We start from the raw sequence: 72,089 nt of genomic DNA on the forward strand, positions 1-72,089 counted from the left end.
GTAGCATAGTCTGAAGTCCGGGAGCCTGATTCCTTCAGCTCCATTTTTCTTTTTCAGGAGGTCTTTGGCTATTCTGGGTCTTTTGTGCTTCAAAACAAACTTTGAACTATTTTGTTCGAGTTCTGTGAAAAATGTCCTTGGTAATTTGATAGGGATTGCATTGAAACTGTAGATTGCCTTGGGTAGTATATTCTCTTTGATAATATTGACCCTTCCAATCCAAGAGCATGGTATATCTTTCCATCTATTTGTGTCATCTTTGATTTCTTTCATCAGTGTCTTATAGTTTTCAGAGTACAGGTCTTTTGTTTCTTTAGGTAGGTTTACTCCTAGGTATTTTATTCTTTTGGATGTGATGGTAAACAGTATTGCTTCCCTGATTTCCTTTTCTACTATTTCATTGTTAGTGTATAGAAATGCTATCAATTTCTGCATATTAATTTTGTATCCCGTGACTTTGCCAAATTCTTGGATGAGCTCTAACAGTTTTCTGGTAGAGTCTTTAGGATTCTCTAGGTATAGTATCATATCATCTGCAAATAGGGATAGTTTTACTTCTTCTTTCCAATTTGGATTCCTTTGATTTCTTTTACTTCTCTGGTTGCTGTGGCTAGGACTTCCAGAACTATGTTGAAGAGTAGTGGTGAGAGCAGACATCCTTGTCTTGTTCTTGATCTCAGTGGGAATTCTTTCAGTGTTTCACCATAGAGAATGATGTTAGCTGTGGGTTTGTCATATATGGCCTTTATTATTTTCAGGTAGGTTCCCTCTATGCCCACTTTCTGAAGGATTTTTATCAGAAATGGGTGTTGGATTTTGTCAAAGGATTTTTCCGCATCTATTAAGAGGATCATATGGTTTTTATTTTTCAGTTTGTAAATGTGGTGTATCACACTGATGGATTTGCGGATATTGAAGCACTCTTGCATCCCTGGGATAAATCCCACTTGATCATGATGTAAAATCCTTTTAATGTATTGTTGGATGCAGTTTGCTACTATTTTGTTGAGGATTTTTGCATCAATGTTCATCAGTGATATTGACCTGTAATTTTCTTTTTTTGGTGGAATTGTTGTCTCGTTTTGGTACCAGGGTGATGGTGGCCTCATAGAATGAGTTTGGGAGTATCCCTTCCTCTGCAATTTTTTTGGAATAGTGTCAGAAGGAGAGGTGTTAGCTCTTCTCTAAATGTTAGATAGAATTCACCTGAGAAGCCATCTGGTCCTGGACTTTTGTTTGTTGGAAGTTTTTTAATCACAGTTTCAATTTCAGTTCTTGTGATGGGTCCATTCATCCTTTCTATTTCATCTTGGTTTAGTCTTGGAAGATTGTACTTTTCTAAGAATTTGTCCATTTCTTCTAGGTTTTCCATTTTATTGGCATATAATTTCATATAGTAGTCTTTTATGATCCTTTGTATTTCTGTGATGTCTGTTGTTACTTCTCCTTCTTTGTTTCTAATTTTATTGATTTGAGTCCTCACTCTTTTTTGCTTGAAAAGTCTGGCTAAGGGTTTATCAATTTTGTTGATCTTTTCAAAGAACCAGCTTTTCATTTCATTGATCTTTTCTATGGTTTTCTTTGTATCCATTTCATTGATTTCTCCTCTGATCTTTATGGTTTATTTCCTTCTACGAACTTTAGGTCTTGTCTGTTCTCTCTCGAGCTGCTTTAGAAGTAATGTTAGCTTGTTTATTTGGGCTTTTTCTTGTTTCCTGAGGTGGGCTTGTATTGCTATTAACTTTCCTCTTAGAACGGCTTTTGCTGCATCCCATAAGTTTTGGAGTGTTGTATCTTCATTGTCATTTATTGCCAGGTATTTTTTAATTTCCTCTGATTTCTTCAGTAATCCATTCGTTGTTTAGTAGCATGTTGTTGAGTCTCCATGTGTTTGTGTTTTTTGCAGTTTTTTTCTTGTTGATTTCCAGTCATATAGCATTGTGGTCGGAAAAGATGCTTGATATGATTTCAATTTTCTTAAAGTTACTGAGGTTGGATTTGTAGCCCAGGATATGGTCAATCTTAGAGAATGTTCCATGTGCACTTGACAAGAATGTGTATTCTTTTGCTTTTGGATGGAATGGCCTATAAATATCTATTAAGTCCATCTGGTTTAATGCTTCATTCAGGGCCTGTGTTTCCTTATTGATTTTCTGTCTGGTTGATCTGTCCATTGCTGTAAGTGGGGTGTTAAAGTCCCCCACTATGATTATGTTATTGTCGATTTCTCCTTTTAAGGTTGTTAGCAGTTGCCTTATGTATGGTGGTGAACCTGTGTTGGGTGCATATTTATTTAAAATTGTTAGATCATCTTCTTGGATTGATCCATTGATCATTATGTAATGCCCTTCTTTGTCCCTGAAAATATTCTTCATTTTAAGTATATTTTGTCTGATATGAGTATTGCTACTCCAGCTTTATTTGATCCCCATTTGCATGAAATATTTTCTTCCATCCTCTCAATTTCAATTTCTATGTGTCCCTAGAAGTGAACTGGGTATCTTGAAGACAGCATATATATGGGTCATTTTTGTATCCATTCAGCCAGTCTGTGTCTTTTGGTTGGGGCATTTAGTCCATGACCATTTAAGGTAATTATTGATATGTATGTTCTTATTGCCATTTTATTAATTGCTTTGGATTTGCTTTTGCTGCTCTTTTTTCTTTCCTTCTTCTCTTGTTCTTTTCTGCCTATAGAAGTTCCTTTAGTATTTCTTGTAAGGCTGGTTTAGTGTTGCTGAATTCTCTCAACTTTTGCTTATCTGCAAAGGTTTTGATTTCTCCTTCAAATCTGAATGAGATCCTTGCTGGGTAGAGTAATATTGGTTGGAGGTTTTTTCCTTTAATCACGTTAAGTATGTCATGCCACTCCCTTCTGGTCTGCAGAGTTTTTGTTGAAAAATCTGCCAATAACCTTATTGGCGTTCCCTTGAATGTTACTTGTTGCTTTTCCTTAGCTTAGCTGCTTTCAAGATTTTCTCTTTGTATTTAATTTTGGTCAGTTTGATTAGTATGTGTCTCGGGGTATTCCTCCTTGGATTTATTTTATATGGTACTCGTGTGCTTCCTGTATTTGAATGGGTAGTTCCTTTCCCATGTGAGGGAAGTTTTCAGCTATTATCTCTTGGAATATTTTTTCTGTCCCCTTCTCTCTCTCTTCTCCTTCTTGCACCCCTATTATACTGATGTTGGTGCATTTAACTTTGTCCCAGAGTTCTCTGAGACTCTCTTCATTTGTTTTCAATCTTTTTTCTCTTTTCTGTTATGCATCCATTATTTCCACTAATCTGTCCTCCACCTCACTTATTTGTTCTTCTGCCTCCTGTATTTTGCTGTCAGCTGCTTCTAGTGTATTTTTTTTTCAGTTATTGTATTTTGCATACAAAATAAACTTCTTCTTTAAGTTTTATATCTTGTATCTCTTTGGTCAGTGTTTCCTGTAAGTTATCCATCTTTGCCTCCAGTTTATTTCCAATGTCTTGCATCATCTTCAGCATCAACAGTCTAAAGTCTTTTACCTGGAGGCTAAGAATATCCTCCTCACTTAGCTGTTTTTCTGGGGTTTTTCCTTTCTCCCTCATCTGAGTTATAGTTCTCCGTCTTGTCATTTTTAGAGGCTTTTGGTGTGGTGACCTTTTTACAGATAATAGAGTTGTAGCCTCTCTTACTTCTGATGTATGCCCCCTTGTGGCTGAAGTTGGTATGGGGGCTTGGTGTAGGCTTCTTGATGGGAGGGACTGATGCCTGCCCCCCGGTAGGAGGAGCTGCTTCTAATCCCTCTAGTGGGAGGGGCTTAGTCTCTGGATGAGATTAGAGGCAGCTATATGCCTGAGGGGTCTTTAGGTAGCCTCCTTACTGAGGGGTGGGGCTGTGATCCCACCTGGATTGTTGTTTGCCCTGGAGCTTCTCAGCAGCTGACTGATGGGTGGGGCCAGATTTTCCTAAAATGGCCACCTCCAGAGAAAGGCATGGCTGCTGAATATTCCTAAGAGCTTTGCTTTCAATGTCCTTCCCTCACAACAAGCCCCATTCACCCCTGTTTTCCCAGGATGTCCTCCAAGTACTGCAGTCAGGTTTCACCCAGATTTCTATGGATACCTCACTCTGCCCTGGGACCCAGTGCATGTGAAAGTATGTGTACGCCTTTTAAGAATGGGGTTTCCATTTCCACCATTCCTTTGGAGCTCCTGTGCATAAGCCTCACTGGCCTTCAATGCCAGATGCCCCGGAGCTCTTTCTCCCTGTGCCAGATCCCCACACATGTGTGTTTGATTTGGGGCTCAGAACTCTCACTCCTGTAGGTGAGTCTCTGTGAACCAGTTAGTTTCCAGTCTGTGGAGCTTCACACTGTGGATGTATGAGGTTGTTTATATCATGAAATCGCCCCTCCTACATCTTGATGTGTCCTCCTCTTTTTCTTCTGGAGTAGGATATTTTTTTTAAGGTTTCCGGTCCATTTGGGTGAAGATTGCTCAGGCTTTAGTTGTGAATTTTTTTGTTTTTAGGAGGGAATTTGAGCTCCAGTCCTTCTATTCTGCCATCTTAATCTGGAGTCCTTTCACTTCACATTTAAATGGCAAAATTTTTAGGCCTTTATATAGGATTTCTTTTCATGCAAATCCAAGGATCAAGTATCATCTTAAACCTACAATAGCAGGAGTTCCTGTCGTGGCGCAGTGGTTAACGAATCCGACTAGGAACCATGAGGTTGTGGGTTGGGTACCTGCCCTTGCTCATTGGGTTAACGATCCGGCGTTGCCATGAGCTGTGGTGAAGGTTGCAGACGCGGCTCAGATCCCGTGTTGCTGTGGCTCTGGCGTAGGCTGGTGGCTACAGCTCCGATTCAACCCCTAGCCTGGGAACTTCCATATGCCACGGGAGCAGCCCAAGAAATAGCAACAACAACAACAATAACAACAACAACAAAAGACAAAAAACAAACAAACAAACAAAAAACCCTACAAGAGCAATCCTATGGCAAACAAGAATCATGAAGCTGAGTAACTCTCAGTAAAGCGAGGTGACTGCAGATTTTACAATTCAACTGTGTTTTTTTGTTTGTTACTGGGTTATCATTTTTCTCTCATGAATTGAAATTGTCCATATCTTTACCAAATGGCCAAACACAAATTTTGTTAGGATTAAATATGAGGATGGTAAAGTTTCTTAGACAACAGAGTCTGTCAGTTGTCTTGTCACTAAATGCCCTTTCCTACTGAGGGCAGCATCTATAATTGTGCCATGAGAATGGCAAGTGAGGAGTTAAAGGTATGATACTGATCTAAATACATTAGTTATATCCGTCCAAACACACATCTAAATTAGTGACCTGGTAAGATGGACACAAGGAAATGTCTCAAGGACTTAGAAAAGTCTTAGGGAATGTATCCTTGGTGCTTCCCTACAGAAATATGACCTGTAAGCTTTATGTGTAAAATAAAGTAAACTAACATAAAAGAAGTGGAGTCTGAATCCTAAGTCACTTGATCACCTTTATCCTAGGATGTGATATTATTATCACTGAATAACTTAAGTCAGTTAGGGGTCCTATTTAATTTATGGCACACAAACCAAACTTCCTATTTCACTAGGAGGTTAAGATAAAGAGAATAATGTTTTGAGCTGCCACTGTAGCATGGAGGGTTAAGATTCCAAGTGCAGGGGCTCAAGTCACTGCTGAGGCACAGGTTCTATCCCTGGCCCAGCACAGTGAATTAAAGGATCCAGTGTTGTCATAGCTATGACATAGTTCTCTGTTTCAGCTTGGATTCAATCCATGGAATGAGAACTTCCAACTGCTCTGAGTGCAGCCATAAAATTTAAAAAGTTAAAGTAAAATTAAATTAAAAAAATAATAATGATAGAATAATGGCCCCTGAGAGATAAACCCAAACCCTTGGAAATTATAAATATGCTACCCTACTTGAAGAAATAGGCTTCGTCAATAGGATTAATGTCAAAAACTGTTGAGATGGGGAGATTATCTGAGTAGTTCCCATCTAACCACACAAGTCCTAAAAGAGGAAAATAAAGAAATAAAGGTGTTTTCCAAAAATATGTTATGAAAAACCAATCAGGGATAAGGAGATCTGGTGCCAAAGACACTTGGGGTCATGAGCCAAGGAATGCCATGGTCTCTTAAAATTGAAAATGACATTTAGCTGGCAGCCTGCAAGGAAAAATTCTTCAGATACATGGCCTCAAGGAAGTAAGCTCTGCCAACAATCTAACTGAACAAGAAGAAGTGAATCCCTACTAAAGCATAGAAGAAGAAATTCAGCCCTGCTGACACTTTAATTATGGCTTGGTGAGACACGTTTTGGACCCATGATAAATAAAACTCTGAGGTAATAAATGTGTTATCTCCTATGCCACTCATTTGTGGTAATTTATTACAACAGCAAGAGACAAGTAATACAGAGATTCACATAAAACTATGTACACGTTGTTGTAGACATGCTCATGATATACCAGGGTAAATCTTCTATCCCTAAACCAATTTACTATACATTTTGGATGTTTGAAATATTCATTTCCCAGCCTCCTTTCCAGTTGAATGTGAGGAGATGACTCAATTCTAGTTAATGAGATGAATGTATATGTCAGCATGGGTTCTGTCCTCTGCTTCACCTTTTCCTTCTTGGAAGGTGCAGAAGTCATATCTAAGAATGGGGAAGCAGCAAGATGTAAGAAACATGGCTCTCCAAGATCCTTAGGTTTCCTAATTCTGAATTTTTTTGGAGGTGGGAGCTATGCCCAGTGCATCCAGATGTTCTCAAGCTGGGGATCAAAACACTGCCACAGTAGCAAGCTGAAACCTTTCAGTTACAATGCCTGATCCTTAACTCACAAAAGAACTCCCTACTTCTGAATTTATAATGACAGAGAAATAGCTTCTTTTAATTTATGACATTAACTGAGACACTGCGTTTTTTTTAGAACATCTTGGCGTATGTTGCAGGTAATGTGTAATCATAAATTACTGGTTTTATAAGGCTTCTATTTTTTAATAATCACAAAATACAGGAAAAGGGGTAAATAATTTAGGTAATGGATGGTATGGACAGGTATGATTTTGGTTGTTGTGCCAAACTCCCTGAGTGGCAGGCAGAAAGTTTTAGTTCAATTAAGAAATGACCTGGGGAAGGCAGTGATCTTGAGAGAGAATATTTCCTATTTAAAGAGCACTATGTTATGACAGTGGAACATATTATAGATGATGGCTATCCTCTCTTTCAAATAAAATTGAATTAGCTAACTGCCAAAAGAAAAATTCTCATTTTCTCTCTTTTAATTCAATTCATAAAGGTAAGCATTATATTTAAATTTGATGCAAAAAGGTAATCAAGATTTTTGTCCAATATCAAATTTAGTTTTAAATGAATCTGTTTATATGTAGCATCAGCAAAAGAACATTCCTTTCTGAAAATTTATTTTTATTTTATATTGCTCAATGAATTTATTACATTTGCAGTTGTACAATGATCATCACAATCCAGTTTTATAGAAATACTATAAATCCTTTCTGAAAATTTAAAAAGGAATCCTTTCTTGTTACTATTGTTGCTTAATTTCAAAACCCTCATTCAGATAGCTTTTTATTTTCCTGATTCATATCATTATACTATGTAATGAAAAAATACAAAGTACTTGGTACTCTAACAAGCCAGTGTAGATTAAGGACCTCTTCATATTCATCATAATCTCCTTAAGTGCTAACATTTATAGTGATTATTATATGTTAAGCAAATATTTAAATAATTTTCATGTATTAAACCTGGGGATAGCCCCTAAAATTTATTGTAGATAACTAAATAGGAACATAATAAGTGAATTTTTTAAAAAGGGATTACATCCTACTAAACATCAAAGGCATCCTTTGTTAAAGTTAAGTTCTATGGTACATAAATCTGAAAACACTAAAGGGATAATGATATGTTTTAATTTATAACTTTAGAGAATTATCCTAAAGGAAATAGGCTTCTGAAGTTTTCACCAATTTTAGATTTTTATTCCATATCTTCAATTTGATCTTATAAACTTGTTCTAAATTGTAATATATGCATTTTGATGATAGATGGTATACATGTTTTCATAATCTTCACACCAAAGAAAATCACTGCTATACTAGAAAGAACAGAAAAATAAACATCAATTATATGAGTAAAAACAAAAGTGAGTAACAGCATAAGATTAATTATTTAGTGGTTTTCTTTCTGAGTTGTACAAACAGAAGTCTGTAAAGGTTTCCAGAAGTCAGAAATCCATAAATTTGAAGGGAGAAATTTGAAAGAAGAAATTTGAAGATTTGAGGAAACAAAAAATTTTGGCGATTTGAGAAATGAAGATTAAGTATAATTTGTGTAGGGTTTGAATAATTTTAATATTTCTTATATTACATACAGTTTTGAATTGCTAATTTCATTTGATGTTCATAAAATCTTGTTCCATTTGACAAATAAAAACTTAAGGCTAAAAGGGTTTCAGTAAATATGGACACTATATATTTTTTTCTCATTTCTAGTTCTCTTTTTTCTTTTTTTATCATTTATTTACATATTTTTTCTACTGTACAGCATGTTGACTCAGTTACACTTGCATGTATACATTCTTTTTTCTCACATTATGTGTTCATCATAAGTGACCAGTGTTCACAGTGCTACACAGCAGGATCCCATTGCTAATCTGATTGCAAGTTCTGTTTTTCTTAATTTTTTCTGGCTATTTTTTGTATTGAGTTTCATTATGTTTTTAAAATATACTACCCTACTTGAACAGTAGGGAATAATTTAGATAAAAAAATTATAAAAGACCTTACTTAGAGTGTACATATAATAAAAAATATATAAAGCAGGTGGCAATCTCTGAAGGCAATGTTTAGCCCACTACATGTAGATTTGCAATGCATGCTGGTCCCAAATGACTTGCAATTCATTCAACAGGCAGTTTGAATCAATATACAAGTACTACATTCTACATTGAATTAAATAAGTGAATAAGACATGGACAAATGCATCAGGATGAGATAGCAAAAAAAAAGCATTGTATAATCTTTGACAAATGATATCATTTCTTAATATTATAGTATTAGTACTATCACCTCTTAACCATTAGTTTTTGACCATTTTAAAGACACAGTTATTGTATTTTTACATTTCCCATTTTCTTTGGGAGAATTGTATACAATGGGTGATGTTTAAATACTTTCTGTACATTAATATGGAGTCTGGAATATTGTAGGTGGTAAAAGAAATTACTATTTAAATTTCCTTTTCTAACTCACAGGAAATCCTCAGCATTCACAAGTTTTAGATCAATTGTTGCTTCTGCCCCATATGTGTCTACATTTTTATAGCTGAAATGTTGAGTTTTGTCCTCCCTAATACCTGTAGAATATGGATATATGTGTCTCATTTTTGCAAGTATTTAGTCTCTGTAAACTCTCAAATCAGTTAACACATACTATGAAAATTATGTACATGTTGAAAACAATGAAATAATTTGCTACTTCTCTCAGAATGAATCAAAAAAAAGTATAATTTCTAAACACACACACATAACCACACACACACCACTGAAGGCATGCTTGAACTATACCAGGAGGGAGGATAAAGTCAGTCTGAATTGTGGGTAAGAATTAATACTTACGATTTATGGATTATTCTAAAGAAGAAAACAAATTGAATCATTTTAATTTATTCAAGGTGTGAGTCAATCACTTTTTGTAAAACAAATATACACTGCACAGAGAGATGAGAATATAGAAAGAAGCTTAAAAGATGGCCATAACAAAGGAAAAGATACTTACTAAAGATGAGTAATCTCTCAGAGTTCCCATTATGGCTCGGTTGGTTAAGGACACAGAGTTGTCTCTGTTAGGATGAGCATTCCATCCCTGACATTGCTCAATGGGTTTAGGATTCCACAAAACTGAAAGCTGTAGCATAGATCATAGATGTGGCTCAGATCCAGTGGAGATGCAGCTCTGGTTTCACCCTGAGCCCATAAACTTCCATATGCCACACATGTGGCCTTAAAAAGAAAAGAAAAGAAAAAGGCATGAGTAATCTCAACCCAGCACATTCACATGCTTGAACTAACACAGGCAGGTGTGAGAAAAAAAAAGAAGAATGAGAGAAATGTGGTAAGCAGAACAATAGCAACTATTGAGGACATGGGTAAATGAGGAAGATATCAGAGATGAGTTGTGTGGAAGTTTCTCTTACAATAAGTGAGTGAAGGGTATACATTATAGTTAGCATTGCTTTTTTTGTCTTTTTTTGGGGGGGCTGCATCTGCAGCATATGGGGGTTCCCAGGCTAGGGGTTTATTTGGAGCTGTAGCCACTGGCCTACACCACAGCCACAGCAATGCCAGATCCAAGCCTTGTCTGCAACCTACAACAGAGCTCAGAGCAACACCCAATCCTTAACCCAATGAGTGAGGCCAGGGATCGAACACAAAACCTCAGGGCTCCTAGTCAGATTTGTTTCTGCTGCACCACAATAGGAAGTCCTAGAATTGATTTTTTGAACTTAAGTGGTAGATGAACCTGCCTCTTACGTGTTGAGTGTTCCTGGACAGAAAGAACAAGTTTACGTTCCTTTTCTCTGTGGTGAAAAATCTTAGGAAAATTAGGACTGCTGATTTCATAGAACTTACATTGAAATACACAGTTTTAAAAATTAAATATCCTCACATGATTTGAGTGGTCAGTTTAGCAATTTTTTAAATAAAATTGTTCGGAGGAATAGAAAAAATTGCAATCATGTAGCTTAAGAAACAAAGAAATATGATAATGTATAGCTGAAATGACAGACTAAAAGGATTATGTTTTTTTCCATACAGACAGATTTAATATTAAAAATACACTTCAACATATTTTTTAAAATTTCTTCCTGCTGTACAGCATGGAAATCAAGTTATTCTTACATGTACACATTATTTCCCCCAGCCTTTGTTCAGTTGCAATATGAGTATCTAGACATAGTTCTCAATGCTACTCAGCAGGATCTCCTTGTAAATCTATTCTAAGTTGTAGCATCTGATAAGCCCAAGCTCAAAATCCCTCCAACTCCCTTCCTTTCCCATTGGGCAGCCACAAGTCTCTTCTCCAAGTCCATGATTTTCTTTTCTGTGGAGATGTTCATTTGTGCTGGATATTAGATTCCAGTTATAATAGATATCATGTTTGTCTTTCTGACTCATTTCACTCAGCATGAGAGTCCCTAGTTCCATCCATGTTGCTGCAAATGGCATTATGTCATTCTTTTTTATGGCTGAGTAGTAGTCCATTGTGTATATATACCACCTCTTCTGAATCCAATCATCTGTCGATGGACATTTGGGTTGTTTCCATGTCCTGGCTATTGTGAGTAGTGCTGCAATGAACATGCGGGTGCACGTGTCTCTTTTAAGTAGAGTTTTGTCCGGATAGATGCCCAAGAGTGGGATTGCGGGGTCATATGGAAGTTCTATGTATAGATTTCTAAGCTATCTCCAAACTGTTCTCCATAGGGGCTGTACCAGTTTCCATTCCCACCAACAGTGCAGGAGGGTTCCCTTTTCTCCACAGCCCCTCCAGCACTTGTTAATTGTGGATTTATTAATGATGGCCATTCTGACTGGTGTGAGGTGGTATCTCATGGTAGGTTGGATTTGCATTTCTCTTATAACCAGCGATGTTGGGCATTTTTCATGTGTTTGTTGGCCATCTGTATATCTTCTTTGGAGAACAGTCTATTCAGGTCTTTTGCCCATTTTTCCATTGATTGATTGGCTTTTTTGCTGTTGGCTTGTATAAGTTGTTTATATATTCTAGAGATTAAGCCCTTGTCAGTTGCATCATTTGAAACTATTTCCTCCCATTCTGTAAGTTGTCTTTCTGTTTTCTTTTTGTTTTCCTTTGCTGCAAAAGCTTTTCAGTTTGATTAGGTCCCATGTGTTTATTTTTGCTCTTATTTCTATTGCTTTGGGAGACTGACCTGAGAAAATAATCATGATGTTGATGTCAGAGAGTGTTTTGCCTATGTTCTCTTCTAGGAGTTTGATGGTGTCCTGTCGTATATTTAAGTCTTTCAGCCATTTGGAGTTTATTTTTGTGCATGGTGTGAGGGTGTGTTCTAGTTTCATTGCTTTGCATGCAGCTGTCCAGGTTTCCCAGCAATGCTTGCTGAATAGACTTTCTTTTTCCATTTGATGTTCTTGCCACCCTTGTCAAAGATTAATTGACCATAGGTGTCAGGGTTTATTTCCAGGTTCTTTATTCTGTTCCATTGGTCTGTCTGTCTGTTTTGATACGAGTACCATGCTGTTTTGATGACTGTGGCTTTGTAGTATTTCTTGAAGTCTGGGAGAGTTATGCCTCCTGCTTGGTTTCTGTTTCTCAGGATTGCTTTGGCGATTCTGGATCTTTTGTGGTTCCATATAAATGTTTGGATTGTTTGTTCTAGTTCTGTGAAAAATGTCCTGGGTAATTTGATAGGGATTGCATGGAATCTGTAGATTGCTTTGGGTAGTATGGCCATTTTTGCAATATTGATTTTCCCAATCCAGGAACATGGACTATCTTTCCATTTCTTTACATCTTCTTTGATGTCTTTGATTAAAGTTTTATAGTTCTCGGCATAGAGGTCCTTTACCTCCTTGGTCAGGTGTATTCCCAGGTATTTGATTTTGTGAGGTGCAATTTTAAAAGGTATCGTATTTTTGTATTCCATTTCTAATATTTCATTGCTGGTATACGGAAATGCAACTGACTTATATCCTGCTACTTTGCTGAATTTATTAATCAGTTCAAGTAGTTTTGGGGTTGAGTCCTTAGGGTTTTCTATATATAGTATCATTTCATCTGCATACAGTGACAGTTTTATCTCTTCTCTTCTGATATGGATGCCTTTTACTTCTTTTGTTTGTCTAATTGCTATGGCTAGGACTTCCAAAACTATGTGGAAGAGCAGTGGTGAGAGTGGGCATCCCTGTTTTGTTCCAGATTTGAGTGAGAAGGCTTTCAGTTTTTCCCCATTGAGTATTATATTTTCTGTGGCTTTGATTATATTCAGGAATGTTCCCTCTATACCCAGTTAGGTGAGGGTCTTGATCATGAATGGATGTTGGACTTTGTCAAATGCTTTTTCTGCATCTCTTGAGATGATCATATGATTTTTGACTTTTCTTTTTTACTGTGGTGTATGACGTTGATTGATTTGCGTATGTTGATCCATCCTTGTGAACCTGGGATGAACTCTACCTGGTCATGGTATGATTGTTTTGATATGTTGTTGGCTTTGGTTGGCTAAGATTTTGTTGAGAATTATTGCATCTATATTCCTCAAAGATATTGGGCGATAGTTTTCTTTTTTGGTGGTATCTCTGTCTGGTTTTGGAATGAGGGTGATGGTGGCATCATATAATGTCTTTGGGAGTCTTCCTTCTTCTTCAATATTTTGAAAGATTTTAAGGAGGATGGGCACATATTCCTCTTTATATGTTTGGTAGAATTCGCCTGTAAAGCCATCTGGTCCTGGACTTTTATTTGTAGGGAGTGATTTTATGACCTCTTGAATTTCATTTCTAGTGATCGGTCTGTTCAGTTGGTCTGTTTCTACTTGATTCAGTTTTGGCAGGCTGTAAGATTCTAGAAAATTGTCCATTTCTTCCAGATTGTCAAACTTGTTGCCATATAGTTGTTCATAGTATTCTCTTATGGTTTTTTGTATTTCTGCTGTATCTGTTGTGATTTCTCCTTTTTCATTTATAATTTTGGTCATTTGGGTTCTTTCACTCCTCTTTTTAGTGAGTCTGGCCAATTGTGTTCACCTTTTCAAAGAACCAGCTCTTGGTTTTATTCATTTTCTGTATTGTTTTTTGAGTCTCTATTTTATTGATTTCTTCTTTGATCCTTATAATTTCCTTCCTTCTGCTGACTTTAGGCCTTTTTTGTTCTTCTTTTTCTACTTTGTTTAGGTGGAGGGTTAAGTTGTCAATTTGGGATCTTTCTTCTTTTTTGAGAAAGGCCTGTATTGCTATAAATTTCCCTCTGAGCACTGCTTTCACAGCATCCCATAGATTTTGAGAGGTTGTGTCTTCAGTATCCTTTGTTTCAAGCTATTTTTTAATTTCCTTCTTGATTTCCTCATTGACCCATTGGTTTTTTAGTAGCATGTTGTTTAGCCTCCATGTAGTAGGTTTTTTCTCTTTCCTTTTCCCATGGTTGATTTCTAATTTCATGGCATTGTGGTCAGAGAAGATACTTGAGATAATTTCTATGCTCCTAAATTTGTTGAGGTTAGCTTTGTGTCCCAATATGTGGTCGATTCTTGAGAACATTCGATGTTCATTTGAGAAGAATGTGTATTCTGCTTTTTTTGGATGTAGTGTCCTGAAGATATCAATTAGGTCTAATTTTTCTATTGTTTCCTTTAGGATCTCTGTTGCTTTATTGGTTTTCTGTCTAGAGGATCTGTCCATTGATGTGAGGGGGGTATTAAAGTCTCCTACTATGATTGTATTCCCATTTCTTTCTCCATTTATGTCTGCTAATATTTGTTTTATGTATCTGGGTGCTCCTGTATTTGGGGCATATATATTGACGATAGTAACATCCTCTCCTTGGATGGATCCCTTAATCATTCAGTAGTGTCCTTCTTTGTCTGTCTTTATGTCTTTTGCTTTAAAGTGTATTTTGTTTGATATGAGTATTGCAACTCCTCCTTTCCTGTCATGTCTATCGGCATGAAACATTTTTTCCCACCCCTTCACTTTCAATCTATATGTATCCTTTGTCCTGAGGTGAGTTTCTTGTAGGCAGCATGTTGAAGGTTTTTGCCTTTTTATCCACTCAGCCACTCTGTGTCTTTTGATTGGAGCATTCAGTCCATTGACATTTCAAGTGATAATTGATAGATGATTATTTATTGCCATTTTGAACCTCGTGTTCCAGTTGATTCTATGGTTCTCCATTCTTCCTTTCTTTTTTTGGTTGGATGGTCTCTGGTTATTATCTGCTTCAGTTTTTTTTTTTCCTTTCATTTTTTGTGAATGCAATGTTTGGTTGTGGCTTTTGGTTGCCCTGTTTTTTTAAAGTATGCTAACCCCTTCCTATAATTGTGTGTTTTAGCCTGATGGTGCTGTAGGTTCAAACACTTCATTACTATATTAAAATTAAGGAGAGAAACAAACAAACAAAAAAGTGTCTATCTCCTAACATCCCTTGCCCACATTTTATGATTTTGATGACTCTTTTTTTTCTTTTTAATTTTATTTTGTTTGAAACATGTTCATGATTAAATCTGTATGCTGGCTTATTTGAGTGAGTGCTCTCTGATTGTGGTTTCCTCAATCCTAGTCCTTCTTCTTCTTTTTTTCCCTCCCATTCTTTCCTTCCTTTTTTTTTGTTGCAATTTTAATTTTATTTCTCCTTCTATTTTAAATGATATTCTTGCTGGATAGAGTATTCTAGATTGCATATTTTTTTCCTTTTAGCACTTTAAATATCTCTTGCCATTCCCTCCTGGCATGTAGTGTTTCTGTAGAGAAATCAGCTGATAACCTTATGGGGGTTCCCTTGTAGGTAACATTCTGCTTTTCTCTTGCTACCTTTAGGATCCTCTCTTTATCACTAATTTTTTTTGTCTTTTTGCTATTTCTTTGGGCCACTCCCATGGCATGTGGGGGTTCCTAGGCTAGGGGTCGAATTGGAGCTGTAGCCACTGGCCTACGCCAGAGCCACAGCAATGTGGGATCCGAGCCGCGTCTGCAACCTATACCACAGCTCTCGGCAACGCCATATCCTTAACCCACTGAGCAAGGGCAGGGACTGAACCTGCAACCTCATGGTTCCTAGTCGGATTTGTTAACCACTGCGCCATGATGGGAGCTCCCATCACTAACTTTTGCCATTTTTATTATAACGTGTGTTGGTGTGGGTCTATTTGGGTTCAACTTGTTTGGGGCCCTCTGTGATTCCTTTATCTTGATCTCAGTATCCTTTAGTTTTGGGAAGTTTCCAGCGATAATTTCTTCAAATACATTTTCCATCCCCTATCTTTTTCTACTCCTTCTGGAATTCCTATTATGCATAGATTGACCCACTTTATAATATCTCATAGGTCTCATGTTGCTTTCATGTTTTTCATTTGGTTTTCTGTCTGCTTACCTGATTGGGTGATTTCCATTATTCTATCTTCCACATCACTGATTTGTTCTTCTGCATTGTTCATTCTGGTTTTTACTGCCCTTAGTTCAGTTTGTATCTCTGCAAATGAATTTTCTAGTTTTTCTTGGCTCCTCATATTTTCTAGCTCCTTTCTGAGGGTGTATGCATTACTAATCCTATCTTCTCTTAATTCCTTCAGTATTTTCACTATTTCTCTTTTGAACTCCAGGTATGTCAGACTGCAGAGATCTGTTTCATTGTGACTGCTTTAGGTGAGGTCTCCTGTTGGTATAAGGGGGTGGTTTCTCAGCTTCTTCATCTTGTTGACTGTTTTCTTTTTCCTGGTGGAGTTGTACTCTCTGTGGCCAGGCAGTGTTTGCCTTGTCACTGCCATGGAATGTTTCCTAAGGGCTGGAGTTGTTGGTCAGTCTTTTTTGAGGCAGTGTGGCTTTTCTGGAGGGTGGGTGGGGCCAACAGGGTCTCTCTGAAGCACAGGAGGACTTCCTGAAGTTAGACAAGACTGGGAGGTCCACGTCACAATGAGAGCAGATTTCACTCAACTGGCAGAGCCTGCTCTGGTGTTTTTGGCCTTTGGGGTTTTTGCAGGGGGCTGGTGGTTCTGGGAAGCTGTTCTGCAGGAGTCCACCACCCCCAAGGGCTGGAGCAGCTATCTGGGTCACTGAGACCCCAAGAGGCTCTTCCCCAGGGCAGCCCGGCTTGGAAGGCCTGTCCTAGAATGTAGGCAGATCTTTTCACAGCCCAGCCAAGCTTGTTCTAGCTTTTCTGGGCTGCAGGCCTTTTCCCGGGTGCTGGCAGTGTTTGGTGCTGCTCCATGGGGGTGTAGCCCCTCCAAAGGGCAAGCAGGCCAGGGCAGGGTCTGCCCCTTTGGTGGTAGGCTTCTGGCAATTGTTGAGGCCAGCCCTCCCAGATAGCAGGCAGACCCAGGTCCGGCACGTGCATAAGGGGTGGCAGTGGGGATGCACTTGTAAGAACAGCTTTCTGATAGCTGACAGGCCAGTAAGCTCACTGTGGCAAGAGGACAATTATATGGGGGTCACCCCTTCTTCTATCTCCTCCCCAACACTGGCACAGACCCAGCTCTTCTCCCAGGTTCCCTCTGATGTGGCTTTCCACTTCCCCGCCCTTAGTGTATTGCTCCCCCCCCTTGCAATGCTCTGCTTTCTAGTCTTCCAGGCAGTCTCTGCCCAGGCCAACTTGACAGACCAGTTCCTAGACCTCCCAAGCAGTCTCTGCTCCAACCCCCCAGCCCTTTCCCGGGGACTAACCTCCGGAACCGAGGTCTCGGTGCCCAGCCCCCACTCAAGCTTCTCAATTTTTGGTGGCTGTGCCAGTAGTTCAGATGATCTGTTCGGTTCTTGATCTGCTTTTCAGAACTCTGACTTACTGCTACACTCTTCTCTGCATCTGGAGATTCCTCCAGTTTGGTTGATCTTTCCATCAAGTAGGTGACTTTCCAGGGTGTGGGATCCCTTTCTCACCCACAGTTCCCTTTTGGGAGCACCCGTCCTGCTCAGATTCCCCTTCTCTCACTTTCCTCTTTTGTCTTGTTTTACCTAGTAATGTCACGAGATTCTTGCTGTTATTGGAGTTTAGGTTCTTCTGCCAGTGATTGGTTGCTGTTCTGTGTGAGTCGTTTATCCTATAGATGTGTTTTTTGTTGTTGTTGTTGTTGTTGTGTCTGTGGGAGAGGGCGAGCATGTCCCCCTACTCTTTTGCCATCTTGTCTCCTCTCAACTTATTTTTAGAACACCTTTCAGGTTTGGTTTTCATAGGGAATTGAAAAATAAGAAGGAATACCATTCTATTTATACATAAGAAAAAAATAGCCCACGAAAATTAATGGCATTTCCTGATTAAATCATACCCACAGGAAAAAAATATGAAGAGATGGACGCATAAGACAATGTGTCCACAGTGATACAATTTGTACTCCTTGGATTTTCTGACCTTCCAAACCTCCAAGGTTTACTTTTTGGAGTGTTCTACATAATTTCTGTCATTATCTTAACTGGAAATAGCCTCATAATAATAATAACAAGGCCTGACACTACAATCCAAAAACCCATGTAATTTTTCCTGGCAAATTTTTCTTCTTTGGAAATCTGCTATGTTTCTGTCACTCTCCCGAGGATTCTACTTAACCTTTGGACCCAGGATAGAAGAATTTCGATGCTGGATTGTTCCACTCAAATGTGCTTTCTCCTTATCCTAGGAACCACTGAATGTTTTCTCCTGGCCATGATGGCCTATGACCACTACATGGCCATTTGTAATCCTCTGCACTATCCTCTAGTCATGAACCACAAGATGTGTATCCAACTGGCTGTTGGCTCCTGGATCAGTGGAATCCCAGTGCAGATATGGCAAACCTGCCAGATTTACTCTCTGCATTTCTGTCATTCTAACCAAATAAACCACTTTTTCTGTGACATCCACCACCCCTCCATTCTGAAGCTAGCCTGTGGAGACACTTCTGTGTGTGAACTGTCTATGTAGTGGTTCTGTTGTTTGTTTCTGTCCCTTTCATGTTGCTTCTTGCCTCTTATAGCAAAATCATTTCCACTATTCTGAGGTTTCCAACATCCAGAGGTCAGGCCAAAGCCTTATCCACATGTTCTTCTCACCTCTTGTTTGTGTTCTTATTTTTTTGATCTGCTACCATTACCTACTTAAGGCCCAAATCCAGTCAATCTGCAGGAATTGACAAACTGGTCTCTCTGTTTTACAACATTGTGACTCTGATGTTTAATCCCATTATACACAATCTAAGGAAAAAGGATGTGATTGCAGCATTCAGAAAAGTATTACTTAAAAAATAATTTGATGAATTTATTCATAAATTTTTTAAGATACTTTAAAAAAATTGGGTGCCTTTTTAAGGCCACATCCACAGCATATGGATGTTCCCAGGACATGGTTTGAATTGGACCTGCAGCTGCTGGCCTATCCTGTAGCCACAGCAATGACAGATCTGAGTTGCACCTGTAACCTGCAACATAGCTCAGGGCAACACCAGATCCTTAACCCACTGAGCAAGGCCAGGGATCAAACCAGCATCCTTATAGATACTAGTCAGTTTCTTAACTCGCTGAGCCACAACAGGAAATCCTTAAGATATTTTAAATGCTAATCCACTATTTACTGTGTTTAAATATTTACTAGGAAAATTATATTTAATACTCTATGTCTAAATAATAATAATGTCTTATGAATAAAAGCAAAATGTGCATCACATTTTTCATTAAAAATGACAACCTAGTTCAACCTAAGATCTTTTTATTAAATTACACTGAAAATATGCAAGATTATTTACCTAAATTACTGCCCATATGTTCATAATGGTGTTTGTTGATATTGTTTATATAATATGGAAATTGGCCAAAATAAGTAACAGTAATGAATGTTTGAAGGAGGGATTGAATGAGTGAATGAGCATATGTATATTGCTCTCCTCACCTCTGGCTCCTTAGAAAATATATGACTTTCAGAGAACTGACAATCTTTGGGAGCATGTTTATTTAACCCACAGTATACTCATGTGGAATTACTCTAATAACAATACCAAAAGAAAAGTTTTCAGACACTTAGTTCTCTTCCTAAGTGCATGTTATAACCAAATCTTCCACTTGGCTCTATTGATTTACTTTGCAGATATCTCTGTGCTCTACTCAGCAGTTTTGACCTATATGAATTAACTTTGAATCTTTTCATCTTTTTTATCACTGAACTATAAGCAATGATATTCCAATTTATATTTTAAAAATATATCTATTAATTTAAAATTTAGAAATGTTAGAAATTATTTTTAAATGACCCAGTCTGCACAACTGCATTGCATTAATGTGTCTTGCCTATTCTTGCATATTTTAACACTTTCTATAGAGTTTAAAATATTTAAATTTAAGCTGATATTAGCAGAAAAATTAGCATCTGTCATTTAGAATTATCAATGTCCATCCTCCCAATTTCATTCTGAACGACTGTTGTCATCTCCAGAAGTTGAAAATGATGTTTGGCTGACAGCAATCAAGGAGACAAGTTCTTCAGTGCTGGGGCCTAAAGGAACTGACTCTGACAATAATCTAATTGAACAAAAATAACTGTATCTAAGCTAAAGCACAGAAGAAGAAATTCAGCCTTGCCAACTTTGATTTTTGTCACTGAGACACATTTTGGACCTGTGGCATATAGTGCTGAGAGTTAATAAATGTGTGCTGCTTTAAGTCACTCAATTTGTAGTAATTTATTACAACAGCAAGAGAAAACATAAACAGAGATTCACTTAAAAATATGTAAATGATGTTGTAGACATGCTGAGGATATGCATGTGTAAATCTTCTATCTCCAAATGAATTTAATTGAATATTTGAAATATTCAATTCCCCAGCCTTCTTTCCATCTGAGTTTGAGGAGATGGCTCAGTTATTGCTAATGAGATGGATGTAGATGTCAGCAAGTGCTCTGTCCTTTGCCTCCCTTCCTTTCATTCTTGGAAGGATGCAGATATTATATCTGGAAAAGCAGGAAGACGTAAGAAGCCTGACCCTCTGATGTTATTTTAAAAGCACAGAACCATTCTTATCATCCCACCAGAAATTTTGCTATATGAAGTAAATAAATGTTTTAATATAAAGGCTTGAATGTGATTATAAATGAGAAAATGTCTACCATATTGATGTTTTATGATGTCTGGTTGTGGATATTCCATTTTTAGTGTCTTTTCACCTGATGGAGAAGTTCTTTTGTGGGAAGAAGTATTTCTCAGCAATGCAGGTTTTGATTTTTTTATATATAATGATTTTTATTTTTTCCATTATGGCTGGTTTGGTATTTATAATGAGTCTAGTATGACTGAGCACTTTAGATGTTCCAAGTGTGTTTTCTTTGCTGTGCATCTATACAGACTCTTGAGGCTATAGACAGCCATGAATACAGACACATTTCATTAGGACTTTGCAGGAATTTAATATACTCTCCTTAATAATGGGAGAGTAATAATAAGAAAGGTCCTTGAATGACATACTGGTATTTCAAAAAAAGTGTTGCCTGTTTCTGTGGTTGTGGCTTTCATAATTATGATATTCTATAGCCAGATATTAGAGAGTGGTCTTGCACAAATATCCTACATTTTAAAAATATTGCATTTTGTCATCAACTTTGTTGCTGCTCCTATATGATTTTGACTTTATATAGTGTTGTTAAATCTTCAGGTTTTGCAGATTTTCTTTACAAGTTGTACGTCATTTGAAATAGAATCTCAAAGTTTGGAAAACTGTTGCAAGATATTATGATTAATAATATCTATATCAGTACTGATATCCACCCATATTTAAAACTTTACTTTGAACATTCATACAATCATGATAATAAATTCCTCTAAAATTTTGTCATGGAGATAAAGTCTGCTAATTATTTATAAATGGACTTGTAAAAAAGAAGAGTTGTTCTCCCATCTTGGTGTGTTTTAATTTGCTCTTTTTGAAACACAGCACAATTTTACAGCATTGTGTAAATATTGTAGCATTTGTGACATAACAAATAACATTACTTTGTTCTAACATCATTGAACACTGTCTATGTGTCCCTCTGTATAGTCTGTTTTGACTGAGAGCATGAGAGTGTCTGTGACAAACAAATGATTCTGGACAGCAACAAAGACCTCCTGTCATTTCTACTTCTGATTATTTCTAAACATGCAGGCTAACCTTGGAATTGGAATTGCCAAGGGAGTTTGGTTGTTAAATGAGGATGAAATGTACCCTTTAAACTGGATCAGGGGAATGGCCATGCATGACATCATAATGATGCTTTTGTTAATGGATAGTATTTTTTAAAGTATTTTTAACTTGCATATGGTATATTATAAATTTACATGTAAATTAAAATGTACTATTTATTTTTAGGTTCTGTGAGAAATTTAACAAATCCATATAGCTATGTAACCAAAAGCACAATCGAGACATAGAACAATTCTATTGTTACTGAGTTCAAACTCATTTTGTGTACCATACAGCAAGACAATAAATTGAGATACTAACTTTTGGGGCCAGAAATAGTGGCTGTATTTGGATATCCAGTAGAGAGAGAAGATGATGGACCAGTGTCTTAGAAAGCCGTTTTGCTCAAGCCAAAATTCAGGCTTCAACAAAAAGAATGAAGGCAGGGTCTCTGTTGCAAACTTCTTGGTAACTCAGTCTTTGTTCTTGCAGCTGTCCACTCTGGTCATGTTATGATGTTCCTATAAACCTCCAACAGTACAAATGTTATGTTCTGTTCTGCAACTTTATATCTCTAAATCTCTAATCTGTCTCTAATCTATTTATCTCTAGTCTAAAAGATTGGAAAACTGTTATACCCTTAAAATTCAGAGCCTTGATAAATGGATAACTTGTATATTTCAGGCTGTAGGCAACATTTTCTTAAATTTAATTTTTATTTTATGTTGGCTGTACAATGTTGTATTAGTTTCAAATGTATAGCAAAATTATTCAGTTATATATATATATATATATTCATTATTTTCAGATTTTTTTTCCTATATTAGTTATTATAAAATATTGAGTAGATTTTTCTGTGCTATATAGTAGGTCTTTGTTGGTGATCTATTTCATATATGGTAGTGTATGTTAACCCAAACTCCTAATTTATGCCTCCCCACCATAAGTTGGTTTTCAAAGTCTATGAGTCTGTTTCTGTTTTTATAAATAAGTTCATTTGTGTCATTTTTATAGATTCCACATATAAGCAATAGCATATAATATTTGCCTTTCTCTGCATCATTCTTAATTTTAAGCAAATGCAATGAAATGCTAAAGTTAAATTAAAAGATCTAATATGGAGTCAGATATGTTCTATATTACAGTTCTCTATTGTCAATGTCCATTCCACAATCTTGTGGGGGAAAAGGGGTGACAACAGCTCTGGATACTTCCTACTGAATGGGGATGATGAGGGGGTGATCTTGGAATGGAATTTATCACCCCTGATCAGGGAACATTGATAAGACTCTTTAGTCATTAGTGTGGTCTTCTTTCCTTCTTTAAATAAAACTACTTTATCCTGAGGAAACCCCTTAGTACTTTGTTGAACTTGGAGTTTTGGTTCCAGTTCCCAATACATATCCATTATTTTTACCTTTCTAACTGTGCCCTAATTACACTATATTCTTGTGCTATATATTTGGATAAGATTAAACAAATAAATTGACCCTTTTCCAGCTACAATGAAATTACAATCGCAATACTTATATATTCTTAAAAAGAAATCTTAAGTCTTCTAAGGGTTCACAAACCTACTTCCCATTCCTCTCAGGAGTTGGTTTCTTTTTTTATGAGAATGGTGCTGCTTTAATCTGAGTGTGATGAGGCCATGGCTTTACCTGGCTAACCTGAAAGGTGAGTGCATGGTAATAATACCATATGTTGTCCTGCCCACCTTACAGTCAGTTAATATTCAAGCTATTGTCCTCACCAGGTTTTAAGGAGGAGTCAGTCTCCAGGTCGTAAAGGATGTACAGCTACTTCAGTTGAGTAGGCAGACATGTTAGAGGCAAAGTCATGAACAGAGGTTAGTAGAGTGCCCAGAGTTTTAACATAATTGGCAATAACTAGGTATTTACAAACATTTATAATGTCTCTGACCAGGCAGACAACTGGAATGACCTATCATACAATATTTCAAAGGGGCTTGATTTAAGCTGCTTCTGGGAGATATTTTAATCCATAGCAGGGCAACTGACTAGGCCTTAGCCCAGTTAGTCACTTGACCTTTTTCAGTAATGTTTCTTTTTATTTTATGATTCATTTTCTCCATTTGTCCTGTTGATCGTGGTCCAGGATGAAGATTAATTTTTGATATTGTCAGGTTACACTCAAGGCAGTAGCAGGCTAATTATCATTTGAAAGTCATTAGGCAGTACAAATCTGGGAATAATTTCCTCAAGGAGGAGGGCTTTAACCACTTTGAAAGCTTTTTATGTATGGGTAGGATATGACTCCATTCATCCTGAAAAAGCATTCACAAACACCAGCATGTATCTGAAATTTCCTGTAACTTGAGGCATTTGAGTAAAACCCCCTTGACAGTCCTCATTGAGGCAGGTTCCCTCCGTGTTGGGTCCTCATCTGGGGGAAGTAGAGGTATTTTTAGCACAAATCATGCACTTTGGTGTGATCCATTAGATAATAATTTGTAGGTTAAGACCATTATATGTTTTTGAATCCATTGTAAAGAACATCTATCCTGTGATGGGCACTATTTTGAATGTGATGCACACAATGTCCAAGGGCACCTCAGGGATCAAAAAAATTCCTGGTGCAGTGGATTTCCAGCGAGGTGTGACCCAAGTGAGAAGTGGTCCTCTTACCTCAGGATATTGTTTTAGATTAGGTGTCCTAGTGACTCATTCTGATGGAATTCATATTGTCTGTGTGTTTTTTGGCCTTCCCTGCGGTGTTGTCAGTCTGTATATCTGGCCTTGCCTTTTTATAGACCTGTGGGTGGGAGGGAGAATTCTGTGCCATTTTCTGGGGTTTCCATGGGCACCAACTATAGGCTTAATGTGTGCTTTTGTGGGACTCTAACAACAAGCTTTTCCAGAAAAAAAAAAAAAGTTACTTGAGCATTTAATTCAAAGCAGATCTCAACCCAAAAGAGGGACTGGAATTCTGGCATATAAAAGAAACTGTATTTTGCAATAGCCAAGACATGGAAACAACCTAAAAGTCCATCAACAGATGAATGGATTGAGAATGTGTGGTACATATATACAATGGTATACTGCTCAGCCATAAAAAAAGAATGAAATAATACCATTTGCAGCAACAAGGATTCAACTAAAGATTAACATGCTAAGAAAGAGAAGGACAGTACTATATTATACCATTTATATTTGGTATCTAAAATATGGCACAAGTGAACCTATTTAAAAAACAGAAACAAATTCATACAGAGACTTGCTGAGGGGAAGGGAGACTAACCTGAGAAAATATTCATAAGATAGATGTCAAAGAATGTTTTGCCTATGTTCTCTTCCAGGAGTTTGATGGTGTCTTGTCTTATATTTAAGTCTTTAAGCCATTTTGAGTTTATTTTCATGAATTATGAGCGGGTGTGTTCTAGTTTCATTGATTTGCATGCAGCTGTCCAGCTTTACCAGTAATACATGCTGAAAGACTGACTTTTTCCCATTTTATGTTCTTGCCTCCTTTGTCAAATATTAATTGACCATAGGTGTCAGGGTTTATTTCTGGGTTCTCTATTCTGTTCCATGGGTCCATATGTCTGTTTTGGTACCCATGCCACACTGTCTTAATGACTCTGGCTTTATAACATTGCATCAAGTCTGGAAGAGTGATGCCTCCTGATTGGCTTTTGTTTCTCAGGATTGCTTTGGTGACTCTGCCTTTTTTTTGTGGTTTCATATAAATTTTTGGATTGTTTGTTTGAGATTTGTGGAAAATGTCATGGGAAATTTGATACGGATTGCATTGAATCTGTAGATTGCTTTGGGTAGTGGGGCTATTTTTACAATATTAATTTTTCCAATCCATGAACATGGATTATCTTTCCATTTCTTTACATCTTCTTTAATTTACTTGATTAATTTTTATAGTTCTTGACATATAAGTCCTTTACCTCCTTGGTCAGGTATATTCCCAGATATTTGATTTTTTGGGGTGCAATTTAAAAAGTATTGTATTTCTGTATTCCTTTTCTAATATTTCATTGTGAGTATACAGAAATGTGACTGATTTCTGAATATCAATCTTATATCCTGCTACTTTTCTTAATTGGATTATCAGTTCCAGTAGTTTTTGGGTTGAGTCCTTAGGGTTTTCTATGTGTAGTATCGTGTCATCTGCATACAGTGACATCATTATTGTCTTCTCTTCCTATTTGGTGCCTTTTATTTCTTCTGTTTGTCTGATTGCTGTGGATAGGACTTCCAATACTATGTTGAAAAGCAGTGGTGACAGTGGGCATACCTGTCTTGTTCCAGATTTTAGTGGGAAGGCTTTCAGCTTTTCTCCATTGAGTAGTATATTTGCTGTGGGTTTGTCATAAGTGGCCATGATAAGGTTAAGGAATGTTCCCTCTATACACACTTTGGTGAGAATTTTTATCATAAATGGATGTTGGACTTTTTCAAATGTTTTTTTTTCTGCATTTATTGAGATAATCATATGGTTTTTGACTTTTCTTTTGTTAATGTGGTGAATGACATTGATTGATTACATATGTTCAACCATCTTTGTGAACCTAGGATGAACCCCACCTGGTCATGGTGTACGATATTTTTGATATGTTGTTGGATTTTGTTGGCTAAAATTTTGTTGAGAATTTTTGTGCCTATATTCATCAGAGATATTGGCCTATAGTTTTCTTTTTTGGTGGTATCCTTGTCAGGTTTTGGAATTAGGATGATGGTGGCATCATAGAATGTCTTTGGGAGTGTTCCTTCTTCCTCAAACTTTTGAAAAAGTTTAAGGAGGATGGGCACCAGTACCTCTATGTATGTTTTGTAGAATTCTCCCGTGAACACATCTGGTCCTGGGCTTTTATTTTTAGGGAGTATTTTTATGACATATTCAAATTAATTTTAGTGATCGGTCTGTTTCTTCTTGATTCAGATTTGGCAGGCTGTAAAACTCTAGAAACTAGTCTATTTCTTCCAGATTGTCAAATTTGTTGAGTATAATTGTTGATAGTATTTTCTTATAGTTTTTTTGTATTTCTGCAGTATCCATTGTGATTTCTCCATTTTCATTTATAATTTTGTTTATTTTGTTTCTTTCTGTCCTCTTCTTAGTGAGTCTAGCCAGAGGTTTGTCAATTTTGTTTGCCTTTTCAAAGAACCAGTTCTTGGTTTTATTGATTTTGTCTATTGTTTTTTGAATCTCTAATTGATTTCCTTGTTGATCTTTGATTTCCTTCCTTCTGTTGTATTTACGTTTTGTTTGTTCTTTTTCTAATTCATTTAGGTGATGAGTTAAGTTGCCAATTGGAGATCTTTCTTTTTTTTGGAAAGGACTGTATTGCTATGAATTTCCCTCTGAGAACTGCTTTTGCAGCATCCCATAGATTTTGAGAGGTTGGGTCTTCATTATCATTTGTCTTGAGGTATTTTTTAATTTCTTTCTTGATTTCATTAACCTATGGGGTTTTTTAGTAGCATGTTGCTTAGTCTCAATGTAGTAGGCTTTTTTCTCATTTCTTTTCCTGTGGTTGATTTCTAGTTTCATGCCATTGTGGTCAGAGAAAATTGTTGAAATAATTTCTATACTATTAAATTTTTTGAGGTTAGCTTTGTGCCCCAATATGTGGTCAGTTCTTGAGAATGTTCCATGGGCACTTGAGAAGAATATGTATTCTGATTTTTTTTGGATGCATTGTCCTGAAGATGTCAGTTAAGTCTATCTTTTCTATTGTTTCCTTTCGGACCTCTGTTGCTTTATTGGTTTTCTCTCTAGAGGATCTGTCCACTGATGTGAGTGGAGTGTTAAAAAGTCTCCTACTATGATTGTATTCCCATTTCTTTCTCCATTTATGTCTGTTAATATTTGTTTTATGTATCTGGGTTCTCCTATATTAGGGACATATATATTGATGATTGTAATATCCTCTTCTTGAATGGATCCTTTAACCATTAAATAGTGCCCTTATTTTTTTTATGGCCTTCGTTTGGTTTTAAAGTCAATTTTGTCTGATATGAGTATTGCAACTCCTGCTTTCCTGTCTTGTCCATTGGCATGAAATATCTTTTCCCACCCCCTCACTTTCAATTTATATGTGTCCTTTGTCCTAAGATGAGTTTCTTGTTGGCAGCAGATTGAAGGTTTTTCCTTTTTTATCCACTCAGCTACTCTGTGTCTTTTGATTAGAGCATTCAGTCCATTGACATTTAAGGTGACAATTGATAGGATGTTTATTTATTACCATTTTAAACTTCCTTTTCCAGTTGATTCTATGATTCTCCATTCTTCCGGTTTTATTGCTGTTTTTTTTTTTTTTTTGGTTGAATGGTCTCTAATTATTTTCTGCTTAAGTATTTTTCTTTTCATTTTTTTGTGAATATAATGTTTGGTTTTGATTTGTGCTTGCCCTGTTTTTTAAGTGTGAACTCCTTCCTATTATTGTGTGTTTTAGCCTGATCGTCCTATAGGTTCAAACACTTCATTACAATAACAAAATTTAATAAAAGAAAAAAAAAGAATCTATTCATTTCCTTACATCCTTTGTGCACATTTTATGATTTTGATGTCTTTTTAAAATTTTATTTTATTTTAAACTTCTTCATGATTATATCTGTATGCTGGCTTTTTTTAAGTGACTGGTCTCTGATTGTGGTTTCCTCCATCCTAGTTCTTCCTCTTTTTTTTTAATTTTTAATTTAGAGAAGCCCTTTCAATATTCTTTTAGAATGGGTTTTGTATTACTGTATTCTTTTAGCTTTTGTTTGTTGGAGAATTTTACTTCCCCTTCTATTTTAAATGAGATTCGTGCTGGATATAGTACCCTAGGCTGCATATTTTTTTTTTTTCCTTTCAATGTTTTAAATATCTCTTGCCATTCCCTCCTGGCCCATAATCTTTTTGTAGTGAAATCAGCTGATAGCCTTATGGGGGTTGCCTTATTAGTGACACTTTGCTTTTCTCCTACTGCCTTTAGGATCCTCTCTTTATCATTAACTTTTGCCATTTTTATTATAATATGGCTCGTTGTGGGTCTATTTGGGTTCAGCTTGTTTGGGGCTCTCTGTGATTCTTGTATCTTGATATGAGTATGCCTTAGATTTGGAAAGTTTCCAGCAATAATTTGTTCAAATATATTTTCAATCCCCTTATCTTTTTCTTCTCCTCCTGGAATTCCTAGTATGTGTAGTTTGGCCACTTTATATCATCCCATAGGTCTCTTATATTGCTTTTATGTTTTTCATTTGGTTTTCTGTCTGCTGTCCTGTTTGGGTGATTTCTATTATTCTATCTTCCATGTCACTAATTCATTCTTCTACATTATTCATTATGGATTTTACTGCCCTTAGCTCAGTTTGTATCTCTGCACAAGAATTTTCTAGTTTTTCCTGGCTCTTCCTTATATTTTCTAGTTCCTTTCTGAGAGAGTCTGCCTAACTATTCATATCTTCTCTTAATTCCTTCAGTATTTTCACTATCTCTCTTTTGAACTCCAAGTCTATCAGACTGCAGAGGTCTATTTCATTGTTGACCGCTTTAGGTGTGTTCTCTTGTAGCTTTAACTGGGAATCATTTTGGAGCTTCTTCATCTTGCTTGTGTTTTTCTTTTTGTGGTGGAGGTGCCCTCCCTGTAACTGGGGAGGCTTTGCCCTTGTACTGATGTGGAGTGCTTCCCGAGGGTGGGGGGTGTTGGCCTCCCTGCTTTGAGGCAGCAGGGCATTTCCTGAAGGCAGGTGGAGCTAGCCACCTCACTCCAAGGCAAAGGAGCACTTCCTGAGTGCAGGTGGGACTGGCAGGTGCACATCATGGTGGAGGCACACTTCCTGTGGCCCAGCAGGTCTTGCCATGGTGCTCCTGGGCCACAGATCTCTTCCCAAGGGTGGGCAGTGCTGGGCAGATTGCTCCACATGAATGGGGTGCTTCCTGTGTGTAGTCAAGCTGGGCCAGGGAAAGCCATGGAGGTGGTTGGCTTCCCACAGGTGGTGAGGCCAGTCCACCTGGATGGCAGGCAGCTTCTGGCCAGGCATGTGCAGGATTGGGAAGGGAGGATGAACTGGGAAGCTCTACTCTCTGCTAGCTGGTTGGCAAGTGTGCATGCTGGGGCACAAGGAGTATTCTATGGCAGTCCTCCCCTCCTCCTCTCCCCTCCCCAACACTGGCACCTTGTCTCTCCTGCATGCCCATACCTTCCCCCAGGTTCTGTCTGTTGTGGCTTTCCACTCCCTAGCCCTTAGCATATTGCTCCCTCCACCCACAATGCACTGCTTCCTAGTCCTTCAGGGTGTCTCCACACTGCCAATCCCAGCCCACTCTCAGGGACTAGCCTCCAGGGCCTAGGTCTTGGTGCCCAGCCCCCATCCCAGCATCTCAGTTTTTGCTGTCTGTGCCAGTGGTTCAGATGACTGTGTGGCTCTCACTCTGATTTTTAGATTTCAGACCTGCTGCTGCCCTTTTCTTGGTGTCTGTAGATCTCTCTGATTCAGTTGATCTTTCTCTTGGTTAGGTGATTTTCCATGGAGTGGGTTCCCTTTCTCCTTCACAATTCCCTCTCAGGAGTGCCAGTCCAGTCCTAATTCCCCTTCTCTCTCCCTCCTCTTGTTTTACCCAGTTATATCAAGAGATTCTTGCCATTCTTGGAGGTTTAACTTCTTCCAGCATTCAGTTGTTGTTTGGTGTGTGTCATTTTATGTGTAGATATGTTTTTTTTGTTGTCTTTGTGGGAAAGGTTGAGCATGTCCCCCTACTCTTCCACCATCTTGCCTCATCTCTGAGAGTTAGATTTTCATGTACAAGTAAGAAGTCCAATGACAACTTATTAAAGTATCAGAAGTGTTTCTTTAGAGAATATTTAAAATATAGAAAACATATATGATTTCTAGAAAACATATCTAGAAATAATTAACCACATATAATGAGAAAAGAATGCTGCCTAGCATAATTAGATATCCTACTTACACCAAAGATCTTTAGGCACACTGAAAAAAATAGAAAATTCTTCAAGATTGATTGAGATTTCCTTACTAATGGGATGATTATGCAGTTGTCTCTGGTGCCACCTATTTTCTGAAAGGTGTAAAAAGTCTAGGTTATATGGCAAATGTGAAGCACTTTTTAATTTTTTTTAAAAAATTATGATTGATTTACAATGTTTTGTCAATTTCTGTTGTACAGAAAAGTGATCCAGTCATACATATATACATACATTCTTTTTTCACATTATCCTCCATCATGTTCCATCACATGTGCTTAGAAATATAGTTTCCTGTCCTATACAGAATGATCTCATGGCCCATCCACTCCAAATGCAACAGTTTTCATCTACTAACCCCAGACTCCCAATCCATCCCATTCCCTCCCCCTCCTGCTGGAAAATACAAGTTTCTCCTACATGTTCATTATCTTTTGTGTTTTGTATATAGATCATGTGTGCCAGATTTTAGACTCCACACATAAGTGGTATCATGTGGTTTCTGGCTTTCTCTTTCTGACTTACTTCACTCAGTATGAGAATCTCTAGTTCCATACATGTTGCTTCAAATGACATTTTTGTCTTTTTTATGACTGAGTAGTATTCCATTTTATACATGTACCATGTCTTCTTAATCTATTCATCCATTAATGGGCATTTAGGTTGTTTTCATGCCTTGGATAGAGTGAATAGTGCTTCAATGAACAAACGAGTGCATGTATTTTCTTCAATGAAATTTTTGTCTGTATATATGACCAGGAGTGGGATTTCTGGATCATATGGAAGCATACTTTTAAGCTCATTCATTTTTCAAGCAGTGCCAATGTGAAATAGAATTTGTTGAAAAAGTATGTTTTCTTAAGGCTGTTTCTTGGTGAGCATTATAGGTATTTGGGTGAAAGTAGCACATATTTATCTGATGACTTTCTATATCACAATAGTTGCATATTCCAAATAGAAATCCCTAATATTAACACACTTGACCTTGTCACTCTCTGCCAAATTCCTTATTTTTAACTATTTAAAAAAAACAGTTGAAAAAAATTAAAAATAAAATTAAAAAATAAAAATACAGTTGATTTACAATGTTCTGCCAAATTCTGCTGCACAGAAGAGTGACACAATCATACATATATAACATTATTTTTCTCATATTATTTTCCATCATGTTCTATCCTACGAGATTGGATATAGTACCTTGTGCTATACAGTAGGACCTCATTGCTTATCCATTCTAAATGTAATAGGCAATTCCAATTTTTAAACATTCAGTGTATTATTATACCTATTCAGTAAGTTGTTATTCTATATGTATTTTTCAGTTTAATTTGATTCTTTTTAATGATTCCAATTCTTTGCTTAATGTCCCCACACTCTTTCATTCTCATTTATTAAAATATTTTATTAGAGTTATTTTAAAGACCTTGCTTGTCAGTTCTAATTTGTAGTTCAATGTTCATTTGCTTTTAGCATTTTATCCCAAGTTTATTGGTTGTAAAGTCTTTCCTGTTCTCATGCCTAGTCCTCTGTTCACTGCATAAGTGGCTGCAAAAAAAAAAAATGCTTCAGATTATTTCTCCCAAGGGAGGTTTAATCATTTCTGTGATAAAAATAAGACTGGTAAACTCCTTACAATCAGGGATTTGCCCTTATATTTTTGGCAAGATGCCTTGTTCTCCAATTCACCCCTGTTATAAGGGCAGTGTGATCCAGGGATTTCACTTAAGAAATGGAACTCTCTCCCTCTTCAGCAAGAAAGTGGTACAAAATCATCCTCTCTTGTGTTTCAGAGGTTTCTGGTTTATACACTTTATCTCCCACCCCAAGAAACTTAAGAGCTGGCAAATGTTCTGAAAGGAAGAACACTGTGTTTTTGAGGCCATACAAATCTCCAGCTTGGCACTCTAATAATGTGTAATATCCAGAAGTTCTGCAAAATTCTGAGCTCAGCTGAAGTCCACTTCCAGGAGCCATACTTACATTCTTAGAGAGTGTACCTGCCTAAATTCTCAGAGAAATATGGTTTATGATTGTCACTGTCAATAAGATTTCTCTCTAGATTGTTACACTTTTCTATTTCATTCTCAGTTCTCCAATATATAGGTATTTGTATCATAAGCACTGGAAAAGGGGTGGTGGTGGTTCACTTTGTTTTTCCAATATTTTTCGTTCTATTAGTCTGTTGCATGTTGAAGCTTTGACTTTAGAAAATGTATTAAATTGGAATTCTACCTTTTGTTTGAAGTTCCTTCCATCTCCAGATTTGACAGGGCAGTGCTATGTAACTGTCATGTAACTGACAAAAATTGCTATGTAAGGGACACAAACTCTGAGAAAGTACATATTCTCAGTGGCTCACCATGGTGGCCATCCCTGAGTTGCAATCTCTGCTGATTCCAATTAAATCCATCTTTATTGGAGATATATTTGGCAGTGTATTTATTTTAGGTCAATGCTTTCTTTATTCCAGATGATTTGGTGTTAAAAAGTTAAATTTCAGAGTTCCCGTCGTGGCGCAGTGGTTAACGAATCCAACTAGGAACCATAAGGTTGCGGGTTCGGTCCCTGCCCTTGCTCAGTGGGTCAATGATCTGGCATTGCCGTGAGCTGTGGTGTAGGTTGCAGACGTGGCTCGGATCCCGCATTGCTGTGGCTCTGGCGTAGGCCGGTGGCTAGAGCTCTGATTCAACCCCTAGCCTGGGAACCTCCATATGCCGCGGGAGCGGCCCAAGAAATAGCAACAACAACAACAACAACAACAACAACAAAAGACAAAAGACAAAAAAAAAGTTAAATTTCGGTTATAACTGTATGCCTAACAACTGTGATTTTCTAGAACACATGAATAATGAGTACAATGAGCTTACAATACAGAGTTATATGAAAGGCCCTTTCCTCCTACCTTGCCCTATATGTCTCCTGAATACTATTTCAGGGGCATTTTTTTTCTTTTTATAGCTGCATCTACTGCATATGGAAATTCCTAGTCTAGGTGTCCAATTAGAACTGCAGCTGATGGCCTACAACACCACAACCACAGCAACCTGGGAACCTGGGATTGAAACCATGTCTGCTAAATACACCAGAGCTCACAGCAATGCCAGATCCTTGACCTATTGAGTGAGGCCAGGGATTGAACCTTGCACCCTCATAGATACTTGCCATGTTTGTTTCTGCCACACCACAATGGGAACTCCCCTATAGGCTGTTTTTAACCTGCGATAGTGATGACATAAATCCATCTAAGTTATATGAGTTTCAATAGTCTAAATACTTTATTTTATATTACATTTTTACAGTATCACTTTTTCTTATTGTTAAAACACCTTATAAATTCCAAACATTACTGTAAAAAAATTCTAGATAATAATATTTTCTTTCAACTAAAAGTTAAGTGAAAGAATAATTTTAAGAATAGATTTAGGTCTATAATAGATACCCAGAGTCTTCTAGTGCTCAGCTACTAATGCTCATATAAAACAAGCATAACCAAAGTTTAAAAAAAACAATGAAAAACTTATGAAGTCAAGAATTTAGTTCATCAAATTACCATGAACTATCCATGAGATAATTTTTTCTGAAGGATATTTCTCAGTTCCATTAACAAGATTTTCTGATTTGCATGAGAAGGTCAAATTGGACTATATCTTTCAAGTAAAACCCAACAGAAATAGGAGCCGTGGCCCATGCATGGATTTGTTGTGTTCTGCTATTTATAAAATACTCAAATAGTCCTGCACATGTATAATATTTCAAACTTAGACAGGGGAGCATACAGGGTGCACTTTCTAGCAAAGAAACAATAGATGCTGCCTCAAGCTCTGAGTTGTATTCAAGGGCAAGAGGGACTCAGGCCACCAAAGTAAAGGGAAATACCAAACAAAAGTGTCAGTCAATTCATGTCAGTAATTATGAAAAACAAATAGCACATGGTTTCCTTTAGTTTAACCAAGCAGTTCTATAACTATCAAAAGAAAATGTTCACCATGGAGTCTTGACTTTTATGCTTCCACTAACCTCTGAATGACTGAACAGAACCATTGCTTCTATGCTCTACTGCTTAATCAAAACCACTTCCAAAACATTAGATTATTTCCTTTGCATCAAAATATTAAAACAATAGAAAGCCAGCAGTAAATCATCCTGTTGGCTATTTAAGCAACTTGAGTACTCATAATAAACTAAAATTTCTCTTAACATCTAGGAAACCTCTACATGTCGTCCCTGTATATCATAGGTCTATATACCAAATATTTGCAATATATGAAAACACGCATATACAAAATGTCAAATTTTATAGATATGATTTGAATTAAAATTTACTTTGACAATGTACAAATTTCTTTCAAAATACCTTAAATGAGTAATTCTGTAATTCTCCATAATTCTGAAATTTAGAGGATTTTTTTCTTAAATTTCTAGAGTATAAATCTCGAAAGACCTGGGCAAGAAAGATTCTAAATTAGTTTTTAGATTTGTGTTCAAGTAAGAGAGTCTGCCTCAAAATAGGCTATTTGTTCATAATTGAAAACAACCAAGACTATATTAAAGAATTAGCCACAGTTAAGAACTATAGACCTGAGGTCAGTATTTTGTGTAAATGCTAAACGGGTTTCTCAGCATTTTGCCTGTAATTCAGCTTAGTAACTTGATAATAATTCATCTTTTAAAGGCATTTCATGGGGGAAAAATGTCCACATTAGCTCTTAGGATTATATTTGAAGTTATAGTTGAAAAACGAAATCTAATTCTACTGAGTTCTACTGTGGGGAAAATTAATATAATCTGTAAACTTAAATGTGTGAACCACAGCATAAACGGAGTTGTGGTTGTCCTTCAGTGGAAATTTCCCCAAGCCCCTTGCTCATTGCTCTCTGCCTTGGCAGCTATTACCCAATCTTAGACAATACAAAATGTCCCACATCCCTCAAGCCCCCATTGAGGAAGGGGGATTGGGTTTCAAAAGTACACTGGTTTCTCCAGAGGGACTGTGACATTTACAGTCAGCTTGGCTGACCCCTCCAGCTCCTTAGGTGATCTCTCCATTTGGGGAAGGAGATGTGAGAGGCCCTGGGAAGCTGTGGGTCACAGGGCACCATGGTTGCCAGTCCTGTGGTTCTCAGAGGCATGTGTGTTGTTCAGAGATTTGAAACAATCTTACTGAACATCATCTTTCAAGGATAGAATTCTCTCATTGATACTATCCAAACACTCTGCCTCTTCAAAACTGCAGATTCAGTGTGGTAGAGAGTATCCTCATATTGCATTTTGCAGGGTCTTCCATCCTCCAGCCAACACTCTGCTAGGCAACATCCCTGTGGGAGTCAGGCCCTTGAGTGTCAGCACACTTTCACTCTACTCTCTGAGAACAGAGAAGACCCTTGCCATCTTGCCAATTGCTCAACTTTTGTTTCTTATGATTTCTTTCTGGGCTACAGCTGAACCATCAAGCTGGTCTTCACCTTCAGTCATCAGTTCATTATCAGAGCAAATACTGAGAACATTTACCAATATTTCTGTCACTTTTCCTCCAATAAATGGTAAAGACTATCAAATATTCGTCGCATTATTTTCATACTTTAGTACAGCACCTTTATTATTGGAGACATCTAAGTTATTAGGTGTTTAAAAAATTGCTATTAATTAAGAGAACCCTGTGGTTTGACTTTTTGTGTACATTTTATAGCTGCAAAACAAATAGCCTGCATCTTGATCTCCATAAGTTCTAATAATTGATAACAAAATTTTGTTTTGCAAAAATTCACACACTGCTGGATAGTTATAAAAATAAGAACATCCTCAAACCATATTGTGACTAAAATGCTCTTGTGATTTTTTAATTTCCAAAATCTTCAGATGGTTCAGACCATAACAAGCCACACATTGGTCAAAATGCAGGTGGCCATTTGAATCTATCTAATCTTCTAATACCATCCAATATGTGTATTTCTGGTGCCATTCCACCATGAACACAAAGAAATCATTGGTTCAAAATTGCAGTGAGAGTCAGGCTATCAAAAGATTCCATACAAGCTTCATAGACACTTTCTGAATATTTGCTTTTATGTTCTGGCTTAAAAGCAAAATAGTTAGTAAGGTTTCTGCATTCATGGTTAACTCTTAGAACAAATATGACACACTCTATACCAAAATAACTTCTGTCCTCATAATCACCAAGAAAAAGGTATTGTGTATTAGCAGGTGATCCTCCTACTTCAAAAAGTTTCATCAGATCAAAAAATTGGCCATGGATGTCACTGAGCACTATAACTGGGGCCTCTACTTGTATCATTGTTTTCTCTCTCTGAAGCATGGCAGCACCCTCATTGATAATTCTAACTGCAATTTCTTCATCTGCCAGGCCTTCTTTTACTAAGTGGTTCTTCAGAACATAAACCTTGGGCATCCCATCCATTTGAAATACTTCCTCAGATGTCAAATGATGTGTTGGGGGAAAGAAACAGCTTTGACGATGTGGTCAGCTCTGGGAAGGGGTGGTGGGTGTGGGTGTGGGGGTGAGGGTGGTGCAGTGGGTGGCTCCAGGGCTACCATGCTGGGTTGGGGGCTCAGCTAGGTGCTAGGCCAGGTAGGGTTGGGGGCAGGGTCAGTGGCTACCAGAGGCAAGTGGTGGCACCGCCAGAGAACATGGCTGGGTCCCAAACACTTTTAAAAGGACCATTTTCTGTGGCCTATTATTCAAAGAAGAATCTCATTGGGTCGTCTTAGAAATGAATATTAAACCTTATTAGCCCTCCAGTAAGTAAAACTTAAATAAAAAACTTAAGTCAATAAAAGTGTATTATGACTCATCCAAAGCATTGCAAGATGTAAATAATTGGTTATTAACTGTTGGTCAGGATGTAAACAAGCATGTTTTTACCATCCACATTAGAATGAAAATCAGCCCCAACCTCTGTAAAATTATAAGCTATCACTAATACCGCTGGACATATAAATTTCCTATGACTTGAAAATGCCATTCTTTGAGTAATATCAATATAAAAGAATAATTATGACTACCAAAGACACAGAGGAAATATTTTCCTTTGCATTATTTGCAACACTATAGAACTATAAACAACTCAAATTTTTTTAGCACTTTAGATCAAGACTTGAACATTTTTCCTTAAAGTTTTAAATAGTGTATGATTTAGGGTTTGGAGTTGATAAACAGTTACAATCACTCAGGGTTTCCCTGTATTGCAAAAGCAACCATTAATAATATATAAATAAATGGTGTGTCCGTCACCAGTAAGACTTTGCAGGTCAAGTATACTGACCCCTGCTCTAGCTCAGATAGATAATATTATGGGAAGTTTGTACCTAGGGAAAATACACAACAAAGTGGATGAATGAACTTCCTTGACATAGAAAAATTTCTCAAAAAAATATTGAGTGAAATAAAAATCAGAAATGCAAGTGCAAGGCCACAGAAAATGGTCATTTTAAAAGTATTTGGGACCCAGCCATATTCTCTGGAGGTGCCACCACTTGTCTGGTAGGCTGCTGTATGATTTTTATACTCTATACCTCAAAATATATCCAAACTAAAGTGTTATATTGAACATCAATTTTTGAAGAGTGTGTGGTTAATTTCTTAGGTGCTGGTAATGATTTTTTTCTTTGGACTTACTCTGGGAGCAGGAATCTTTCATGCCTGAAAATTTACTTGCAACATAATTTAATAGAGGAAAGTTTTCTTTTTTCTTTTTTTTTTCTTTTTTGATTTTATTATTTATTTATTTTAATACAAAGCTCTGCCATTAGCTATTTTATGAAAAAATAAAATTACTAAATATAAATGCTAGTGTGGCATGACTGGTAAATGAAGCACAAAAATAGGTTCTTTTTTCCTTCAAAGCAATCTGTCAGAAAGCAATTTTTTCCTTCTTCAAAACTCTTCTACCTCATTAGCATTCAAGCTAGCTGTGGTTCTGATGGTCATGTAGCAGAGTGTGAGAGCACTGAGGAGGCCAAAACTGGCAATAATAAACCATTCTTTAGTTACTGCAATGTTGATCTCTCCCATTCTAGGAGTGAGCTCCCATCCTGAGGGAGAGGAGAGATCCTCAAAGTTTGAAGTGGCTCCAGGCCAAGGGAGTTGTCACTGGCAAGGTCACCTAGGTTAACTGCTCTTCAGTTAACTGCTTGGGTTCTTGTGAGTCTTTCCATATCAAATGCTACATTATCTGTACATGGAAAGTTTGGCAGAATTTCCAGGGCCTTCAAGATATTAAGTCTGCACATAGTAGTGGTACAATGTTCACTAGGCCAGGGATAAACACAGGATTTGTGGAAATCCTGTGCAGGGAGAATCCAGACATCATTCTGCTTATAGCTCTCTTTGAAGACTGAGCAATGATCAAAGTCTAGATCTGTTTCCTTATCATCTTTTTGACTGTTTTGGTCATCAGTTTTCTGATGGCTTTCTTGGCTGCATCTCCAAGATGATGCAGGTTCCTGTCTCGGGCATTTGTGTACCTCATCTTCTGAGTGAAGTAGAATATAAGCCATGCTGAAGAAATAATCATCAAAACAATAAAGGATATTGACACCAGGATCAGAGAGCCATAGAAAAAGTTCTCTGTTGGCATTCATGTTCCAACAGCTATTGTTATTTGTACAAAGTTGTTTTTGTCCAGGTAACACAAAATATCTTTACCCCTCAATTCTGTAATCATGACAGCAATAATATCTCCAGTGCCTGGATGAGTCATGGTAACTGGCTCCTCTTTGAGTTTATAATTGTAGATGACTACAGCAACTACATTGTGGAAAGTAGACTGGTGATATTTTCTCTTTAAATGTGCAATTTCCCCTCTGCAGCAAGGCAATCCACTGTTTGGTGTTTGGGGGGACAAAGAACCGTGTTTGAGCATCAGCCCAGATGATCAGCAAGTCTGTGGATGAGCAGCAACGGCCAGCACCTGACCCCCGACCTTGCCTTTGGCAAGTGTAGCCCTTAGTGCCCATAGTGGATGCAGAATGTGGGTGGGGAGCCCTGGCAAGACTCCTCTACCATTACGTTGATGAGCCATGTAGTAGTCCTAGCTCATGATGCCCGCCCTTGCTAGCCACAGTCTTCAGGTCAGCAGTGCTAGCACTACTGTGGCCTGCCCTGTGCCTCACCACTGGTTGTATCTCCCACCTCCGCTGGTGGACTGGGCTCCTAGCCAGTGCAGAAAAGCAGGGCAAGTGAGGCCTGATCTGAGGAGTGTGTGCCTTCACTGAAACTTTTCTATATGTGTCTTATACTCTAAAAATGGTTTGCATAAACAAAGTATGTTCATTATCAAATTGCATGAAAGTTTTGTTTTACTTTTTAAACTAGTAGTTTCTTGTACAAAATGAGTGTCAATTATATATTTGTGAAAAAGATGTAGTGCATAATTTCATATCATATATCATCCTAGATTAATCTTTACATTATTGAAAGAGCTTCCTTGCTTGTGGAACAACACTATCTTTATCCACCCATGGATATTCCCAGTTATATCTCCAAGCAGATGTGAGACATAATGATCTTGGGTGTCCTATCATGCAGTGAAAACTATGTGGTAATACTCCAAGTTTGAGGAGAAAATAATATTTTGGTAGACATTTGCCTGCACAGAATTTTAGTGTCACCAGGGGCACCAAGAAATCCCTACATGTAGATTTTTTTCTCTCACTTGGCATGTTTTTCTGTTCTTGAAAATCTCCATTTTTAATGAAAACACAAATCTAATTAGGAAATAGTTTAGGTTATCCACCTTACAATGGTAATATAGCTATCCAAACTCAAGTTTCAAATTGTTGGGTGAGGGTAGTTTGAAGGGATGTTGTCTACATAGTATTGAGGAGAAACTGTGTTTAAGAAGCTAAAGCTGGGTTCTGGTGGAATAAAATGTAGCCCAAGGGAGTTCGGCATCCCACAGGAAAAGAAAGCACCTGAGGGAAAAAATACATTGAGTAGGAATAGAATTAAGTGATCCAGGACAATTCTACACATAAGATATGTATCAGAAAGATCAGTAATGATAGAGAAAATTTTTGTAACACAAATGCATCAGTTTCTTTTATTAAGTGGTGGAAAATTATTAGCAATTAATTATGTGTTTTGAGCTTTGCGTCAACAATGTCTCCCCAGGAGTAGAGTTAGTATTTTAGTGTTGGGATTATCACACCAAGAATGACCATGGTATATAAAAAGGCCTCATTGTCCCTATGAAACATTTTCCAAAAGTACCTAAAAAGGTACTGATTACATAAAACCCAGCTTGATGAGTTTCCTAGCTTTTCAGAAAAAACAGTAGGCAAAGCAAGAAAAAAATTCAAAAAAATCAGAAAATTAACCAAAACAAATAAGAAGAAAATCTGTGTTCCTGTTAAATTCCAAATGAGAATTCAGGTGAAATGGTAAGTTAGGTATGATCAGTATTTTTAATTTTAGGCCATTTAGCAGATACTGTAACTTTATGTTCATTTCCCTAGTAAATAAGGATGCTGAGTAAACTATTATATATGACCTTGTGAATTACACATCTTCTTGGTGAGAATATATGTTCAATCCTTTGCTTAATTTATATTGTTTGTTTTCTTATTACTATTGAGAGGTCTTCATATATTTGGGATATATGTTCTTTGTCAGATACAAAGTTTTCAACAATTTTCTTCACTTTTGGGATATATATACATAAGAGTAAAAATAAATGTTTCAAAAATATTCTCTCTGATGTGTTTACCGACACTGTTCTAGTTATCTTTTGTTACATAAATAGTAGTCCAAAACTAAATGACTTAAAATAATGACCATCAACTGGTTATTTTTTTTTTTCATAATGACTGAGGTCATATGAAGTATTTAGTGGAATGACTGGTTAGACCGTAAGGTCACTCATATCTGGCACAGGATGAGAACGATTAAAAGATTTCCTCAGATTCTACCATTCTCACTCCACATAATCTCAGAACCTGCCATGTGGTTTAATCAGGTTAGTTGGACTTCCTACATGGTACCTCATGGCTTTCAGATATTGTTTTCTTAAAGGCTAGAGTAGAAGACATTGTTTTCTTCCAATTTCTGTTTGTCAAAGCAGCTAAATCAGAAGTCAAAGGGAGGATGATAAATATGCATTGGATTTATAAGGAGAATTTTTAGAAAGTGTACAGCTATTTTTAATCTTCCCATACTATCTTTAGCCCCTTGTAGAGCTCTGTAATTTCTAACTCCAGGTTTATTTATTAATAGATTTTAATATTTTAATTAAATCTATATGTGCATACCATCTCTTTTACCTTTTGGTGTGCACATACTTACAAAGTCACTTTGTAATTTTCAGTACTTCAACACACATAGAAGGGATAGTGACAGATGTTTCTATCATTCAGATCATTGTGAAAGGAGGATTTGTTTGGGAGCTCTGGGAAGTAGCCCAATAACACTAGATACCAAGATGGTAGACCAAAATTTTAGGAGTATAAAGAATTCCATTGCTATATGCTAGAGAGCATTAGGGGAAGACCTTAAAAGGAATATCTGGTATTTTATAATTTTGCATAGAATTGATGTGGATAATAGCAAGCAACTTATTTTAAGAAAAAATATAGGAGTTTCCATTGTGGCTCAGGAGTTAACCAACCCAACTAGCATCCATGAGAATGTCAGTATGATCCCTGGCCTTGCTCAGTGGGTTAAGGACCCAGTACTGTTGTGAGCTGTGGTGTAGGTTGCAGACACAGCTCTGATTGCACATTGCTATGGCTGTGGCATAGTCCGGTGGCTGCAGCTCCAACTGGACTCCTAGCCTGGGAACCTACATATGCCATGGGTGTGGTCCTAAAAATATAAGAAGACCCCCAAAAAAGTATGTAACTGCTGATTTAGAAAAATCATCACCTATGTACAATCTTTAAGTGAATGATCTTTGTGTATATGAGTTGTATCAGTAGAAAAATCTCCAAATAGAATATTTCTACTCTTTATACATCATTCTCCACTTTAATAGAGAGAAATATATAACAATTAATATTTAGAAAACACCAATGTTTCAAATCATATTACCATGGAGTTTAGAATGTACAAAATAAGCATTGATCTTATTCCTGAGGCTTAAATGTAGTGGAGACATTCTGAAATGAATAAATATAATTCAGAGGAGAGTTTACTATGAAACAATGAGGCAAACATTTAAAAACAAATTAAAGACATTTAATTTTTTTTGTCTTTCTCTCTTTTCAGGGCTGCACCCACAGCATATGGAAGTTCCCAGGCCAGGGATCCAGTTGGAGCTGAAGCCACCAGCCTCCACCAGGGCCCAAGCAATGCATGATCTGAGCCATCTCTGGGACCTACACTGGAGCTCATGGCAATGCCAGATCCTTAACCCACTGAGCGAGGCCAGGGATCAATCCTGCATCCTTATGGATTACAGTAAGTTTTGTTACATGTTGAATTTCAAAGACATTTAATTATTTTTAATAACAAATTAAAGACCTTAAAAGTCAATTAACTGTCCTTGAATATGCAGTTGGAGAATGGGAGTTAGACATGTGTGATGATGAAAGCAGACTTGAGAGGTAGAACTGACCAGAAACTTATAGAATCATTATTCATATAAAGGGTAGAAAAACCATTCATCCAACGAAAGAACAGATCAATAAAGTGTGTTATATTCATAAAATGAAATATTATTCTACCCTTTAATGAAACAAAAATCTAACACATGCTACAACATGGATGATCTTTGAAAATATTTTACCAAAGAAGTCTGACAGTAAATAGATCCATATTGGTTGATACTTTTTATATGAGATGGCTGAAGAGGAAACTACTTAAAATTAGAAAGTAGAATAGTGGTTTCCAGGGCTGGGGGAGGGGGAGAAGGGGAGTGACAGGCAATAGACATGGGTTTCTTATTGCAGTGATCAAAATGTTCTCAAGGTATATATTTGTAATGAAATACATTAAAAGCCAATAACTCTATAAATTAGAAGTTTGACTTTTATGGTGTATATTATTAAATTTCAACTAAAATTATGATCAAAATGTAGTAATTTTCCTAAATGAGAAAGTGAAGAAGAAGGTTTAAAAAACACAGTGAACAATTAAAAGGTATTAGAGGAGATTAAGCAGGGATCTGTTTGATTTTTATTAGATTTCCTCTGACTAGAGAAGGAGGATATTGAAGGAGGGTAACTGTGAAATAAACCATAAAAAATATTTGCAGCTTTCTTCCTAACATAAATCAGTTTGGTGACAACAGTGAAGGCTAAAAGATTAGTCTTTGCTAATTTGTTTCTGAATACAGAGGGGGAACATACAAAAACAGAAATTAATTAATGGAGTGTTTGCATAAGATCAAAGCCTAAAGGCAATAGTAACTTCAGAGATTTAAGTCCCAGTGTGCCTGGTAAAATGAAATGCCATCTGCCTACTGTTCATGAACTCAAGCCCTCCTTATCTCAGTTAGGTTTCAATGTCCTAATTTAAATGTGGGAGTAAAACTTACCTTTCTGAGAGAAAAAAGAGAGAGTCATGAATAAAGCATTTTCTGCTTATATCTGCTCACTCATTAAAATTTATATTTAATGACTAGCAATTATAATTTCTTCTCAGAACAGGAAGTATCTGTCAAAATTTCTTAATGTGCACAATATAACATTTTATTTATTTTATTTTGCTCTTGGTTCACAGGAAAGACTTTTCTCTATTTATTATTGAGCAAATGTATGTGTTAATTTGAGGTATGTTTTGTTTTATTGTACCATATTAAAATAAAAATATGTAAAATTCATCTTCATACGAACGATTTAATATATTTACTTCATTCTATGGATAAAGCCCCTATTTACATTCTATACTCTTATACAGTAAAAGTATGTACACATGCAAACACATGACACTAGGGTAAATACATACAATCGCAAGGGAAAGAAGTCTTTGCATCTTATAAGCACGTGTTGCTGCTCACTTCATTTCTATTTTATAACAAAAATGACTATTTAAAATCTAAAGTGATGCAAACATGTGTGGTACATTCCATTGTTTTCAATTTCTCTTAGCTCTTTTCTTCTGCTAGTCAAGAGACTCATCTTTTGACAACCACTCCACAAAGAGGTAATGAGTATTGTGGAAAAGCAGTAATAAACTTTGAGAAAACAGGTCAATAATACAATAATACTTATTTAATGACTAACCCAATACTGAATACAACACAAACTAAAACCAGTGAAATATTTGACATTTTTTGATTTATTATTGGTCACTTACTGTTTCGAGAATTAGGAAAAAGAAATTCTTAAACTAATCATATTTTGAGGAACAAAAATCATAAACATTTTTTTCTATCCATGTGAATATTTTCATACAAAGAAAAAGCTTAGTCCTATAACTTAACAGCCTGGTATCTATAACAGTGGTGTCTCTTCTATATGACTTTGAAGAGGAAAGGAGAGATAAATTCATCCAAATTTACTCCCTGAGATAAGGCAAGTAAAGCCAGAGAAGAGTTGTAGAAAGTAACATACCTCATGAGTGACATCTAGATTTTCATCTAAGTTTCTTAATGTTCTTTCTCAGATAATTTTTGCTATTGTGGAATAGATATCAAGGCCTCTTTAATATGTGGACAATTTTCTGTCCACTGGATAATTTACCAAATATAAAAGTGCACTTAGTGAAAGAAATCAAATTCTGTTTTATGATATTTTGCAGATGTACAGAAGTGCTACACTTGCATGTGTCACTTTCTTGATCGTATTCTCAGAAATTTAGACAATAACAGACAAGAAGTGATAGAGGAAATTGCTCCTCCTTGTTTGAATATATTTTCCTAGGAATTACTAATAACATGGAGAACAATGTGACCCTTTTTACCACATTTCTTCTTTATCTCTTTAATCTTCTGGCAAACCTTGTAGTGATCACTTTAATTCAAATGGATCCCCCACTGCACACACCCATGTACTTTTTCCTGAGCCACCTCTCCTTCTGTGACCTCTGCTATTCCACAGCAATTGGGCCTAAGATGCTGGTGGACCTAATTGCCCAGAACAAGTCAATCCCCTTCTATGGCTGTGCTCTACAATTCTCGGTCTTCTACATCTTTGCAGATTCTGTCTACTGCTGAGAGTGATGGCCTATGATAAGTACAAGGCCATTAGCAACCCCTTGCTCTATACATTTAGAATTTTCTCCCTGCTGATGGTGGGGATGGTGTATGCTTTGGTACACATGACACCAGCACTCTGCTTATGCTTTTGTGGGTCAAATGAGATTAGCCATTTCTTCTGTGATATTCCTTTTCTCCTACTGCTGTCTTGCTCAGCTATGCAGGTCAATGAGTTAGTGATATTCACCATTTTTGGCTTCATTGTACTGAGCTCCATTTCAGGAGTCCTTGTCTCATGATTGTATTATTCTTTCCGTTTTGAAATCAGCTCAGCTGAAGAGTGATCCAAAGCTTTCTCCACCTGTACTTCACACCTAATTATTGTGGCAATTTTCCAGACAACTATACTCTTCACTTGCTTCAGACCAAGTTTTTCCTACTCTCTAGATCAAGACAAAATGACCTCACTGTTTTAGAGCCTTGTGATTCCCAAGTTAAACACTGATTTACACCTTGAGGAACAAGGATGTGAAAGCGGCCCTGGAAAAACTGAAACTCAAGGGTGGTTTTAAATATTTATACTACACACACACATACACATTGTGTTTATTGTATTTGTAAAATTATTTTGCATGATACAAGGGAAATAATGTCTCAAATACTTTAATTGATAAAACATTTATTCTAAAGCCCAATCTGAAGAAATGTTGCTATTACTCAAATATGTCATACTTCATTATGTGTCTAGAATTTATATATGTTACTTCCTTCTTTGTGGAGGTAACCTTTCTTATGTTCCCAATATTTTGCTTCATTCTTTCATTCAAACAATAACTTGATATAGTTAAATTAATTGTGTGTTTACTAAGTGAATTTGAAAGTTTAAGTGCTTTGTAATAAGCACTTAATACAAAATACATTAGGTAGTTTCCATACCAATGAATCTGATGATCTATTTGAGGTACCTAACATTAATTAAGTACCAAATAATTAATTCCAATCTCAATATTACCATGAAGTAAAAACAATGGGTATTAAATCCAAGGAAAGGTTCCAAATCTAATGTAAAAAAGCCTTCTTTGAATGGAGAATTTCATTCTCAAATATAAAGAGATGCATGTTGTGATAGGAAAATATAGCAGGCACAGAATGTTGGCAATTGGAGAGGTCTGGAAGTGGATAAGCCTCCACTCTGGAGGTGAGCTTTTTAGAAGTAGTGAAATTTTGAGGAAGGAAAAAAATTAATGCCATCCTCCTATGTTCTGTTGGCTGATATAAAATTAAATTGATATGAAATAGTTTAACAAGAGAAAAAACAAATTTAATTATGTATATAGGAAGAATCCCTATAACATGAGAGATTCTAAAGACAGGTAAAATAAAATATATAAATTATCTTTCACAAAAGAGAAAGGGGTAGGAGTCTGAAAATTAAAAGCAGAGGAAGGCAATATAACATATTTTCTTGGCTGTACAGAAACAATGAGGCATAGAGAGAAATTTTATTTAACATTGTTATCTTAAGTTCATCACTGTCTACACACCTAGTTCATATTATTGTGTCATTATCTATGGTAATATTTCTCTTCCTGGAATAATCCTCTGTTTAAATACTTTTAGACAGTTAATGGGGAGGTTAAAAAAGAAAAAAACTTTCTGTCTGTATATTTTTATGACTTCACATATTATCTTTTATTTTATAAATAAATACTACTGTACCATATGGTGACCCAGTTACACATACATGTATACATTCTTTTTTCTCACATTAAGTGTTCCATCATAAGTGACTAGACAGAGTTCCTAGTGCTACACAACAGGATCCCATTACTAATCCAACTGAAGGCTAAATTCTGCATCTATTTACCCCAAGTTTCCAGTCCTTCCCACTCCCTCTACTTTCCCCTTGGCAACCACAAGTCTATTCTCCAAGTCCATGATTTTCATTTTGTGGAAAGGTTCATTTGTGCCATATATTATATTCCAGATATAAGTCATATCATATGGTATTTGTCTTTGTCTTTCTGACTTACTTCACTCAAGATGAGAGTCTCTAGTTCCATCCATGTTCCTGCAAATGGCCGTATGTAATTCTTTTTTATGGCTGAGTAGGATTCCATTGTGTATATATACCACGTCTTCCTAATCCAATCATCTGTTGATGGATATTTGGGTTGATTCTATGTCTTGGCTATTGTGAATAGAGCTGCAATGAACATGCAGGTGCACATATTTTTTTTAAGTATTGTTTTGTCCAGATATATGCCCAAGAGTGTGATTGCTGGGTCATATAGTAGTTCTATGTATAGCTTTCTGAGGTACCTCCATACCATTCTCCATAGGGGTTGTACCAGCTTACATTCCCACCAACAGTCCAGGAGGGTTCACTTTTCTCCACAACCCCTCCAGCATTTGTTATTTGTGGATTTATTAATGATGGCCCTTCTGACCAGTGTGAGGTGGTATCTCATGGTAGTTCTGATTTGCATTTCCCTAATAATCAGGGATGTTGAGCATTATTTCAAGTGCTTATTGACCATCTGTATATCTTCCTTGGAGAGATGTCTCTTCAGGTCCTTTGCCCATTTTTCCATTGGGTGATTGGCTTTTTGCTGTTGAGTTGTATAAATTGCTTGTATGTTTTAGAGATTAAGCCCTTGTCACTTGCATCATTTGAAACTATATACTCTATTCTGTAAGTTGTCTTTTTGTTTTTATTTGGTTCACTTTGCTATGCAAAATCTTGTCAGTTTGATTAGGTCCCATTTGTTTATTTTTTCTTTTATTTCTGTTGCCTTGGGAGACTGACCTGAGCAAATATTCATGAGGTTGATATCAGAGAATGATTTGCCTATGTTCTCTTCCAGGAGTTTGATTGTGTCCTGTCGTATATTTAAGTCTTTCAGCCATTTTGAGTTTATTTTTGTGCATGGCATGAGGGTGTGTTCTATTTTCATTGATTTACATGCAGCTGCCCAGGATTCCCAGCAATACTTGCTGAAAATACTGTCTTTTTCTGATTTTATGTTCTTGCCACCCTTGTTAAAGATTAATTGACCATAGGCGTCTGGGTTTACTACTGGGTTCTCTATTGTGTTCCATTGGTCTGTCTGTCTGTTTTGATACCAGTACCATGCTGTTTTGATGACTATGGCTTTGTAATATTGCCTGAAGTCTGGGAGAGTTATGCCCCCTGCTTGGTTTTTGTTTCTCAGGATTGCTTTGGCAATTCTGGTTCTTTTGTGGTTCCATATAAATTTTTTGATTTTTTGTTCTAGTTCTGTGAAAAATGTCCTGGGTAATTTGATAGGGACTGCATTGAATCTGTAGATTGGTTTGGGTAGTGTGGCCATTTTTACAATATTATTTTTTCCAACCCAGGAGCATGGAATATCTTTCCATTTCTTTACATCTTCTTTAATTTCCTCAACTAATGTTTTATAGTTCTCAACATATAATTCCTTTACCTCCTTGATCAGTTGTATTCCCAGGTATTTGATTATTTGGAGTGCAATTTAAAAAGTATTATATTTTTGTATTCCATTTCTAATATTTCATTGTCAGTATACAGAAATGTGACTGATTTCTGAATGTTAATCTTATATCCTGCTACTTTGCTGAATTTGTTGATCAGTTCAAGTAGTTTTTGGGATGCATTTTTAGGGTTTTCTATATATAGTATCATGTCATGTGCATACAGTGACAGTTTTACCTCTTCTATTCCTATTTGGATGCCTTTTATTTTTTTTTCATTTGTCTGATTGCTGTGGTTATGACTTCCAATACTATGTTGAATAACAGTGGTGAGAGTAGGCATCCTTGTCTTGTTCCAGATTTTAGTGCAAAGGCTTTCTGCTTTTCTCCATTCAATTATGTTTGCTGTGGGTTTGTTATAAATAGCTTTGATTATGTTCCCTCTATACCCACTTTGGTAAGAGTTTTTATCATGAAGAGATGTTGGATGTCAAATTCTTTTTCTGCATCTATTGAGATGACCATGTGGTTTTTGAATTTTCTTTTTTTTTAATGTGGTGTTTAATGCTGTTTGATTTGCATATGTTGAACCATCCTTGTTCACCTGGAATGAATCCCACCTCGTTGTGGTGTATGATCTTTTTGATATGTTGTTGGATTTGGTTAGCTTAAATTTTGTTGAGAATTTTTGCATCTAAATTCATCAAATATATTGGCCAATAGTTTTCTTTTTTGGTGGTATCTTTGTCAGGTTTTGGAATTAGGGTTTTGGTGGTATCATAGTATGTCTTTGGGAGTGTTCCTTCTTCTTTAACCTTTTGAAAAAGTTTAAGGAGTATGGGTATAAGTTCCTCTGTGTATGTTTGGTAGAGTTCTCCTGTGAAGCCATCTGTTCTTTGGTTTTTATTTGTAGGGAGTGTTTTTATGACATATTCAGTTTCATTTCTCATGATTGGTCTGTTCAGTTGATCTATTTGTTCTTGATTCAGTTTTGGCAGGTGTAGGTCTCTAGAAAGACATCAATTTCTCCTAGGTTTTTGAATTCTTGGCATATAATTGTTGATAGTATTCTCTTACAGTTTTTTATATTTCTGTAGTGTTTTTGTGATTTCTCCTTTTTCGTTTCTGATTTTGTTTATTTGGGCTTTTTCTCTCCTCTTCTTGGTGTCTAGCCAGAGGTTTGTCTATTTTTTTCTGTTTCTTAAAAATATTCAATTCAAAAATAATCCTCATATTAAAGGTGCATATTTTGGAATGGGAAATTTTGCTCTCCTAAAAAATCATGGTTTCAAAAACATGGATGGACTTGAAGGCACTCTGCTTAGTGAAATAAGTCAGATAGTGAATGACAAATACCTTATGTTTTCATTTGTATGAGGAAGAGTTGATCTTAAAGAAACAGAGTAGAATGGTTGTTATCAGGGGCTGGAAGAGTGGGGAAATTGGATGGTGATGTTGATCAAATGGCACAAATTTTCTGTTTTAACATGAATGGTTTCTGGAGATCATATCCACAGTGTGCTGACTTATTGACAATACTGTGTTATACACTTTAAATTTGCTAAGAAAGTAGATCTTAAATTTACTCAAGACAGCAGGAATAAAAAGAAAATTATGTGAGGTAATAAATCTGTTTATTAAATTATAGTGGCAACCCATTCACAAATTATACCAAAATTTATATTGTACAACTTAAGGAACACAGTGTTGTCACTTGCATCTCAATAAAGCTGGGAAAAAGAAGAAAAACACTCCAAATTATTAGGTTATAAAGGGCAATAAAAACTGCCTTGGTAAAATATATCATTGTGTTTCAATTACAGCAATCAACTCTTTATCAATCTTCCAGGAAAATCACTCCCCTTCTTGATCCTTCTGGCAAATATTTAAATGTTTCTTTTCTGTAATTCATAATAAACCAACTCCTTTAAGCATTGTGTAAATAAAAACTTGTTTATTAAATTACTGTATCTAATATGAGATTGTAAGCATTCTTTGCACAATGACTGGACAGTCCATTTCTGTTATCCAAAGCTCTGCATACTGTCTGGAGCACAACAGTGGAAAACAAGATATTGAATAATAAATTTAAAACACAAGCTAACATTTCTTGTTATTAGAAGTTAATAACACAATTATGTATGTATAAGTTGTGTGGCTTGAATATCAAAATATATATACATATACATAGAATATAAATATTATTAATATATTTTATAATGTATATACAAAATTTATGTCTTTTTAAAAAGTACTTAAAATGTTTCTGGATACTAAAGTAACTTATCTTTAAAAATTGCCTAATAAACTATTAAATTTTGAATGGATAAGCAATAAGATCCTGCTGTGTAGCACTGAGAACTATATTTAGTCACTCGTGATTGAGCAAGATGGATGATAATGTGACAAAAATAATGTATATGTGTGTGCGTGTGTGTGAGACAGGTGAGACAGGTCACTTTGCTGTTCAATAGAAAATTGAAAAAATACGTTAAATCAACTATAATGGAAAAAATAAAAATCATGTTAAAAAACAAAAAATAAAAATAAAAAGCTCAGAAATAATTGGTCAGAAAAATATGTTCAAGCAAAAACAGTAAGTATAAATTATACAATAAAACATTATGACAGAATAAAAAAATTAACCAAAAAATAAAAAATAAAAACTACATAATAATTACACTAGAAGTAAAGATCATTCATTTGTGTATTTTCTTAACATCTATATTTCTTCAGTCCCTTCTCTAGTTTCTGAGGATTAAAACACTAAACCAACTTGTTGAGATACATAGATATGCCCATATATTTGAAGGATGAAATAAGACTCAGGACATTTTAAATTATCCATTACAGTTTTAGACACTAAGAACTAACACCAAATGTCTTAGATTTTCTAGCCACCATTTTTATTTTTATTTTATTTCATTTTATTTGTCTTTTTTCCATTTCTTAGGCCACTCCCACAGCATATGGAGGTTCCCAGGCTAGGGATGTAATCGGAGCTGCAGCAGCCAGCCTACGCCAGAGCCACAGCAATGTGGGATCCAAGCTTCATCTGCAATCTACACCACAGCTCACAGCAATGCCAGATCGTTAACCCACTGAGCAAGGGCAGGGATTGGACCTGCAACCTCATGGTTCCTAGTCAGATTCGTTAACCACTGTGCCATGACGGGAACTCCTCTAGCCACCATTTTTAAATGCCCATGTGTGAAAACATTTCAAAAAGGAAATAAAGCCCAAGAAGTTCTACTTTTCATGGGAGCATTTGTAGGAGTCTGTAATCTATCACTAAGTATCATACTGGAAAAAAACTATGAATATTACATATTTCTATGATAGGTTTTAAAAGTTTACACCTATACCATATTATCTTGATTAGGTAATACTCTTTTGAAATTGTCACTTATAAGCAGTATTATGGAAACAATTTTTTTGAAATATGCCAATCCACAAAAAGTAGAGTATCATTGGATTTCTGTTAAAATTAGAGAATGTTAATATGTAATCTGATTAACCCATTTCCCTCCCTTATGATAGCTACATTTTGCAGCATCTTAATAGTGATTTTATTGCATATTGATTGTTTGATCTAGAGTGTTCATACTGATTGTTTTTTATTATCTAGTACATATTCATTACAGAATAAGAATTTTAAACTCTACAAATGAATTTCCGAAAATAGCATTGACTGATTCAACAAGCTAAGCTTCCTCTTCCTTAATTTGAAGCCAGGGGAACGGTAAAAATTTCAGAAGGCATAAACTTATAAATAGAAAACTTTTCAGCGGTGTATTAATCAAATTCAAAATTTCATAGTCTCTTTGAAGGGAATATCCTACTTTTTTGTGTGTTTAGGGAAGTAAATATGACTATCTAAATGTACTATTATGGCAACTGCGATTGAAATGTCAAGTATTGGTGAGGGTGTGATAGTTTTTATACATTAGGAATAGAAATCAGACATATTTTAATTTCTAAAATCCTATTAAATTTCATCAACACAAGAGTACTGGAGTTGAAAATTTTTTAGGTGTTAAATAATGTACATTTTAGGGGTTTTAGGCCATAAACTCATTGTCATAACCACTTATCATTGGCCATATCTTATCCTAATGCATATGTAAATAGATGTCATGCCCCAAATATAATAAAACTTTATGTACCATAGTTTCCTGAGAGTAAATATTAAAAAATGGTGTGTCCACAAAAAAAAAAAAACAAACTGTATGTACCATATTTTCCTGACACCTACCCTAGTTTAGATAAATTACTTCATGGTAAACCCGCATGTTGGAAAACTACACAGCAATGAAGATGAATAAAATACCTCAACATGCAACAACATGGCGAAATCTCACAAACCTAATGCTGACCACAATGAGCAAGATAAAAAATGGAAATGATTTTATACCTATACACAGCACAAAATTACTAGTTAACCTATCATATTGGACATCAACTTGAGATGAGTCTATGAAATGATTTCTGAGACATTAGTCATGTTCATTATTTGCCCTGGTTCTAGTTGAAGGGAAACTTTGCATTTCTGAAATCTTATTTACAGTGTACTTTTTCAAATGAAAATGTTCTATACATGTATTACACTCTAAACAGTTTTTTTAAAAACCAAAGTGTATTCTCTATCAGATTGAAAGCAACCATGAGATTTTTCAATCCAGCAGTTCCTTGTACACAGTGTATTCGTAATGTTTAGAAAATTCTCATATTATTAAGACTGACTCCTTGTAGAACAACCATGTCTTGATCCACTCATAGGTCCTTCTAATTCTTCCTCCAGAAGCAAAGAAACCTCACATACTTTGGAAAAAATATCATGAAATAAAACCTGAGTCATAATACACAACATTTCAAGGATAGACTACTACCCTCTGAAAAAGAAATGTGATCTTTTGAGTAGAAACTCACTCATGTACTGTGCTTTTAATATCACCAGGTAACCAGAAACATTTAGATATAGCTGAATTTTTTTTTGGCCACATCCACAGCATAGGAAATTTCCTGCGCCAAGAATCAAAGCTGTGCTACAGCAAAGACGTTTCCAGATTCTTAAAGTGGTGAGCCACAAGGGAATTCTTTTAACTTGCTGGAAATTTATGATGTATAAAATTTATCTTAATATATTTCTCCAATTATTCAGGAAATCCATTCTTAATGAGAACTGAAATTCTTCAGTAGCTAAATTGGATTGGTTAACTTACAATAATAGTGTAGCTACAGAAACTCAGTCTTAAACCTGTGAGAAGATACAGATTGAAGTAAGGTGGGTTTGCATGCTCTGGAGAACAGCCTTATTTAAGAAGGTAATGTTAGGCTTTGGTTGAACAAAATGTAACCAGAGGGAAAAACCTGAGATAATAACTAATTTGAAAAGAATTAGAAGAAAGGAACAAGGAAAAATTCACATCCTCAAATTGTGTGGCAGAGAAGTACACAATGGCAATAAATGACTTAAGTAACACAAATGCATCTGTTTCTTGAATTTAAAGAGTGGACAATTATTAGCATGTAGTTATATGTTTTGACTTTGTTTCGACAATGTCCCCCACAACAATACACTTGGTATTTTAGCACTGGGGTCATCACACAAAGAAAGACAATGAAATATAAAATCCATCAAAATTAGTCACTAAGAATCATTCTTGCCAATATTTAAAATGTACCATTTTCACTGCTTTTTACCTGATAAATGATCTAGCATTATAGAAAGCAAGGGAGGAAAATAGCAACAAGTAAATAAAAGAAGTGGTGGAGTTCCTGTCATGGCCCAGTGGTTAACGAATCCAACTAGGAACCATGAGGTTGCGGGTTCAGTCCCTGCCCTTGCTCAGTGGATTAACAGTCCGGCATTGCCGTGAGCTGTGGTGTAGTTTGCAGACGCGGCTCAGATCCCGCGCTGCCGTGGCTCTGGTGTAGGCTCGTGGCTGCGGCTCCAATTGGACCCCTAGCCTGGGAACCTCCATATACCACAGGAGCGGCCCAAGAAATAGCACAAAGACAAAAAAATAAAATAAAATAAAAGAAGTGGAAAGTAATACAAACCAAAGAAATCTTGTGTCCCTGTTAACTCCTAAGTGAGATTTATAAATAAACAGGAAAGTACCTGCACTTATCAAAAGCATAAACTAGTATATCCCTGACATATCTTGTTAATAACCATTTAGAACAAATTCTATGATATATTAAACATGTGATATTATATAGTAATAAAAGAGATAATATTTGAAAACTCCTAGTGTTTGGTACCAACTCTAAAATGATCTCTTGTCCCTCAAGTCCATTTGAGAGAATTTCCATAACCCAGATATGGTGAATTTTATAAGCAAACAATCACTCATTTTAGAGTTGCCTAAGATGTAAATAGTTAAATATGCATTTCTATATATAAATTTCCCTCTTTCCACTAAAATAATATTTAAAAAGCCAAAGAGTATGAATAATTGTATATAAACCGGAATATGGATGAAATAAATGGGTATGCATTAATGTAAAGGAACACAATCTTCTGTTCAGAATATTCTATATGTAAATATATTTATTACAATCTCATTTTGTTTAGAAATAAGGTAGTATGTACAAGGAAACATGGTTATCTTTGTGCATTGTGATTTGAGTTAAATTTTTCTATTTTTATATAGAATTGCTAATTGTCACAATTTTAATTAATGCATGTGTGTGTTGTACATTTGTGTGTTTGCATTATCTATTATGGATTTAAAACTATACACCTTTTAAGAGGATTGGTAAAGCATAAATAGTAAATGGTGCTTGAGGGAAAAGCATAAAATATTTTAACCGTGTATAAGGATTGGTCATTGAAGAGAATAGGAACAAAAGCATAATGGAAAAATTCTGTATTTCTGCCTCAATAACCCTACTTATGTGAAATATTCAACAATAAATCATATGGTTACATTTTTCACTTATGTCTGAGAAATAAATATTGATAAACACAAGGACTAGACACAGACATTGACATACATACTCTAAATTATTCCAGAGACAACACTGAGTGGGCAGACAGAGTGACAGCCCAGAAACGCCACAAGTTCAGGCATAGGTACTAATATTTCTGGATGAGATTTTCTTTTTAAAAAATTTTATTATAGTTTATTTACAATGATTTTTCAATTTCTACTGTACAGCAAAGTGACTCAATTGAACCTATACATATATTCTTTTTCTAACATTATTCTCTATCATGTCCATCACAAGTGATTGGATATATTTGCCTGTGCTATACAGCAGGATCTCATTGTTTATCCACTCCAAATGCAATAGATTGCATCTACCAACCCCAATAGCCCACTGAATCTCATTCCCTCCACCTCCCCTATGGCAATCATTAATGTATGTTCTCCATGACCTTGAGTTTGTTTCTTTTCTGTGTCAAGTTTCATTTGTGCCATATACTAGATTCCAAATATGTGATATCATATGGTATTTGTCTTTCCTATTCTGACTTATTTCACTTAGTATGAAAGTCTCTAGTTCTATCCATGTTGCTGAAAATGGCATTATTTTGTTTTTTTTTTTATGGCTGAGTAGTATTTCATTGTGTATATATACATGTTCTTAATCGATTCATCTGTCTATGGACATTTAGGTTGCTTCCTTCATGAGATTTTCTTATTCATATTTTTCCCTATTTGTTTTCTTCTTTTCACTAAAATAAAAAAAATCATCTCTAGTAAAAAAAAAAAAACTTTCATAATATATTGTGGGAAAAAAATATTTATTAATTACATATTTTTCCCACATAGTGAATTATGGGAGATTTTAGAGATGTAAGTGCTAAGTGCTATTTAACAAAAAAGATATATGCTCTTCTATGGATTTGAAATGAAACAATACAGTATTGGCTATTTTCTATTCAAGTAAACTTTTCTTCAGTTAAAAACGATACATGTTCTTAACTGTGGGTTAGGAATCCTGCTGCTGCTGCTCTGTAGGGCAAATTCCATTCCAGGCTTAGTGCAGTGGGTTAAAGGATTGAGCATTGCCTTAGCTGCTGTGTAGGTCACAGGTGCAGCTTGGATTAAACTCCTGACCCCAGAACTTCCATATACCATGGGTACAGCCATTAAAAAAAAAAGATACATGTTATTTTTTTTCTAACAAAAAATGATCTCAAAATAATGTTTTTTAAGTATAATTATTTTTAATGCATGTACAACATTTACTGCATTTACTAATATTTTGGATAGGATTTTATTTTTCTTAAAATTTTTATTATAGTTGATTTACAATGTTTTGCATGTTTACCAATTTTAAAAGTAGTCACTGTTAACTTACAGTCATATGTGTTATTTGATGTTAATACAAGAGAATGTATGTATATATATTTCCTGAAGAGTATATGTGTGTGTACAATATAGGAATGACTATAAACATCCCCCCAATTATTAAGCAGAATTAAAGCAATACTAAAGGACTGTAAAAGCTACACACATAAACCATATATCAAGAACAACAACCCAGTCTCTTTTACCTCAATTCAACATGTCTGTCCATGCATACAGAAAAATACATTCACACAAATATATATAGGATATATGCACATATACACATATGATCATATTGTTTCTGGCAAGCAAAGGACACAGCTTACTGGAATTATTTTTCTTCCAATACCAAATAATAAAATTGCCAAACTATATACAAATCAGTGTTAACAGGAGTCATTTTTTCTCCAGCCTTTTTAAAGCTGTTAGTTTACTACTTGAATATAAGGAATCTAAACTGCTCTTATTAAAGTTCTCTTGTGGTGCAGCAGGTTAAGGATCTGGTGTTGTCACTGTTGTGGCATGAATTCAATCCAAGATTGTTAAGGGAACTTAAATACAGCATCACTGATTCTTATTTAAATAAATATTTTGGTTTCACTCACTAAATAGAAAGGAAATTATAAGATGAGTCATAATAAGCCTTTAATGCTAGCGAGTCAATCACTGTTCTAAAAGTGAAGACAGAGTACAGTCATAAAACAAGAATATTTCCCCCATTTTCCATCTCTAAACTTAATGGGATCCAGGTATTTTCTCAAACCACACTTATAATAACTATGAATGCAATTTAAGAATTGAGTTTAGATATTAATTTTGTATTTTTTATTTTTTGTGTATATTAATTCCTAATGATTTTTTTCCATTACAACTGGTTTTTGGTGTTCTTCCAATTTTCTATTGTGCAGCAAGTTGACCCAGTAACACATACATATATATATTATTTTTTTCTCACATTATCATGCTCCATCGTAAGTGACTAGATATAGTTCCCAGTGCTATATATCAGGATCACATTGCTTATCATCCAATGAAAAAAACAGGAAAGTAGGCATTGCAATACTCATATCAGATAAAATACAGTTTATTTATTTATTTTTTTTTTGTTTTGCCTTTTTGCTATCTCTTTGGGCCGCTCCCACGGCATATGGAGGTTCCCAGGCTAGGGGTCTAATCGGAGCTGTAGCCACCGGCCTACACCAGAGCCACAGCAACGTGGGATCTGAGCTGTGTCTGCGACCTACACCACAGCTCACAGCAACGCCGGATTGTTAACCCACTGAGCAAGGGCAGGGACTGAACCCGCAACCTCATGGTTCCTAGTCGGATTCGCTAACCACTGCGCCACGACGGGAACTCCTAAAATACATCTTAAAGTGAAGGTCATGAAGAAAGACAAAGAAGGACACCATTTAATGATAAAAGGATCCATTCAATAAGGGGATATTACACTTGTCAATATATATGGCCCTGATATAAGAGAGCTGAGATACCTACAAAAAAATACTAACAAACATTAAAGAAGAAATTAAAGGGAATATAATAATAGTAGGAGATTTTAACACCATGCTCACATCAAAGGACAGATCTGCTAGAGAGAAAATCAATAAGGCAACAGAGATCCAAAATGACACAATAGAAAAGTTAGACTTAAATGACATTTTCAGGACAATACATCCAAAAAAATCAGAAAATACATTATTCTCAAGTGTACATGGAACATGCTCAAGGATTGATCACGTACTGAGGCACAAAGCTAACCTCAACAAGTTTAAAACAGAAATTATTTCAAGTATCTTCTGTGACTATAATAGCATGAAACTAGAAAACAATCACAGGAAAAGAAAGTAGAAAAAACTAACTCCATGGAGACTAAACAAGATGCTACAAGAAAACAAATGTGTCCATGAGGAAATCAGTAAGGAAATCAAAAAGTACTTTGAGACAAATGATAATGAAGACACAAGCATGCAGAATATATGGGATGCTGCAAAAGCAGTGCTCAGAGGGAAATTCATAGCAATACAGGCCTTCCTCAAAACAGAAGAAAAATCTCATGTTGACAACTTAATACACCACCTAAATGTATTAGAAAAAGAAGAACAAACAAACCATAAAGTCAGCAGAAGGAAGGAAATTATAAATATCAAAGAGGAAATCAATAAAATAGAGATAAAAAACAACAGGACAAATCAATAAAACCAAGAACTGGTTCTTTGAAAAGGTAAATAAAATTGACAAACCTCTGGCTAGACTCACCAAGAAGAGGAGAGAAAAATAAATAAATAAATAAAATAAGAAATGAAAAGGCAGAAGTCACAACTGATAGTAGAGAAATAAAAAACATGAGATAATACTATGAAGAATTGTATGCTAACAAATTTGGCAACCTAGAAGAAATGGACAACTTTCTAAAGACTTATGACCTGCTAAAACTGAATCAAGAAGAAATAGGTCAACTGATCAGACTGATCTCTAGTAAAGAAACTGAATTATTTTAATAAAAAAAACATACAAATAAAAGTATAGGAATAGATGGCTTCATAGGTGAATTCTACCAAACATACAAAGATGAACTTAAACACTTCCTCCATAAACTTTTCCAAAATGTTGAAGAAGTAACACTCCTAAAGACATTCAATGATGCCACCATCACACTAATACCAAAACAAAATAACTACCAAAAAAAAAAAAAAAAAAACTGTAGGCCAATATCTTTTATGAATACAGATGCAAAAATTCTCAACAAAATTTTAGCCATCCAAACCCAACAACATATAAAAAAGATCACACACACGGCCAGTTGGGATTCACCCTAGGTGAACAAGGATGTTTCAACATAAACAAGTCAATCAATGTCATACACCACAATAATAAAAGCAAAGTCAAAAACCATATGATCATCTCAATAGGTACATAAAAAGCATTTGACAAACTCCAACATCCATTCATGATTGAAATTCTTACAAAAGTGGCTATAGAGGGAATGTACATTAAGGTGGTGGTGAAAGACATCTATGCTGAGAACTATAAAATATTAATTAAGGAAATTAAAAAGGATTCAAAGAAATGGAAAGATATTACATGCTCCTGGGTTGGATGAATTAATATTGTAAAAGTGGCCATACTACCTAAAGCAATCTACAGGTTCAATGCAATCCCTATCAAATTACAAATGATATTTTTCACATAACTACAATGAACAATCCAACAATTTATATGGAATCACAAAAGACCCAGAATTGCCAAAGGAATCCTTAGGGAAAAAAAGGTGGGAGTCATAACTTTCCAGACTTAAGACAATATTACAGATCCACAGTAATCAAGACAGTGTGGCACTGGTACCAAAACAGACATACAGACCAATGGAACACAATAGAGAACCCAGAAATAAATCCAGACACCTTTGCACAATTAATCTTTGACAGAGGAGGCAAGAACATAAAACGGGAAAAAGACTGTCTTTTCAGAAACTATTGCTGGAAAAACTGGACACATCTGCATATAAATCAATGAAAGTGGAACCCACCCTCACACCATGCACAAAAATAAACTCAAAATGGCTGAAAGACTTAAATATATGACAGGACACCATTAAACTCCTGGAAGAGAACATAGGCAAACCATTCACTGACATCAATATTACAAATGTTTTCTCATGTCAGTATCCCAAGGCAACAGAAATAAAAGCAAAAATAAACCAATGGGACCTAATCGAACTGAAAAACTTTTGCGCAGCAAATGATAGCATAAAAAAACACAAAAAGACAACTTAAAAATGGGAGAAATTAGTTTCAAATGATGCAACTGAGAAGAGCTTAATCTCTAGAATATACAAGCAACATACATACCTCAACAGCAAAAAAGCCAACCACTCAATGGAAAAATGGGCAAAGGACCTGAAGAGACATTTCTATAAGGAAGATATACAGATGGCCAACAAACACAAGAAAAAATTCTCAACATCATTGATTATTAGAGAAATGCAAATCAAAACTACCATGAGATACCACCTCACACCAGTCAGAATAGCCATCATTAGTAAGTCCACAAATAACAAGTGCTGGTGGGGTGTGGAAAGAAGGGAACCTGGACTGTTGGTGGGAATGTAAGCTGGTACAGCCACTCTGGAGAACAGTATGGAGGTACCTTAGAACACTATACATAGAACTACCTTATGACCCAGCAATCCCACTCTTGTGAGTATATCCGGACAAAACTTTCCTTGAAAAACACACATGTTCATTGTAGCACTATTCACAATAGCCAAGACATGGGAACAACCAAAATGTCCATTAACAGATGACTGGATTGGGAATATGTGGTTTGTATACACAATGGAATACTACTCAGCCATAAAAACAAAATAAAATAATGCTATTTGCTGCAAGGTAGATGGAACTAGAGACTCTCATCCTAAGGGAAGTATGTCAGAAAGAGAAAGATAAATACCATAGGATATCACATATCTATGATCTAAGATATGGAACAAATTAACCTTTTCACAGAAAAGAAACTCATGGACATAGAGAATAGACTTGTGGTTGCCAAGAGGGAGGGGGATGAAGTTGGATGGACTGGGAATTTGGTGTTAATAGATGGATAAGTTATTTATTTTTGAAATTCTTGAAATTTCATGAATTGCTTTTGACATTTTTCATAAATTTTTAATGCTGGAAATATTCTTAAATGATATGGGGCATGTGAATATTTCATAAAGAGAAATAAAGTGAAAAATGGAATAAAGGAAGAAAATAAAAATTATAAATGTGAGACTTTTCATAGTTCATTGGATTTCTGTTTTGACTAGATATAGATTCAATATAACTGTGAAGTTTAAGATAAAAATAATTTGTGGTTTTCTTGTCAGATCAATATGTTGAAAATAGTAAAGAAATAAAGCTCAATTTTGCTAAAGCTGTTGCTGTATTCATAGAGGAAATAAAGAACCAAAGATGCAATTGATCACTTACTAGCATACATTTAATGAGAGGGTGGAAGCTTCATTTTAAGTCCAAAATACTATCTAGTAAAATAAAATTCCAATTCACTTTTTTTGCCATAAGTACCAAGTAGAGAAAGACTTGGTAACGTCATAGGTAAATTCCTGATTTTCCAGACTTAAGAATATAGGAGAAAACATTTACATTAAAATGAGAGACATAAATTAATCAGTTTGTGTTAAGCCTTTTAAGTTTAACAAACTCATAAATTTAATGGTCAAAATAATATTTTCTTTTGAGAACTGCAATAATCAGTCTCAACTTATTAATATCCATTAAAATGATTATTTTAATTATTTTCTCAATCTGGGTACACAGGAAAGGCTATTCTTTTTATCACTGGAGTGGTATATACTTAAGGTTTTTTTATTTTATTTAAAAATAATTTAGGTACCACATTACAAAGAAGAATATTTGCAAATTTAACTCCATGTAAACCACATGACATATATATTCAAGTTTAAAAAAATCACTTTTTTTCTTTTCCTTGTTTTTTTATATTAAGCTATATTTGATTTACATTATGCTAATGTCTATTTTATAGCAAAGTGACTCAGTCATAAATATATATACATTTTTTTCCTTGTATGATCTTCCCAAGATATTGGATACAGTTCCCTGTGCTATTCAGCAGGACCTAATTGCTTATCCATTCTAAATGTAATAATTTTCATGTACTAACCCCACACTCCCAGTCCATCACACTCCTCTCCACCCCCTTGGAAACCACACGTCTTTTCTTTAGGTCTGTGAGTCTCTTTCTGTTTTGTATACAGGTTCATTTGTGCCATATTTTAGATCCCCCATATAAGTGATATCATATACATCACTGACATTCTTTTTGTCCTAGCAACAGAGACATACATACATGGAAACACAACAGACACAAATATACACATAAACACACACACACACATCTCTTTATCAAAACCGCTTATTTTCCCTCATACTATTTTAAATTTTTTAAAATATAAAGGCCTTTGAAATTAAAGATATGGAAATGTATGCATTAAATTATGTTATTAGGACCTTTTCATTAATTTTTTTTGATAAATCAATGAATGAATCCGTTGGCACCAGACCACTCCACAGAGAGGTAATGAGTATATTGACACAGAAATAATATATTTTGAGAGCTCAATAATACTTAATTCATGTCTCACAAATTCTGAAGATAATTTAGGCCAGGACTGAAACATAATCATATTTATTATTATTAGCCATTTATATGTTCCTGGTTTCTAGAACTAACACAAAAGCATTTAAACTAATGTTTAATTGAGCAGTCTTTTGAGAAATGTAAGAGTGGTAATCATCTTTGGTGTCCATGTGAATATTTTCAAATGCAGAAAATGCTCAGTCCTATATCTTACATCCAACACTGGTGCCTCTTTCATGGTATTTTTTATGTAGAATGTGTCACACGTGCATTCAATTATATTTCTAAGGATCTTCCAGAAAAATGAAATGATCACAGAAAATGTTATACACCGTGATGACATGTAACCTTAAATAAAAGTTTTTCAATGCCTATCACAGTTTTTTGTCTGTTTTTATTAAGTACATTATAATGCTTCTTCTCTGAAAGAGTGGGTACATGTCTGGATAATTTTCTGAGTATAAAAAGATAATTAATGACATTGTGTTCTGCTTTACAGATATTTTGTAGATGCCCAGACATCTGTCTATCCTCTTCTCGATCATTTTGTCCAAAATTTAGGCAGAAAAAACAAAGAAAAGAAACAGAATGGATAAAGAAAATTTCTCCTCCATAACTGAATTCATTTTTTTGGGAATCTCTAGTACTCTGGGGATGAAAATGACCCTACTTATTCTGTTTCTACTTGTTTATATCATTAACCTCCTGACAAATCTTGGAATGATCATTTTAATTAGAATGGATTCCCAGCTGCCCACACCACTGTATTTTTTTCCTCAGTCACCTCTCTTTTTATGACCTCTGCTATTCCACAGCAACTGGACCCAAGATGCTTTTTGATGTTTTGGCCAAGAACAAGTCAATCCCCTTCTTTGGCTTTTGGCTGTACTCTGAAATTCCTGATCTTCTGTACCTTTGCAGATTCTGAGTGTCTACTGCTGGCAGTGATAGTGTATGATTGGCACAAGGCAATTATCAACCCCTTGCTCTATACAGATAGCACATCCAACAGAGTGTGTTCCCTGCTCATGGTTGGGGTTTACATGGAGGGGATGGCAGACTCTTTGATACACAAGACATTAACATTCCACTTATGCTTCTGTGCATCAAATGAGATTAACCATTTTTTCTGTGATATCCCTCCTCTTCTGTTGTTGTATTGCTCAGATTCACAGATCAATGAGTTAGCAATATTTGCCTTTTTTTTGGCTTCATTGAACTTAGCTTCATTTCAAGAGTTCTTACCTCTTATTGTTATATTATCCTGTCTATTTTGAAGATACACTTGGATAAGAGGATATTCAAAGCTTTCTTCACCTGAACCTCCCTCCTAGCTATGGTGGCAATTTTCCAGGGAACTCTGCTCTTCATGTATTTTAGACATAGTTTTTCCTACACTCTTAATCAAGTCAAAATAACCTCATTGTTTTACAAACTCATGATTCCCATGTTAAATCCTCTGATTTATAGCCTATGGAGCAAGGAGTTGAAAAAAAAATAGAAAAATTGAAATGTAAAAGATGGTTTAAATATATTATGCACATGCACACAAAATAGTAATTATTTTTTATAAAATCATATGGTATGGTACACAAGAAGCATAATTTTATAAAATTATTAAGTAAATGAGTATCTATAGAAAAGTCCAGCAATAAGAAAATTTTGCACTTTCCTAAATGTCATGCTTTACTATGGGCCTTGATCTTACCTGTGAAATCCCCTCTGTGCAAAACTCATTGACTCCTCTAATTTTGTCATATTTTTATTTTTTTATTGTTTGTTCATAATTTCAAATATATTAAGATTTGAGTGTTCAGTGTTTTTTTTTCTTTTAAGTACTTTGCATTTCATGAAGAATCCAGTAGTTTGTATATTAATGAATCCTATAATCTAGAGGAATAAACAAATAGGAATTAACTAAGCACAAAAATATTTCATAATAAGGTTGAAAACTTTCATTAATTCAAAAAGACATAGGGTTAAAAACCCACAAATAAACATCAAAATCTAGTATGCAGAAAAAGGACTTTGTTGGATAGAGATATTTATTCTCAGATCTAAAAACATTTAATTTGAGGAATAAAAGAATTCTAGGCAGATTGTCCAACAGTTACAGATGTTCTGAGGTACACAGTTTTATTCTTTCTAGAATTGAGAAATCCAATATGGATAGATGACAAAAAGCAATGTAAAGTGCCTTGGTAAATTACATCATTTGCTATAATTATTAACTACCAACACTTCCCACCTTTTATTTCTGATTAAATGTTCCTTTTCATAGACATCCATCTTCTTTAATCATTCTTTTTAGTATCACCCTATTTATTAAATCATTGCCTACAATATGAGATTGTCAGTGATCTTTGCTCAAAGACTAAGAATTCCACCCCTATTACCAAAAACACATAGTGTCTGGGACACAAACTGGAAAGAAAATAAAGAAAGAGAGAGAAGAAAGAAAGGAAGAAAGAGAAAAAAGAAGGAGAAAAACCAAGATAGGTTAATTTTTATTGAATATGTATTCATATTGCAGGAGAAAATGTCCCAATAAAAATGTAGAAAGGAGAGACCCCGGCCATGATGACTAAGCAAAGTCTAGCCAACTGCCCCAACCACCCCTCCCCCACGCATCTGCTTCTGTAAATTTGTTTCTGTATCTACTACCTTGCCTGAGGTTACTCTGGTCCAACTAGCCAAGCATGGACCCAAAAGAAGCAGCCCATAAAAGCCTTGTGAAACCCTTCTTCTGGGCTCAGACTCTCGAGATTGATCTCCTCTGAGCCCACCAGTGTAGTAAACCTGAGTTATCCAACTCTCTGAGTGCTCCCTTGGTTTCTCGCTAGGTAAAAGAACTGATCCACTGCAGCCACAGAGCTTCTGGAGCTGGTAATGCTACAGCCACAGGGCTGTCGCCAGAGCTGGTACGCTGTAGCACAGAGCTGCTGGGTAGCTGCTGTAACAATATGAGACAAAAGAAAAAACTTACTGAGGCTCTTGCATGTGCTTTAAAACACATTTTGTATGTTATATCTAAATGCATAGAGTTGATGTAAATTCTAAAAGTAGCAGAAACTTATACAGACATACAGATATATTTTTGAAAAATAATTAAACTAAAGAGGTCTTTTCTGGATATTTAGAATATATTTGTAAACTTTGCCTGCTCTGCTCTAGTTTGCTGGTGATTAAACCACTGGAAGTGGCTTGTTTAGTAACAGGGACAAGACCATGCATTTGAAGGCCCATAAAAGAATCTAGGGCATTCTTGAGTGTTTGCTAAAATAAAATAAACCAAAAGGCATTCAATACCTAAGGCTATTTAGGTCCCCTCATAAAATGTCTTTGAATGAAAACATTTTAGATTTCCAGTAAGACTAAAGAAGACAATAAGATTCCATGGTACTAGTCTTTCTGGGATTTTGAGACCTGACAGGGGGATGTATAAAGGTAGAAAAAAGACGGAGGATACTTCTTTTAGTTGTGTTATTTTGTCACTAACCCATTTGAAATTTATTCTCTTTCAAAATTTTATCTGTCATCTAGGTGCTATATTGAAAAGCAGCATGGCAGGAGTGAGACTGATTCAGACTACAGTTCAAGCAAAGATGTGTGTCAATATCAGAGGCATAAAGATATCATCTAGTACCACATTACTCTCTGGAGTAATATGTGATATGATATGATATGATATGATATGATATGATATGATATGATATTGATGGGCATTTTTGTAGATAAATTTTTTCTAGGGATAATGATTGCTGAGACCAGCTCAGCATGTTAGGGCTAAAGAACAGGTACTGTGAAACTTAAGGAAAAATTAACATAAAACAAGACACAGAGACATTTATCTTAAGTAAAGTTGGGAACCACTGGACTCAAGGTCTCAGGGACCAAGAGCACTGCCTCAAGAAAACATACTGCTCTTATTGTGGATTAAGTCAAGTGAGGAGGGGGCTATAGGTGCAGGATATAGTGTTTTATTATTTTAAAAGTCACATAGCTGGTAGATGGTTAAGCTTTTACTCTGACCTTTAGGCATTTAACAATCATTAGCATTTGAAGATGGTTGGCCTTAGCTATCTATGCATAGCATCTAGAGAATCCTCATTGTGCTTCCACAAACAGCATGCCTATCTGTGGACCAGCATACCTAGGCTTGCACCTTGGTTCACTTTGCTAATTCGTATTCTGCTAATGACACCTCATAAACCACTTGGGGCCATGAGGTTCCTCTTTCTCTTATTCTTAAGAGGACATATCTTGCTGTGCAAACAGTGTGCCAATCTGCACAGGTCTGGCTTGCCTAGACCAATGCATTATGTCCTCATTCAGCTGTTTATATGAACAACTTATGCCTTTAGATCTTTGTTCTTAAGCTTAAGTCATTTACCAGCACTGTGACTGTTCTTCAAGCAGGAATATGGAGCAAAGTAAAGCAGGACAAGATGGAGTTTTCAGAAAAGAGGCTAAGAAAATATTGTAGAAACAGGTCTCGTGACAAATTATAAAAATAAAATTCTGAAGTTTATATAATGATGAACAGACTTTGCTTTTGAAAAATATTTTGGATGTGTAACGTACATGTAGAGAATACCTAAATCATAACTATACAAATAAACATTTTCAAAAAAAATTACCCCTGTAGTCAGGACCCAGATCAAGAATTAAACATTTCCAGAATCAACAGAGTCTTCCATGGATATGCTCCCTCCTAAATTGATGGTCTCTTGCCAACAGGGAGTAGGTATTTCATGACTTTTATTATGATAAATTAGTTTTGTATTTTTTGAACCACACATAAGTGGATGCCTACAGCATGTGCCACTTCATTCAGCCACATACTTGTTCAGTCCATCTCTGTTGTCACACGCAGTTACAGTACATTCATTTTCATATTGTATAGTAATTCTTTCTGCAATTACATCATTATTTATTTATCCACTTTACTGTTAATAGACAGTAGAGTTTTTTTTTTCTCTTTTTGATTACTGGTAATGCTAGCTAGCAATGTTAATTATTTTACATGTCTTTTATTGTAGAGATACACACTCATTTATCTTGTGTATATGACCAGGGTTTGAAAATGTATGTATACACATGTGTATAAAATTTATATTTAGCAAATATCATAATATTGGTTTCCAAAGAATTATCCAAACACACACTTCAGCTTTCACATTTCAGTAGGGAGTGCTCTGTTTATTGCACATCATTACCAATGTTTAATATTGTCTGTCATTTGATTTTACCCCTTATGTAAAGTACATAATTTCTCTGATGATTGGAAAATTTAGATATCAATTTTCATCAAATGTCTCTTAAAACCAAAATGCAGGAGAGAAGGGCAGTTGAATGAGTTCATCTTGGTGTTGTTGAGGCTCCTGAAACCCCTACTCTTTTTCTGTCATCATTATCACTTCCATTTCTGGGCAAATTGATCTAATATTGTCCTTTAGTATAAATATATGCCCACCCAACTGTTATTCTTTTTTTCAATCTCCCTAAAGATAAAAGTAGGTTTGTGCACTATTCATTGATAGAATTAAACCAATATGGGATTATTCAGTTCAAACTTCTCTTTATACAGAGGGTAAATATGCACAACCTAAAAGATGAGAGTTAAGCTTTATTTTGGGCAAAATTAGGACTATGGTCTTGGTGGTAAGAGACCAGCAATTTAGAAGGGAGTATATAGAAGGCTTTATTAATTCTGGAAATTTTTACTTGGTCTGTCTCCTGACTATGGGGGTATTTTTTTTGAAATTGTATATCAATATAGGGTTATTATTTAATTATATGTACATTATACATCAAAAATATTTTTCAAAAGTAGTGTGTTCATCAATTATAAGAAACTTCAGAATTTTATTATTATGCATTGTTATCTCTAGAACATTTTTATATGCAAAAAGTCTAGTATAGTTTTATATTTTAAAATACAGCTAATGGAGTTCCCTTCATGTCACAGCAGAAGTGAATCCAAGTAGGAACCATAAGGATGCAGGTTCTATCTCTGGCTTTGCTCAGTGGGTTAAGGATCCAACATTGCTGTGAGCTGTGGTGTAGGTCACAGACATGGCTCAGATCTGGCATTGCTATGGCTGTGGTGTATGTAGGCCAGCCACTGCAGCTCAAACTGGACCCCAAGCCTGGGAACATCCATATGCCACAGGTGAAGCCCTAAAAAGCAAATAATAATAAATAAACTAATTAATTAATTAAAATAAAATAAAATACAGCTAATTGATTTATAGTGCAACTTTGTAGTTTAGTGAATAATTCTCTCTCTTGTTATTAAAAATGCAAAAATGTATTATTTTACACTTTAGCACACCTAATTTTTTTCCAGCAACAAAGAGGCTTAATGTACCTGGTTTCCACAGGTACAATTATTATGCCTGAACTTGCACATATTGACCTATTCCTCAGGTCCACACAAATATTTTCTAAAGGCAGGTGTTTATTAGTAGACGGTTGCCTATAAAGTTTTACATATAACATCACTGTGTCACAGGGGAAGTTGTGCAGGCAGAGATTATTTTTCTCACTTGCTTGTCTCTGATGTATTAAATTCCAGCTACAAGATTTTCTTCCATGATGTAAGTAGGCCAACTTCAATTTAATGTAAAACCCATAGGGAAGGCAAGATGGTGGAAGAGTAGGGGGACATGCTTGCCCTCTCCCACAAACAAAACAACAACAAAAAAAACAAATCTCCATGTTAAACAACTCACACAGAACAGCAACTAAATGCTGACAAAAGAACTTAAACTTCCAATAATGGCAAGAATCTTGTGACATACTTGGGTAAAACAAGAGAAAAGAGGAGAGTGAGATAAGGGGAATCAGGACCATATGGGCACTCCCAAAAGGGAACTGTGAAGGAGAAAGGGAACACACATGCTGTTAAGTCACCTAATTGACAGAAAGGTCAACCAAGTTGGAGGGATCTCCAGATGCTGAGAAGAGTGTAGCAGTAGGTCTGAGATGTGAAAAGCAAAGTGAGAGCTGAACCAATCATCTGAACTACTGGCACAGTCTCCAAAAACCGAGACACTTGGGTGGGGGCTCAGCACCAAGACCCTAGCCCTAGAGGTTAGTTCCCTGGAGTGGGCTGGGGTTGACCTTGCAGAGACAGCCTAGGGGACTCAGAAGCAGTTGGTGGGGTTGGCGGTGTGGAGACAGCCTGAGGGATTAGGAAGTGGTGCATCTTGGGTGGAGGGAGCAATACGCTAAGGGGTGGGGAGTGGAAAGCTACAACAGAGTGAACCCAGGAGAAGAGATGGAATCACAGGAGAGACAAGGCACCAGTGTTGGGGAGGGGAGAGGAGGAGGGGTGTGCTGCCATAGAATACACCTTTTACCACAGTGAGCATGCTTGCCCACCAGCTAACAGAGAGTAGTGCTTCCCAGTGCATCCCTCCTCCCCCTACTCCATGTGTGTGCCTGACCTTCTTCCAGGGGACTGGCCTCACCACTTGCAGGAAGTTGACTACCTCAGGGGTTTTCCCCACCATGGCCTGCCCACCCTCTGGAGGGGCTATACCCCCACAGAGCTGCACCCAGCACCACCAGCCCCCTGGAAAAGCCCAAAGACCAGAAACACCAGAGCAAGCTCCACCCAGCCACAGTAATTCTGCCTCCACTGCAGGGTAGTCCTGCCAGTTCCGGCTGCCCCAGAGGAGTTCCCCTTTGTCTCCCAGCAGCCTGGCTAGCCGCTCCTGCCCTTGGGAGGTGCTGTAATTCCATGGAGCAGCTGTCTAGCATTGCCTGCCACTTGGAAGAGCTCAGTGGCCCAGAAAACCAGAGCATGGGAATCTGTCTCCATTGTGGGGTGGTCCTGCCAGTTCTTGCTGCCCTAGGGAAGTTCCCCTTTGTCTCCCAGCAGCCTGGTTAGCCACTCCCACCCTCAGGAGGTGCTGAACTCATGCAGAGCAGCAGCCCAGAACCACCCACACCCTGGAAGAGCTCCACAGCCCAGAAACACCAGAGCAATATCTGCCTGGCCGTGGGAAATCTGCATCCATTCTGGTGCAGTCCTGCCAGTCCCATGTGCCCTTGGGAAGACCTCCTTTGCTTAAGAGTGACCCTGCTACCACACCCACCCTTGGAAAATGCCCTGTGGCCTCAAAGAAGACCTGCCAACATTGCCAGCCCTCGGGAAACAATCCACAGCAGTGCCAGGGCAAACCCTGCCTGGCCACAGGGAGTACA

General features: G+C 36.1%; 5 pseudogenes; 3 read left to right on the top strand and 2 right to left on the bottom strand.

The window, feature by feature from the left end:
• Positions 1-16,695: 16,695 nt before the first annotated feature.
• Positions 16,696-18,996, top strand: LOC125112986 (olfactory receptor 10AG1-like; annotated as a pseudogene).
• A 16,927-nt stretch (positions 18,997-35,923) lies between these two features.
• On the bottom strand, positions 35,924-37,390 carry LOC125112987 (serine/threonine-protein phosphatase 2B catalytic subunit beta isoform-like; annotated as a pseudogene).
• Positions 37,391-38,675: 1,285 nt separating this feature from the next.
• LOC125112988 (E3 ubiquitin-protein ligase RNF130-like) lies at positions 38,676-41,798 on the bottom strand (annotated as a pseudogene).
• LOC125112989 (olfactory receptor 5W2-like) lies at positions 41,797-46,494 on the top strand (annotated as a pseudogene).
• Positions 46,495-64,460: 17,966 nt separating this feature from the next.
• LOC125113038 (olfactory receptor 5W2-like) lies at positions 64,461-65,396 on the top strand (annotated as a pseudogene).
• The last annotated feature ends 6,693 nt before the right edge of the window (positions 65,397-72,089 follow it).

Source organism: Phacochoerus africanus, chromosome 12 (genome assembly GCF_016906955.1).
Source record: "Phacochoerus africanus isolate WHEZ1 chromosome 12, ROS_Pafr_v1, whole genome shotgun sequence".
Classification (NCBI taxonomy): domain Eukaryota; kingdom Metazoa; phylum Chordata; class Mammalia; order Artiodactyla; family Suidae; genus Phacochoerus; species Phacochoerus africanus.